General features: G+C 33.8%; 1 protein-coding gene and 3 long non-coding RNA genes across 21 annotated transcripts; 1 reads left to right on the forward strand and 3 right to left on the reverse strand.

Annotated features, from left to right (window-relative positions):
- Positions 1-7,200: 7,200 nt before the first annotated feature.
- On the forward strand, positions 7,201-53,555 carry LOC124844694 (A-kinase anchor-like protein). 17 transcript variants are annotated; one of them, XM_088116393.1, is made up of 48 exons: positions 7,202-7,425; positions 13,985-14,294; positions 14,398-14,576; positions 14,717-14,957; positions 15,142-15,270; positions 15,676-15,897; positions 16,262-16,434; positions 16,583-16,856; positions 17,192-17,367; positions 17,530-17,797; positions 18,474-18,859; positions 18,983-19,127; positions 19,475-19,953; positions 20,066-20,210; positions 27,380-27,786; positions 28,046-28,187; positions 28,945-29,189; positions 29,309-29,821; positions 29,948-30,062; positions 30,339-30,820; positions 30,924-31,068; positions 31,362-31,828; positions 31,941-32,085; positions 32,554-33,017; positions 36,757-36,901; positions 37,270-37,748; positions 37,877-38,021; positions 38,376-38,845; positions 38,973-39,108; positions 39,458-39,924; positions 40,032-40,176; positions 40,515-40,996; positions 41,117-41,261; positions 41,700-42,142; positions 42,271-42,415; positions 44,705-45,186; positions 45,303-45,447; positions 46,128-46,627; positions 46,755-46,896; positions 47,200-47,921; positions 48,046-48,343; positions 50,265-50,437; positions 50,589-50,871; positions 51,047-51,216; positions 51,306-51,588; positions 51,954-52,232; positions 52,481-52,656; positions 52,827-53,555. In XM_088116393.1, exons 1-48 carry the CDS (start codon positions 7,384-7,386, stop codon positions 53,310-53,312), a joined length of 13,635 nt encoding a protein of 4,544 aa, XP_087972519.1. In that variant the 5' UTR covers positions 7,202-7,383; the 3' UTR covers positions 53,313-53,555. The 17 variants fall into 17 exon arrangements, with proteins under 17 accessions (XP_087972527.1, XP_087972531.1, XP_087972519.1 ...); XM_088116394.1 differs by having other exon boundaries at positions 47,203-47,921; XM_088116397.1 differs by having other exon boundaries at positions 41,703-42,142.
- Positions 14,942-15,842, reverse strand: LOC148197689 (uncharacterized). The gene is made up of 2 exons (XR_015786895.1): positions 15,700-15,842; positions 14,942-15,195 (listed from the first exon to the last, which is right to left on the reverse strand). It is a non-coding gene; the product is annotated as an uncharacterized LOC148197689 (long non-coding RNA).
- LOC124844695 (uncharacterized) lies at positions 43,212-45,154 on the reverse strand. The gene is made up of 2 exons (XR_007029384.2): positions 45,017-45,154; positions 43,212-43,646 (listed from the first exon to the last, which is right to left on the reverse strand). It is a non-coding gene; the product is annotated as an uncharacterized LOC124844695 (long non-coding RNA).
- LOC124844696 (uncharacterized) lies at positions 51,098-53,930 on the reverse strand. 2 transcript variants are annotated; one of them, XR_007029385.2, is made up of 3 exons: positions 53,803-53,930; positions 51,612-51,645; positions 51,098-51,236 (listed from the first exon to the last, which is right to left on the reverse strand). It is a non-coding gene; the product is annotated as an uncharacterized LOC124844696 (long non-coding RNA). The 2 variants fall into 2 exon arrangements; XR_015786894.1 differs by lacking the exon at positions 53,803-53,930 and adding an exon at positions 53,665-53,775.
- Between the last annotated feature and the right edge of the window lie 18,159 nt (positions 53,931-72,089).

Here is a 72,089-nt window from a genome sequence, read left to right on the forward strand (position 1 = left end):
AATTATTTTATTAGTATATAAAAATATCTAGTTTTTAAATTTGCTCCAAAACCCTTGAGGCATCCATAGTTAGGACAACTTAAATTAAGATACTTTAAACACAACTTAACACAAAATTTAATTCAAAATAAAGTATTTAATTTAGGATAATATTTCTCTTTATTTCTAATAATTATGAAACTAAATTTAATTAAATTCCTAAAATTACAATTCACCAATCACATTTGTATAAAATTTAAGAAAGTGTAAACCTAAGTGATAATAATAAATTATTTAAAATCAAAAGGACAATCCATTAATAAACGAATCTTTGCTAACTAGTGCTCTTAGGACATTAGTTAAGAATAATTAATAAATATTGAATTTTACAAAAAATTATAAGTTAGTTGTAATATTAAATAAATTCTGACCTTAATAATCATTTTACTTTATTTAGAGGACAAAGTTATCATAAGTGTTGTAGAACTGAAATTGATAATTTATTTGATATACACAAAAAAAATAATAAAATAATTTTAACTATCTTTCTCTTTCTTTTTAATAGTTTCTCTTTCATTTTTTAATGTTGCTAAGAATAAAATATAACTAAACGTAAAAAATCTTAAATTAACGTAGAAAGCAAAACAAACGAAAATAAAAAATATAAGCAAGCCATTATATCAACTATCACGTAATAAACTGTTAAATATCTAAATAACAATTAAAATATGAATTTGAGACTTTGTTAAGATTTCTTTAACCGGTATATAAAGTGTTAAGAAAAGATCATATAAAGAAAAACTAGACTATGTAACAATTCATGATTTGAAATTTAAATATTACTTAACAAAATATTTTTTATTGAGTAAAACATTTAAGGGATGTATTTACTAAAAATAATGTTAAATGGAATAAGCATTTATTTATACAAACCAACGTTGAATTAAAATAACATTTTATAAAAATAGTGTTTTCTAACATACATCGTTTATCGACAATGTTTAAACAAATTGCGTCTAACAAAAGTGTACACCTTGTAAAAATACTAAGACTTACGATTTTATATCTAAACAATGTTGAACAAGATAAGTGACTTAAGAAAATAATCGTCTAGGAAAAGCTTGTTAAATGATATAATGAAACTCACAAACAGTCTTGTAGAATAAGCGTTTAACAATTATATCGTCTAAAGATCATATATTAAACGTTTTGCTTTCTAAACGATGTTTCCATTAAACGAGCTGACATGTGCAAATATGTTTTAAACACACAATATGCCTTGATGTTTACCAACGCTTAAAACATTTATTGCATGTACGAAAAAGTACTTCTTTGCTTGTATGCTTTGATCTCTTTTATCTGTGTTAATCATGATAGTATAGACCCTTACTCAAATTCCTGCACAAGATGGATAAAGATGTTAAGAGATAGGAAGACATTCCAATAATGTTTTCTTAAAGCTTTTAGCTCTAAAGAATCGTACTAGCTATTTTTTGTAAAAGCTCTGATAAAACATAATAGTTTTGTAATGTATACTTGAGTTTGACTGCCCACCTAAAAATGCTATGAAGTCTACATGGAAGTCAACTTTTAGTCTAACGAATCTCTCTCAAGAAGGTTGTATATATAGATGATTGCATAAAGAGAACAAGAAGAAGTGCATAAACTTGCTACCATGTTGATTCTCTCTATTGCCTAACGCTTTCATTTATAGAGAAAGGTCTTTTACAAGTGTTCAGAAGTTCATTGTATTATTCATATATCTTCTCTACGAGAGTAATCTTTTGTCTTGTAAGAACTCAAAAACACTTATTGTGCTTAGATTCACAAGTGAATTCAAGCACTTGTATTGTTTAACTCAATGGAGTTAAACGTTCTAGACAATTTGTCTAATGCTATATCAGAAGTGGTTAATGCAACACCCCAATTTCAAGTGTCGCGAAAACTTAATAATTCAAATAAATTTGAAAACTAGTAATATGCCAACCTAATTCTTCTAATACACACTATTAACAACAAAACCAACAAAGATTCCTTTTTTTCTAATCTTTCTCATCCTCTCGTCGCTTCTACATAAGATCTGTAACATTTGCATTATCATCAGCTCCTGTATAACACAAGCATTATACGATTATCGCAACAAACACAAACAATAGGGATAAGTTAACAACAATAACATAGAGAAATAAGATCATGCAAAACAATTACAAAGCAATAACTCTGCCTTTAACCATCAGAGACAAAGACAAGATCATTCTTGACCCATACCTTCAATAGCTTTACATAAGTTTGTCAAATAAAGGCAACTCATGCCAATAGCCACTATCTTTACAAACGTATATTATCTTCCATACTTCACCACATCATTCTTGTTCACCAAAACAAGCCAATTCAAATCGTCCTCCACTGCAGCTTCAAACCTATCTCCCCTGCTCCTAAAGGCTCATGAGCACAACTCCAATGCTGCTCCCATCGATATTATGCTTACATTAGCCAGAACCTTACGCATGAGACATTTATCCCTTTCTACCCTCTCGAAAGAGGAAAGGAAAACACTCGAATCTTAGTCCCTTGTATCGCCTACCATGGACGAAGAGACTCATCTTTTCTACCGTCTCTTAAAGACAAAGAGATCCACCTTTCTATCCCGTCACAAGAGGAAATGTGACTATCTTTCTACCCCTCGAAAGGGGAAATGTACAACCCTAGATTAACAAAGTATAGCGAGAATACATACTTAAACCTTTCTACTCTCTCGCAAATGACTACCTTTCTACCCCCTCGAAAGGGGAAATGTACAACCCCATGACACCCACGCTAATAATAGATAATTGTCATAGAAAACAATTACCACAATGTCTCATCCCTTGAGTTTCAATCTCAGAAATCACATATCCCATTCCAAGAACCATTTCCTAACCCTTTAGCAATCTCACGAATAATAACCACTCATGGATAGTTGGTTTGCATTTAGCATCACTATAGCCATTAATTTAAGAACTAAGTAACCAAGTAATACACCATTATATCACCATATAATATCGTATTACCTAAGTCATACATCACGATGGTAGTCCATCATAAATACCACTATCACAAACATATACATGAGCCTTTCACGGTAGTCACGGGCAATACCTAACAATACCTCAAACAGTCATGCACCATACCAACTAGTTTATAGAATCACGAGACATGTATAATAACCTCTACCGCTTAGTTTATACATGGCATTCAATCATCATACTACAAAGAGACTTATACGGTTGTACCTAACAACACACGAAAAATTGACGAATGTCACTTAACAACATGGCATGCACTTTTAGGCTCTCATCTTGCACCCCATATCAACACATACTCACTTACCTTTACCGTATGCATAGTTTGATAGCATTTAAACCCTTTAGCTTATGCATCACATATCAAAATGGCAAGGAAATCCTAACCTATATCTCAACATGTTATGATGAACCACTAATTTACCTAATAACCACCCTGTTGGCCTTAAGCCTTGCGACAACTATGGTCTTGATTCAACTTTCAATATTATCACTGATTGTAAATCTTAAAATCAATATATACACTACACTAAACCAACTTTAAATATTATCGTTGATTGTACCATCTTAAAACTAATATATACACTACACTAAACTAGCAAAGCATGTTCCTTACGAAACCCATTACTCTACACTTAAACAACCTATAAACCATCAATATTTTTACCACACCAATAACATTACCCGCACTCTCCTCCATGGCCACCAAATAACTCTCCCAATGTTTTCCCGAAACCCTAGGAACCCCGAAGGAATCTCTCTTGCTTCCAAGGTTGATGTTGCTTTTCTCTTGTTGCAAAATGCCCCCCTTTTGCCCTAGGGTTCGGTTCCCAAAAGAAGAAAAGGAATCAAGAGAAGAGATGAAAAGGTGATGGAGAACAAAGGAGGTTACTCTCGTAGGTTTCTTGGCCCCAAAACGAAACTTACCACTTTTGGTCTCTCTAGGATTTGAAACATGTCCCCTCACATTATACATAACCTAAACTCAAAGTTACCACAACACCAACTTAAACCTTTTAATTATATTTCTCAATTTTTAGTTATTTAACTATTATCTTATGGCTTATATCATAACCACATCCCACTTGAATAAAAAAAGAATACCTATTTATTACCAAACACATATTCCGAATAATTAACTTAAATCTAAACTTGTATTTATTTCCTGGATCTTACAGTTAAACTCGTCTAGTCATGCTGTTTAGAGTTGTAACCAAGAGTGGTTGATAATACTCGTTGTAAACCAAGAGTGGTTGATAATACTCGTGGTAAACCAGAAGTGATTGATACTCGTTGTAATCTTTGTAAAAGATTAATAAAATTCTTTAAGAGGTTTTAAAAGAGAATTGACATATTTCATATTAGAATGAAGTAGTATAAAACATTTTTCTAAATGCTTTATTAAATATACATGTGTATTCATCAAGAACCTTTTGCAACATTCCTATTAACTTAACAAAATCCCCTGTGTTAAAGAAACAAATAGTATTTTAATATATGGCATTATTAACTAAAAAGACAAAAAGACTAGCAATATAAGAAATTTAATTTAATAGATAAGTGAAGAATGAACCATTACCTAAACTTTTAAGTAAGACATTGAATTTAAACTTGCATCTCCACCAGCTTGCTTTTTTTTTTTTTTTCTTGTATGATCAAATTTCTGAACAATATTTTTCAAGGGATATGCAACAACGTACTGTATATTACCTTCACACATCCCACAACTATCTTTTATTTTTGTAATAGTTATTTTTTACAATTAAAATGCTTATGTTGTGTTTAGAAAACGATTATTGAAATAAAAAACAAAAAAAATATTTTTATCTTTAAAAAATTAATTATATAAATTTATAATATTTTAATTAATAAAGTTAATTATTTCAAATCTTAATATAAATATAATGAAATTAATACCCAAAATACCAACACGCCTGAGTTGAAATGCTTGATCACAATTCATATTTAAGTCGCCACTAGTGTGATAGATTTGGAGCCAATTATTCATATTCACGTGCTATAGCACTCAAACCATGCTATCATGATTAATGAATATGGATATTTTTGGAGGAATATACGCATAAAGATTTCTAATACGAAAAAAATCAAATTAACTTTTTCGTAAATTAAAATTAGTTTACAAAAGAACTTATATCCCCAAATTAATTCATATGTATTTAAATTTTTATTTTTAACATTGCTATAAATTAATTTTGGGTTTAATTGCTTCCTTTGTCCCCAGTTTGGTTGAATTGTATCAAATTCATCCTCATTTTTAAAAAAGTTTCATTGTCATCCTCACGTGGTGTAAAAGTTTCATTGTCGTCCTCACGTGGTGTAAAAGTGTCAATTGAATCCAAACATAGAAAAAATTTGTGTCAAAGTAGTCATTTTTCCTATATATCTGTGTCTTCCTTTCATACAATCAAGTACAGATATTCATTTTACCTTATCCAATTTAAGGCTTTTCATAGCTCCAGAGAAGTGACATATGAAAGGAAGACACAGAGATATAGGAAAAATGACTACTTTGACACAAATTTTTTCTATGTTTGGATTCAATTGACACTTTTATACCACGTGAGGACGACAATGAAACTTTTTTAAAAATGAGGATGAATTTGACACAATTCAACCAAACTGGGGACAAAGGAAGCAATTAAACCTTAATTTTGACATACAGAAGTCCATTGTATTTTCTTTCCCTTTTCTTTCTAGATTTTTTTTTTTTATAAAAAGGAACTACGTAATCTTTGGGCATATTCCAAAGCAATCAATTAGAAAATTATTACTTAATTAGCATTATGTCTCTAGTAATTACTTACGACAATTAATACAAGACATGAATTTCTTTAAACAGTTTTTTCGGAATGGATTTAAAGAAAAAGTATGAAAGATAAAATTAACTTTTTTTCAAAGTTAAAATTTCTTTATATACAAATTAAAATTAAAAATTTGAAAAATCAATAATTATATGAAAAAAACTTCCCCGAATTAAAATAGTTATATAAATTTAATTTAGTTTATTCATAAATTAATATAATAAAATTAAATTTTCATTTTTCTAATAGAGATCAATACTCTGAAACTCACTATCCACCTTACCTTCAACAAAGACTAATAGCATAAAAAATATCTTAGACTGTTCTTAATGGAAAATAAACTAATATCATATTTAGTATATCTTCAATATTACGTTTATATTAATTTATTTAAATAAATTACTAAGTAACCTAATATTAATATAAAAATTTGTACTTATATCTCGGTAAATAAAACTTTAATCAGTCAACAAACTTTGAATTAAAACTATTTGAAAATATTGAAAATAAAAACTATTTGAAAATATTGAAAATTATTATACAACATTAGAAACTGGTTTAATCTGATTTTACAACACTAACGTATTTGGAGATCACAATCCCGTTCACTTGCCAACTTTTGTTCAAAATTGATTCAAACTGAGGAACTATTGATTCTAAAAGTTACTTGGCTATTGCTTCCGGCACCATATCATAACACTGTCATTCCGGAATTCATTTTCCGGAACAAATTAAATCAAATCTGAAATTTTTTTTCAGTAGATAATTATCCTACTTTTATTATAAAAATAATTTTTAGGAGGCTTTTTGATGGGATGCAGTCAGAAAATGCCAAGTTACTTTTTGCAGTTGGGAAGATATGCCCATATTGACTAAAGTATAGCAGCTCCAAAAAAATTACATTGGTAGAAATTCAGGTGTTCACGTTGAGTAAGATCCTGAAGCTTCACTGACATATATAAATCCATCATTTTTTATTTAGAAGTTTTAGAAAATAATAATAATATAGTCATACCTCACTGTAAATAATAACGAAACTGTCAAAATTAATTATTACAGGATGATTGCTGCAAGAAGAGCTTAATGGATTTGGTTACATCATGGAATTTAATATATCTATTCGATCGACAAGAATCTCAACTGCACATAAGCCAGCTTCATAAAGATAAATAATTAGAAATTGATTAATTTTTCATGTGACTAATCTATCAGCAGGACCATTGCATTTGTGGACTGCTCTTGATATGTTTTAGCGAATTACAAGTGGCACTGTCACTGTTATGGCAATTAGTAATGCTCATATCCAACTGTATTAATACGCACATGCACACGCTTATGTACTCCAAGTCTGAGTTCAGATTGGAATCTGACGAACTTCTGACAGAGCATACAGAACTGTGCTAGAAATATAATGTTTTAGGATACGAAAGTGAAAGAACACTGTAGAAGATAGTTCGTGTTCAATTCATCAATACTCTTTATGCAACTGCAGCTTCAGCTGAGTTGGTCAGGTCTGCAACATGGAAGCTGAAACCAATTCTCCAGAAGATGCATCTTCTGTGGTATGTCCTTCTGTACAGCTTTCTAATCAGTGAATTTTTGCAGACTTATCTTGCTTTATCTGAAGCAAATACTTAGATTACTTATCTTTGTAAAAAGTTGTGTTCTTCTGCTTGATGCTCCTCTGGTAAACTTGATTATGCAGTAATATTTCCTTTTGCCTTTGATTATGAGGTATTTTGACGAAACAGAGTTGAAACTAGTAAAAAGGAAACAAAATTACTATAAGACACCTTGATGGCAAGAACCGAGTACTTAAATACTTCAATCATCTCACAACACTCGATGTGAGCCTCAAATTTCCCATATTAGATCATCTTCTCATGTAACATGACTAGGATCAATACCTATGTATTATATACTTAGACACCAAAAGATGCATACTTGAAGATTATTTATGATAACAATTATCTCAATATATTAAAGATGTATACCTTCTGAATAGTGAAGGAATACAAGTAACATTTTCTTAACCACTATAATTTTTGCACTTATCTACAAAATATTCCACTTAGTAAAATAGATTTCAAATAAAAAATTATTAGTTTTTATATTTTGGATTGTGTTTAATTAATTCAATCTCACAGCCGACTTGTGTGATAAGAGCTGTTCTCCACTTAATACATTATTGAAGCTTATTCCTAGATCTAGTCAATGTGGAACATGCGTTTTCTTTCACCACGTAGGCTTGACATATGACTGATACGATAAGTAACAATTTTATTGAATTTAGGACAAATTCTAAGACTATTTATAGTTTCTAGTTAGACTTAATTGAGTTCCACAATTCTTCTAATGTCAATAAATTTGATTTGGACATTGGAAGAAGTGAAGTTTCTACTAAGGGGAGATGGAACTATTGTTCTAGTCTTACTACTGAGTCAATAGTAAATGTCTAATTGTGTCAACTTTAAGCTCTAATAATATCCAGTTTTAGAGGTCTATATAAGGTTAGTGTGTTAATAACTAGACGTGTATACGTATTTAAAATGTATTATTACATCTCAAAACATAATAAATATGTAATAGTAATTGTACAAATCCAAATTAAAACAGCATTATTTCTCAAACATTTCTAAACTAAAAATTTATAAATCATTGTTATCATTAATTAATTTCAATTATTTAGATATAGTACAAAAGAACACTAGAGTGCTCTATCAACCGTATTGCATAGACTATAGTACAAGATTGTTTTTCACTTAAAAATTCTTATGTGAGACATCAACTTTTCTTCGTGAAGATATCTTCATAGGCTTTTAAAAAAGTAGTTTTTACAAATTATTTCTATTCATTGTGTAGTCTTGATGTATTCTTTGTTCTTCAATGTGCTTTTGTCATAGTTGATGAGAGCTGCAATAAATGTTTTGCATGTAACATTAAATGCAAACCTCTTCGTGAAGTTATATGTGATAGTCAACATGACTTATCAAAACCTAGGTAATATATCTTTTATAATTTTGAGTAAAGCTCAAGACTACACACAGAAGATGGTCAATGCACAAGTGTTAAATAGTTTTTTAGAGGAGTTGTTGACATTCGACAACTTCAACACATTCTTCAAAAGATTTATTTTACATTTCTAACAGTATCATCTTGATAATTAGATGGAAGAACATTCTTTACAAAACCATGATATAAACATTTTATATTATAAATTGTGCTATATACTACTAAAGATTACATATTATAACTTGTCTAAGCACAGATTTCTGAAAACGAAGACATTGCAATTTATTTTGCATCTATCAAGATCTTATACTTTAAAATAAAGCTCTTTTTTTCATATTTGTTGTAAAGTACTTAATCAAAATCACTTAGAATAATGTTGGATTTGCTGAAAATTGATCCAATGCCTTTGATTCCCAAGCTTATGAGGTAATAGACCTTCCCTGTTACTTATTTTAGTTTATCTTCAAATTCATAAGGTTTGAGGCCCCAAGTTTGAAATTCCAGAATGCAAGGCAACTTCTTTAATGAACAACTCATTCATCATGATCATTTTATTTAGTCTCTTCACTTCCACCAATAGATTCATTTTTAAGATGTGCAATCAACAAGAACTTGAAAATCTGATATCGTTCAACAAACTGAGTCGGGTTTTTAAGATAAAAAAATCTTATACTTATATATGGGGAAACAAATTCAAATTCAAATTCATAATGTAAATTATTCCAGACATATATTATATATCACTCTACTAGCCCTAGAGATAAATAAAATAATTTATAGTAAGTCATCGTATCCCTACAATATGTCAATAGTCAATGATTAATAGTATCTCCTCGAAAGTCAATAACATATAACCCGGAATAAAACATAACATAATATTCAAATGATAAAATTCATGATAAGAATGACACGAACAAAGAAGACTATTACCATGACAACGTTAGCAAAATCTTTTAAGTATGGTGTTTATTAAACCATTCCTCTCACTTTACCTAATAGTTTAAGCTTTTAAGATAGTTGGTTTATGACACGACATTACATCCTGAGTAAATGGTCAATTATTAGATCCTTGTGAACTTCATTCTCCTAATGAAAAGTTGAATTTTTGGACACGATCAAGTGTGCCAATACGTTATCCATGCTTCAAATCCAAAGGGTTGTTGTGAGTGCGTGTTAAAGATATAATATAAAACCATTCGTGTGTCTTCATCCAATAGCTTGAGTTTTGGGGATTGCAGAAGAACCCAAGCCACATATAAAAGATACGGAGACCACAGACAAGTGTAACTGTAAGTGTCACATGAAGAGGATGAGATTAAAGAAAATTCGAGGTCTCAATCCAGAAAGGAAAAATTATGAAGGTTAACCGAAGCAGCGTAAAAAAAATACCAGTTCCAGAAGATGACGGGAAGGACAAAACAAACATTCTGGTGGGGGTAAATATATGTGGAAGAGGAGGAAAATGAAGAGGAAAGAACTCAATAGGGTTCAGATTATCGGAAAAAAGAAACTAATTCAGAAAAAACATGAATAAACATGAAAATCATAGTGGACATGTGTAACAAGCGCAAATGATTAGAGAGTCACATTACAAAAATAAAGGACAAAATGCAGGGAGAATAGGGTTTAGGGTTTAGGAAGTGGAAAATTATTCTTCTCTCTCTCTCTCTAATTTCGTTTTCATTGTTGTGATACTGTACTAGTGATTTTCCTTCCATTTCTGTTTTGCTTAAGCTTATTGTGATTGGTGTGATACTGTACTGGTGATTTTCCTTCCATTTTCATTTGAACTCATAGGAAGTGCAATCTGAGCCAGACCTTGTTTTCGTAATAATCCAGTCTTATTACGTTTTGTTAGTCTTCTATCACTGTTATTTCCTCACTGTTACATTGGTGCTTTCATCACCTCCACCTTGACTGCAAATACACCTTCACCGAAGCTTTCGCATATTCTCAAAATCCTAGAGAAACGCGATCGTGACCACGCACGTGAGATGACAGAGTTAAGAAATGAATTAGCATATTTTAAAGCTAATCTTCAAGGTCAGGGGCGGAACTCACAGGGTTTCACACATCCTTTGCAAGTGAGGAACGTGAAGCTGGATTTCCCTAAATTCGATGGATCTAAGGTCCTTCAATGGATTTTTCGTGCGGAGCAGTTCTTCGAGTATTATAATACTCCTGATGAGCAACGCATTGTGATTGCAGCAGTCCACTTTGAGAAGAATGTAGTGTCGTGGTATCAAATGATGGAACGAACCAGTCTAATTATTTCCTGGAATACGTTGGTCAGGTCACTCGAACTTGAGTTTGGTCCTTCTCCGTTTGATTCACCTAGAGCAACACTTTTTAAACTCACACAAAAAGGCTCCGTAAACGATTATTTTGTTGAATTTACTAGCCTTGCTAATCGTATTTATGGCGTCAGCGCAGAAGCTCTATTGGATTGTTTTGTAAGTGGTCTTAAACCTGACATTAAACGTGAGGTCATTGCCCAAGCCCCTAGTTCTATTTTAAAGGCCATTGCTTTAGCCCTCTTATTTGAAGAAAAATATAGTGTCAAAACCAAACCTCAGTATGTGAGTTACCATAGACAGAATCATACCACCAATTCCCAGCAATCATTCACTAACCCTGTGCAACAACCCATTTTGGCTACACCAAACACCAAACCTATTGCTGCATCTTTTAGAAACAGTACCATCAAGAAGATGTCCCCTACTGAAATGCAATTCCGAAGAGAGAGAGGCTTATGTTTCACTTGTGATGAAAAGTTCTCTGCCACGCATAGGTGCCCAAATCGACCGTACTTAATTATGCAGCTAGAAGAGGATGAGAAGGAAGAACAAGAAATTGCGGAGGATGTGTGGTTAACTTGGAAGAAGAATTGACACATCATTTATCCTTTAATGCATTAAAAGGATCAACAGGCACATGTACAATGCGGTTTACTGGAACAATTGCAGGGAAGGATGTTCAGATACTACTCGACAGTGGTAACAGTGATAATTTCTTGCAACATCTGGCCAAATTTCTTAAGTTACCAGTGGAACCTGCTTCAGGTCTTCAAGTGTTAGTTGGTAATGGAAACACCTTATCGACTGAGGGCAAGGGTTTCAGCTCAGTTCTTTTGGAAGAATATGCATAAGGATATCACTGCCTTTGTCCAACAGTGCATGGTTTGTCAACAAGCAAAAACATCAACAACTTTACCTGCGGGACTGTTGCAGCCATTACCAATTCCTCATCAAATTTGGGAAGACATCACCATGGACTTCATAGTTGGGTTACCACCATTTGAGGGATTTACAGTAATTTTTGTCATTGTTGATAGATTATCCAAATATGCTCATTTTGCACCACTCAAGTCTGATTTCAACAGCAAAAAGGTGGTAGACGTGTTTCTCTCCACAGTGGTAAAATTGCATGGATTTCCAAATTCAATTGTTTCCAATAGGGACAAGGTCTTCACTAGTTCTTTTTGGCACTGCTTATCACCCTCAATCGGATGGGCAATCTGAGGTGGTTAACAAATGCGTAGAAATGTACTTGAGATGCTTTACTTATGAAACTCCCAAAGCTTCGCTCAAATTTCTACCTTGGGCTGAATATTGATACAATACCTCATATCATCACAGTACTCAAATGACACCTTTCAAGATAGTTTATGGCAGAGATCCACCTACACTTCTCAAGTACCAATACTCATCAATAGATCCCCCTTCAATCCAAGATATGTTGCAAAAAAGAGACGTTGTTTTGGCTCAATTAAAGTTGAATTTGCTCAAGGCTCAAGAAAGGATGAAGAAATATGCAGATTAGAAGAGAGTTCATAAAGTATTTGAGGTTGGTGATTCGGTGTTGGTTAAGTTGCAACCCTATAGGCAACACTCAGTTGCTTTACGCAAGAATAAAAAATTAGGTCTGCGATATTTTGGCCCTTTTCTGATTATGCAGAAAATTGGCACGATTGCTTACAAACTTCTTTTGCCTCCTCATGCTAAGATACATCCAATTTTTCATGTTTCTCAGCTGAAACTATATAAGGGAACTAATAATGATGTTGTTTATGTTCCATTGCCGCTTACGACTACTATAGAAGGTCCCATTCTAACACCCTTCAGAGTACTCAGGCAGCGGGAAATTATGAGAGGTACAACCACAATTCCTCAAATCCTGGTCTAGTGGGAAGGATTAGGGGAACATGAAGCAACTTGGGAAGACAATGAAGACACAGTTGAGGTTATCCATCGTTTAATCTTGAGGACAAGGTTAGTTTTAAAGGAGGGAGCATTGTAACAAGCGCAAATGATGAGAGGGTCACATTACAAAAATAAAGGGCAAAATGCAGGGAGAACAGAGTCAAGAAGAAAATGTCGAAGACGCAAGAAAGTTGTTAACATCCAAGGACATATGTCACCACCTCAAAGAGCTGACGTGGGAGGAAAGGAGAAACGTGTGAGGCACCCAAATGCACGTTTGAGAGGGTATCTGTGGAAAGGGAATTAGTTATATAGCAGAGGGTGGGTAAGAGAGAGGTAGCCAATGAATTGGAAAATTATTTTTCTCTCTCTCTCTCTGTAATTTCATTTTCATTGTTGTGATACTGTACTGGTGATTTTCCTTCCATTTCTGTTTTGCTGAAGCTTATTGTGATTGGATTGATTCCCTATGATCTCATTTGAACTCATAGGAAGTGCAAACTGAGCCGGACCTTGTTTTCGTAATAATCCAGTCTTATTACGTTTTGTCAGTCTTCTATCACTGTTATTTCCTCACTGTTACATGTAATTCCGACTCCATAAAGAGTGAAGTGGAAACTTCGAGAAAAAGAGTTGAAACAGTATTGAAGACTAGAAAGGGATCCTGTGAAAAGAATGTAGAAAAATAAGAGAAAGTTGAATCAACTTGGAGGTCTAAGCAGTGACAAATTATAGTTTTAGGAGATGTAATGATGCACTGTATTGTTTAAAAAATATGGAAAACCTCAACTTTGCATGAGATCTTATATAATTTAGATAAGCTTTTAGTATTTATGTTATACTTTAAATAATAAGAATGTTTTGTTTAAATTGAAAATCATGAGCTGAATAACCTTTCTTTTTGCAGAGTGCCCCATTAATTAAGTCAATTAAAAATATTGGAAGTGAAGTGATAATATTTCCGCAAAAACATGGAAATGACGTAAATTCTAAATATCCATTGGTAGAAGAAAAAGGGAAAGAAGATAGTAGCAAGACTGATGAAGTCTCCGAAACAAGACCTCAAGAAATACATCAAGAATCATGTAAGGTCTGTGTGGGAAACGAAAAACAAGCTGAAGTGCCTTCAGGCTGGTCAAAGCAAAGAGATTCAGAAGGACAGGTTATGATGGAATCAATACCAAAATCAAGTCTTAAAGAACAAGGAAAAGTTCCAGGTTTTGAGACAGGATACTATCATATGTATTAGAAATTAAAAAATGACTTTAGCCAACTTTGAGGGGATGATATCTACAAACATCTAACATTGTATAATGACAGGTGAGCACGAGGATGAGCACATGTCAACAATACCTGAATTGGCAATTAACCCCACTGAGATGGCTGTAAAAATCAGTGAGGAAGAAACATACAAGGAGGAAGAAGCATTAACAGCAATAGATAATGACCAGAGCTGCATGCCAGAAAATGAACTTGAGCAAACGAGTAAAGCTCTCGAGGTTAGGCAGTAATGAAATAGAACAAACATGCAGATAACTTCATTCTAACATAATATACCCATGTTGCATCCATGCAAACAACCAATCATTTATTTTCTTTTTTGTAATACAAATTTGATTCTGATGCAACATGCAAACAGGTAATTGATCAAACCCAATTCACGGGCAAAGATACAGCAGATAATGAACATGCTGACCACCAATTGGAAGAACCCAGCACGGAGAATGTGATTACAAATTCCAACTCAGAACAGTTGCCAAAGGAAAGCAGCATAAAATCAAAATGTGATGAGGAACCACTAGAAAAGATTCTTGAATTATACTCTATTGATAATTCAGAGATAAAAAAAGATGGAAAAGTCATGTCAGAGAAGGAAATAGGTATTAACAAAGCCACTGAAGTGGAATTACAAATATCTAAAACAAAAAAGTAATTATGTTCTGAAAATTTACAACCTGCTCTTTTGTTTTACATCCTAGAAACAAACTGATTGTAGAACAAAATATTAAAATAGACAACACTGTGTCAATTCATTGCATTGAATATCTATTTTGAATATGACAGGTGTGCCTGTAGATGGGACCCTAAAAACTTTATCAACTACAGCATGTGTTGGCGCTGCAGAGTTAGAGAACAAGGATGAAGGAAAATTCACACTTGAGAAAGCAAAAGAGATGGAAGCAGCAACAGATAGTATGTGGTCAAAGTTTACCAACATTTTTTTACTTTAGTCAAATAAATATTGACCCTAGAAAATAAAATAAAAGAAATATTATGGTTCCCATCAAAAGCTGATTACTTTTCATATCACCCCAAAAATCAATTTTTCACTCAGAAATGGCCTCCAGAATTTTTGCCATTATTAAATTGAATAACTTGCATTAAAAGATCCGGATAAAAAGACTCGCATTAAAAGTAAATAATGTATGATATTATGTTTAAATTATTAACTTATCTTTGATCTTATTAGTAGCTTGAAATGGCAGTAAAAACTTTAGTTTTTCCAGACATTATGTTTATTCGAATGACTACAAAACAGCTACTTTAGCTAACTTTGCATGGGTAATATCAAAGAAATATCTCAATTGTTAATGATAGGTCCACCTGAGAATAAAGACCAACCTGCAGTGCCCACTTCTGAATTTGTCAAAGGTCACACTGACGAAATCTCACAGCAACAAACACATAAAAATGGTGAAACATCAGTTATTGACACTGAGAACAGCAGCACAGAACCTGAGGATGATGAGAAATTATATAAAGAAGCGAAAGAAATTGAAGCAGCAATGGAAACACAGTTAGTAAACACTGAATCAGAAAGTATGTGCTCAAACTTCACTAATTTCTATTACTTTGTATTCAGTTTAATTTTAACCAAAGAAACTGTAGGCTTCTATCTCAAAATTTCCTTATTTCTCTCAATACCTTAAGAGCACAATCGTTTCTGAGAAACGGAATTTGGCACCTATAGTTTTAAAAGGAAAACAATGACTACAGTAAGAAGGAATACTTTATGGTGGAGGCTGCATAATAAGTTAGTAACTTACTAGAATAACTTTGTCCTTTATTGTTGAATGGTGTAGCAGGACAGTGGAAATTTTAAATTTTCTAGAAAAAAGTATGTTAGAATCACAATAAATTTTAATGCTTTAGCTATTGAAACATCTCAAATGCATAACGACAGGTCTCCCAAAGGAAGAAGTCCAGCCAAGATTGCTCACAACTGATATTGTCCAACAAAACACTGATCAAATCATAAAGCAACAACCACTTAATCAAGATCAACCAGACGTGATTGATAATGCCCAGAGCTGCATAGCTGAAAAGGAACCTGACAGATTATCCACAGTTATTGAGGTTAGGCCATAGTGAAGTAGGCAAGTATATATATATATATATATATATATATATATATATATATATATATATATGCTTACAGTGAACAAAAACAAACTATTTTATTAACTTGTTATACTAGTTTCATACTTTAAATATATTCAAGCAGGAACCTGTAGAACTTGAAACCAAGCACAACATCAGCATATTAAAAGAACAAGCAAACCAACAATCAGAAGAAACTAGCATGCAGAATGTCACTACAAATTATATAATAGAAGGACATGTCACATCAGAAAGCAGCATAAAAGTAGCTGATGATGTCCACAAATCGGACTCAATAAAGAATTTAGAGAAGAAAGATGAAAATGAAATCAGAGAAGAGGAAGCAACGGATGTCAAACAATCGACTAATGTGGAGATACCAAAAAGAGAAGCTAAAGGTAATTATGTTTTGAAGTTTGACAATGTACTCGAAAGCCAAAACCAAAACTCAAACACAATGATATTAAACCAGGAAAAGAAAAATAAACACATGAATTTAGAATGAAAACAATTTTTTTTCACATAAAATAAAATAAATTGCTTCTTTAGATTACAGTTTTATTCACTTCCATATGTGGATGATAACCATACATGGCAATTTTATGGCCCCAAAAGCAACTTCTTGGGACACTTTGACCTTTTGAATTGTTAAGAGGAGATATGGAAGTGTTAAAATAGTAACAGCAGCCTCAGGTAAATGATTGTTTTCCATATAATCTTTCTTTAACAATAGGGAGGTCTGAAGATAAAGCCCTGCAGACATTACCCAGTGCAGAATTGGTCGGAAATAAAGCAAATGATGAGTGTTTTCAAGGAGATATAAAACCAGAAGCAGGACTTGCAGTGACATATGCAAATGAGAAGCAAGCACTGCAACATGAGTTCGACACAAAAGAAGAAATTCCGGAGGTTCGGACCAAACAAACCAAACTAAATAACTGTGAACAATAACAAATAAATAATACCTTTTATTTTAACACTTGAACATGTAAATCCACAAAATATTATTTATATCTTAGAATAAAAGTTTTTAACACTGACAGTATTTTTTATACCGACATATGGGTGTAGGAAGAGGCATGCAAGCTCATTGCAGAAAGTGAAGCGAAATCAGAACCCCAGATTGTAGCACAGAACAATGAGACCACATGCATAAAGCATCCATATTTGGATGGAGAGACTTCAGAAATAAACCCCAGTAATGATACTATAGAGCAAGAGATTACAATGTCTCCTGCGAAGGAGAAACTAGCAATTGAGGATGACAAGAACTTCAATCTAGAGGAAGAAAAAGGGACAGAAAAAGAAACAAACATGCAGCTAGAAGACACTACAGAAAGTATGTCATTTTAAAAATCATGAATTTCTACTACTATTTAGTTTCATTTTGACTAGAAAAATGATAGGCTTCTATTTCAAAAGCTTATTGTTTCCCAATAAAGCAACTTGTAGTGGAACTATTACAACTTTAATTTTCAAAAATAATATAAATGAATTAAAATAGTAAAACAAACAGCCTTTGTGCAAACGATTCCTTACAATATCTGATCTTTTATAACATCAGGAATGCCACCAGTTTAAGCTTTGCAACTCTCTAATATTAGGGTATAATAAAATAATTTATTGCTAAGAGTATGTCAGATACATATACAAGATTGGAAAACTAATTTGAGAAATATAACAACAGCACTTAATGTAATCAAATCCCTATGATTTAGGAATATAACCAACTCCCGATTATTAAAGGATGTAATCAGATCCCTATTATTCATGAATATAATAAGATACTATGACTTAGGAATATTTTCGTATACACTTCTAATTATAATCACGAAATATAGACTAATAAAATGTGATTGTTGACATAAAATACATAGTAACTCTTTAGGTTAATATGAGAGCATTTTGTGGCACTGTTACTATTTTAGTTTTCAAGACAGCACAACTTGTATTGAAAAAGTAAGACATGCAATCTGTGTAAGTAATTGCTTTTCGAAATTCTTTTGCAATAACAGGTGAGCCAAAAGAGGAACCTATACAACCAATAGCTAGAGCAGAATTAGTCAGAACTAAAGCACATGATGAGAGTAGTCCAGAAGCAAATGTTACAGTGAAATCAAACAAAGAGGTGCAAACATCTAATGTTATAGAGAAAGAAGAGATTCAGGATACTGGAAAGTGCAGTCAAGTGGAAGAAAAAAGGATTAAAGAACCTACAAAATCACAGTTAAAGGAGGAAGAAGTCCAGACAAGATCACCCACTCCTTCCTCTGTACAAGGTGATACTAATCAAATTAGGCAGCAAAAAACACTGTACATCGACGAGTCAGAAATAAATGATAATGACAAGCAGGGCTGCATATCAAAAATTGCACAAGACATACAATTGACTATTGCTCAGGTTAGGCGAAACGTCAACAAATAAAAATTTACAAATATATCACCATGTTATGAACAAATAAAATTCTTCTATTTTCCTAACCACTTATACAAATTTTATACTCATACTGTATTTTTCAACCAGGAAACTGAAAAACCAGAAACCAAAGTCAATGTTGGAATAGTGACAGAGAAATTAGACAACAAGCATGCAAGTGAAATCAGATCAGAGGAAGGAACAGATGCCAAACAATTGACTGATGTGGAGATACCAAAGTCAGAAATAGAAGGTAATTAGTTCTGAAATTTTAGAATTGAATGTGACTCAAAAACCTAAACCAAGAAACAAACAAAAGTGTATATTCATGTTGAGAAAAAATAAACACCACTTTAAATGAAAAAAGAAAATCATTTAATCCACACAAAATTAAAAAATTAGCATCTCAAGATGATACAATTTTACTCACCACTTTCTGTGAATGATAAGATATAAACAGTAATTCTTTGGGCCTACATGGGAATATTTTGTGGCCTGTGACTTCTAATTTTCAAGAGAGCATATAAATGTATTTAAATAGTAAGATCTGCGACGTTAGTGTAAATGATTAATTTCAATAACTCATTTTTATAACAATAGGTGTGCCAAAAGATGAAGCTCAACAACCAATAGCCAATACAGTATTGGTGGGAACCAGGATATATGATGAGGGTTGTCGAGAAGACATAGAGTCAGAAGAAGATGCTAAAGTACTATCTAACGATGAGGAGCAAAAACCAGAATATGTTACTGAGGGAACTGTAGGAATAAACGCCACTAATTATACAAATGAAAAAGAAGAGATTCCAACATCTCCTGTCAGTGTGAAAGAAGGGATTGAGAATAATCGAAAATTCAGTAAAGAAGAAGAATCAAAAAGGGTAAAAGAAGAAACAAAAATGCAGTTACAGGACGAACAAGGCCAGACAAGATCACCCACTCCTGCCTTTGTCCAAGGTGACACTAATCAAATTCCTCAGCAAGAAACACTGTGCATTGATGAATCAGAAGCTTTTGATAATGCCAAGCAATGGTGCATACCAGAAATTGAACTTGAGAAAAACACCACTGTTGCACAGGTTAGGCATTGGTGAAGTAATATTTTACATGTATATCAGCTTCCTCCGAGCAAACAAATCACTTATTTTCCCAACTTGTTTCAAAAATCTTATATTACATGTATTCAACCAGGAAACAAGAAATCCAGAAACCAAGGATAAAGTCAGCACAGTAGCAGAGAATTTAGGCCACAAGGATGCAACAGAAATCAAGGCAGAGGAAGGAACATATGCTCAACAATCAACTGAAGTGGAGATGCCAAAGTCAGAGAGAGATGGTAATTAGGTTTTGAAATTTTAGAATCAAATATGACTCAAACTTAATCCCAAAACATTAGAATCTGTTTTATTAGCTGTATTATTTCTGTCATGATTTGTGTTTTATTGTTTCCTTATTTAGCAAATTATAATTACAGTATATGATGGGGATATTTCTGAATCATAGGGATCTGGTTGTCTAGGAGCTATTATTATACTTCTTAAAATAGCTTTCTAGCTTTGTATATATAGATTGTATTTTCAGCATAATACGATGAATCATTCTACCCTAAATTATCACATGGTATCAGAGTCAGATTGAAGAGCCTATTCTAGCGAGATTTGTGTTTGTTAGACATTATTTCATTAATGTTTAGTCCCACGTTCGAGATGTATATACCTCGACATGGGGGGGGGGGGTGGGTGAGATGTACATCAACTACAGCTAAGACTAACTTATATTATATAAGTGGGTGCAAACCTCACCTTACAAGCCAGTTTTGTGGGGTTGACTTAGACTTAAAGTCCACTTCTTGTTGCCATCATCCCTTTCAGCCTTATTACTATCGCACACCAAACCTTGGCCTCCAGCCTTCATTGCTGTCAATTGGTTTTTTTGGTCGCCTTCATTCACTGCCTAAAGGTCATTGTACTGCGTGGACATGGCAGACCAAATTCCTGAAGTGGTGAATACTTCATTCACTGCCTGATAGGTCTAGGCTTTAAACAAAGTCAAGGAGATCACACTCTGTTCATTAAACACTTTAAGTCAAGGGGAGTGATAGTATTACTGGTTTATGTGGATGATATTATAGTGACAAGTGATGAGGAGGAGGGGCAAAAACTTTTAGGCCAACATCTGGCCAAGAATTTTGAAATTAAGACCTTGGGAAAATTGAAGTATTTTGTGGGAATTGAAGTGGCCCATTCTAAAAAGGGAATATTCATATCTCAACAGAAATACATCACTGATTTGTTGAAAGAAACTAGTAAGACAGCATGCAAGCCTGCAAATACATCAATCGATCTAAACCTGAAATTGGAAAATGCAGAAGAAGGTATTGTTGTTGACAAGGAAATGTATCTCACACTAGACCTAATGTTGCATTACCTGTGAGTCTATTTAGCCAATTCAGGCACCAACCAAAGGAGGTTCACTTATGATAGATACTAGAAATAAGGAAGCACACAATAGCTGAATAGTCACTTTATTATCAAAGAAAAACAGAGTGCATATCCCAGAAAGAGAATACAGATCTGTAACAGCACAAAAAAGGTATTTCTAGACAGTTAGAGAGTGTCTAGTCTCTCCCGATTCCCAGCCAATTCCAGCCCCCCCTTCTCCCCACTCTCTTTCCACTCCTTATACCCCAAACAACATAATCACTCATTTCCTACTGTGCCAGCTCAACAGTTTGTTATATAGAAAGATTCTTCTCATTCTCTCTCTGACCATTTTGATCCCCTACTTTGCCCTTCCTTCTTTGTCTAACATACACCTTAGATATTTTGGGTTTGGGCCTAACTATTTCCGGGTTCCTATCAACACTCCCCTCCACAAGATGCACCTTGTCCTCAAGGTGGAAATCAGGAAAATGCTCCTTGATTATAGATAAAGCTTCCCACGAATTTTCAAAATCTGGTAAATCTTTCCACCTAATAAGAATTTCGAGATCCCCTTGTTGATTCCTTCTAACAGCAAGTGCTTCTGCTGGTTGAACCTTCAATTCCCAATCATCTGCTAAAAATAAGGGTAATGGTTGGCTAGTAATTGTTGCAGCAATGGATTTCTTAAGTGCAGAAACATGGAAAACTGGATGCACTTTGCTTCCTGAAGGTAGTTGCAGTTTATAGGCAGCAGGACTAAACTTCTCCACAATTTCATAAGGCCCATAATATCTCGGACTTAACTTTTGATTGACCTTTTTAGCCAAGCTTTTTAACTTATAAGGCTGTATCTTCAAATATACTACATCTCCAACTTCAAATTCCACCTCCCGTCGATGCTTGTTGGCTTGCTTGCACATTCTGTTTTGGGCCTGGACAAGATGCTCTTTTAACTCATCCAACATATGATTCCTATCTGCCATCAGCCTATTGACTTCCTCCACGGAAGACTGTGTCATATCTCCTCTAATTAATACTGGAGGTTCTCTCCCATATAAAGCCTTAAAGGGAGTCATTTTGGTAGATGAGTTATAATTAGTGTTGTACCAAAACTCTGCCCAGCTAATCCATTTAGGCCACTGTTTAGGCTTAGTCCCAGTGAGACACCGAAGGTAAGTCTCCAAACAGCGATTCACCACTTCAGTTTGCCCGTCCGTTTGAGGGTGATAGGCAGAACTGAATTTCAGCTTAGTGCCAGCCATTTTAAATAGTTCTGTCCAAAAATGACTGATAAAAACTCTATCTCGGTCAGACACAATTGAGGAGGGAAACCCATGCAACCTAACAATATCTTTGATGAAAATTTCAGCAATGTCCTTACCAGTGTAAGGATGGGCAATAGCTATGAAATGAGCATATTTTGTTAACCTGTCCACGACCACAAAAATGGTGTCAACCCCTTGGGTTTTAGGCAATCCTCCTATAAAATCCATCGAAATGTCAGACCAAGTGTGAGTAGGTATTGGCAAAGGTTGTAACAGCCCACCTGGGTTCAAGGCTTGATACTTATTTTGTTGACAAACTGCACAACTCAACACATACTGTTGTATTTCTTTCTTCATACCTTCCCAAAATATTAATCCCGAAATTCTCTTATATGTTCTGAAAAATCCAGAATGCCCACCCAACGCCGAATCATGAAATTCCTTGAGTATTAGAGGAATTTTAGAAGAATTCTTTGGTAGTACCATTCGTCCTTTGTAATATAATCTTCCTTTTATTAATTGAAACCCCGGATGTGCATCCTGTTGTTTCAATAAATCCTGGATGATCCCCCTTAATCGAGCATTAGCTTGAATTTCATCTTCCAACCCCTCCCATTCATTGAATTGTACCGTGGAAAGTGCAGAATATTGTAGCTTCCTAGAAAGGGCATCTGCTGCCCTATTTTCACAACCAGGTTTGTACCTTATTTCAAAGTCAAAACCCATTAATTTTGAAATCCACTTTTGCTGCTCCTCCCCCATAATCCTCTGGTCAGCCAAAAATCTCAGACTTTTCTGATCCGTGTGCACCACAAAATGGCTACCCATCAAGTAATGCCTCCATTTCTGAACAGCCAACACTATAGCCATTAATTCTCTCTCATAAACAGACTTACGTTGAGCTCTATCAGACAATGATTGACTCATGTAAGCTATGGGTCTGCCTTCCTGCATAAGCACTGCTCCTACTCGCTTTCCAGAAGCATCTGTCTCTATTACAAAAGGTTTCTCAAAATCTGGAACACCTAAGACAGGTAAAGTGGTCATTGAATCCTTGAGCTGTTCGAAAGCTTGTTGAGCATCATTTCCCCACTTGAAATTGTCCTTCTTGAGCGACTGTGTGAGTGGCCAAGCAATCTTGCCATAATTTTTAACAAAACGCCTATAATATCCCGTGAGCCCTAAAAATCCTCTCAACCCTTTTAAATCCTTCGGAACTGGCCAATTTATCATTTCATTCACCTTGTCTGGGTCTGCGGAAACTCCTTTTCCCGAAATCAAATGTCCCAAATATCTCAACTGTTGCTGCCCAAAATTACATTTCTTAGAATTTGCAAATAAATTATTTTCCCGCAACAATTGGAGCACCAATTTGAGGTGTTTTTTATGGCATCCCTCATCCGGACTATAGATTAGAATGTCATCGAAGAATACCAACACAAACTTCCTTAGATATGGTTTTAAGACCCTGTTCATAAGAGCTTGAAAGGTAGAAGGAGCATTTGTTAACCCAAATGGCATGACCAAGAATTCATAGTGCCCTTCATGTGTCCTAAAAGCTGTCTTAGGAATGTCTTCTTCCCTCATTCGAATCTGGTGGTAACCAGATTTTAAGTCCAGTTTGGAAAATAGTACAGCCGATCCTACTTCATCCAATAATTCATCAATTACAGGGATAGGAAATTTATCAGGTATTGTCAACTTATTAAGTGCTCTATAATCCACGCAAAATCTCCAACCACCATCTTTTTTTCTTACAAGAATAACAGGACTAGAGTAAGGGCTAGTACTAGTCCTAATAATCCCTGCATGCATCATCTCACCTACTATCTTTTCAATCTCATTCTTCTGATAATAGGGATATCTATAAGGTCTGATATTTGGTATTTGAGCACCTTCTTTGAGATTGATTGCATGATCATGCTCTCTCCTTGGCGGTAGCCCTTGTGGGTCTTGAAAAATGTCCTTATACTCCTCTAGGACAGCCTTCATCTCATCAGATAATATTTGTTGATTTTCCTTTGTATCCTCCAACTGCTGATATGCAATATAGTAGCCCACTCCTTCATCTTGTAAGGCTTTAATCATGCTCTTCCAGGATGCTTGCGCCTTGCTTAGGGAAGGGTCTCCCTTTAACACCTTCTTGCCTCCTTCATCTCCCCATTTAATGATCATGTTTCGAAAATTAGCTTCAATGTCACCAAGATCCGCCAACCAGTCCATACCTAATACCACCTCAGTTCCACCCAAATTAAACAGAAAAAAATCTTGTTTAATTTTGACTCCCTGCACCTCAAGATCAACTCCTCTACACAGTCCTCTACCCTTCACCTTTTCACCTGTTCCTACCTCCACAGTATAAGTAGGGGTATTCTCCACTGGAATATCCAACTCATCTACTAATTTTCTAGAAAGGAAGCTGCTGGTTGCTCCACAATCCACCAATATCAGCACTCGTCTTTGGCCAATAGTTCCCCAAATCTTAAAAGATTTGTGAGAGGTCAGCCCCATTTTACTTTTCAAAGACAATTGAAGTGACTTGTGCTCCAACTCTGCTTTTTCTTCCCCTTCCTCCTCCTCATCCTCCGATTCTTCCTCTCCACGTTCTTCCATCAAAACCAACTGATAATGCTTCAGCTTGCATTCATGTTCAGGTCCCCATTTCTCCCCACATTTAAAACACAGCCCCTTTTTACTCCGTTCTTGCAACTCAGCTTGCGAAAGCCTTCTGCCCATAGTGATTTGTTTTTCTCCACTGGGCCCATTTTGTGGTTTGGGCTCCGTTGTACCCGCACTTCCAAAATTGGGCTTCTTAGCATTCAATTTATTCTTCATAAAATCTACTGTTGCATTATACGATCTACCCATCTTAGTCACCATTGGAGAAATCTCCTTCTCACCCATGCTTACTTTCTCACCCGAGCCTAACACCCTTTTCTTCAAAGCCCAATTCTTCTCTTCCAACAATAAGGCCCGATCCATGAGTTCTGATAACGATTCTATGTTGTACAGCTTCAGTTCGGCTTGCAATTCGACATGGAGTCCGTTTAGAAAAATTCCTTTTAACATCACCCGGTCCGCTTTCTTCAATGGAGCTGAAATCATCTCAAATTTTTCCCTATACTCCATTACTGTCCCAGTTTGCTTAATGCTCAACAATGGCCCAAAAGGATTCTGCACTAAGTCCGGTTGAAATCTCCGAATCACTGCCTCCTTGAACTGGACCCAGCTTGGTGAAGGTGTTTGTTCCTCCCACCAATGGTACCAATTCAATGCCCGGTCCTCTAATGCTACTAACACCGCACCCATCTTTTCAGAGTCATCCATATCGTTCACCTTGAAGTAGCGTTCAACTCTGGTAATCCATCCATAAGCATCATCACCAGCAAATATAGGAACCTCCAATTTTCGCCCTCTGTAATCCCCTTTCGGTGGTCGACTCCCTCTCCGCGAATCGCGAGTTCTAGAATAGGGTTCAGAAACTCGTGATGAAATAGCTCAACTACCTTGACTCTCCCCCTCCGCGTGACGTCTCGGAGAACGTCGTTGTCGTGATCGACCCCTTGTGTCTCCGCGATTTTTCTCCTTCAATAGCTGTTTGATTTCGTCCATTTGAATTTGACTCTCATGCTTCCATTCAAGCATACTTTTCTCTAGATTTTCAATCCTCGACTCCATTGTTGTTCTTGTAATAACCATCCAGACCCCAAGAAGCGCGGGCTCTGATACCAATTGATAGATACTAGAAATAAGGAAGCACACAATAGCTGAATAGTCACTTTATTATCAAAGAAAAACAGAGTGCATATCCCAGAAAGAGAATACAGATCTGTAACAGCACAAAAAAGGTATTTCTAGACAGTTAGAGAGTGTCTAGTCTCTCCCGATTCCCAGCCAATTCCAGCCCCCCCTTCTCCCCACTCTCTTTCCACTCCTTATACCCCAAACAACATAATCACTCATTTCCTACTGTGCCAGCTCAGCAGTTTGTTATATAGAAAGATTCTTCTCATTCTCTCTCTGACCATTTTGATCCCCTACTTTGCCCTTCCTTCTTTGTCTAACATACACCTTAGATATTTTGGGTTTGGGCCTAACTATTTCCGGGTTCCTATCAACTTACAAGCTGCACTAAGAATTGTGCAATATTTGAAAGGGACCCCTGGCAGGATAATTTTATTTGAACGAAATGGGAATGTAAGTCTGGAAGTTGCACTATTTTTGTCAAGATTTGTGTTTTATTGTTTCCTTTTTTAGCATATTATAATTACAGTATATGATGGGGATATCCCTAAATCATAGGGATCCGGATGTCTAGGAGCTATTATTATACTTCCTAAAATAGCTTTCTAGCTTTGTATATATAGATTGTATTCTCGGCATAATAAGATGAATCATTCTACCCTAAATTATAACACAAAAAGAAAAACAATGGATATATTAATGCCAGGAAAAAAATGCGGCTCAAAGTCAGAAAAATTATTTAATCCATGTAAAAAATTAAAATATTATGTTATTTAGATTTCTTTTGTGATATTTTGAGGTGCTGCATATGATTGATGTTATTTGTGGTGTCAACATAGGTGATGCCTAAATACTCTTATTTCTATTAAGAAAATGTTATTTAGTTGACACAAACTATATTACTCACTACTATGTGTATGATGACACACATGGGTTCTTTTGGCTTGTAAGGGAGCATTGTGGCACTGCAACTACTTTAATTTTCAAGAGAGCGCATACATCTATTAAAATAGTATGATATGCAGCCTTTTTTGTAAATGAATGCTTTAATTAACTCAATTTAATAAAATCAGGTATGCCAATAGATGAAGCTCAACAACCAATAGCGAATGCAGTATCAGTCAGGTCCAAAGCACTTGAAGAAAGTAGCCAAGAGATACCGCCAAAAGCATATGTTAAATCTAACAAAGAGGTGAAAACACCAGAATCTGTTAGTAATGAAGTAGTAGAAATAAGCACCACTAACTATACTGAGAAACAAGAGGTCCCAAAGGCTCATGTCGGAGAGGGAGAAAGGATTGGGGATAAATTCAATCAAGAAAAAGAAGAAGGAATTGAATCTACAAACATACAGGAGGAAGAAGTTCGGATAACATCATCCACTCTTGTATCAGTTAAAGGTGATACTAATCAAATACCACAGCAAGAAACACTACACGTTAATGAATCAGAAGTGATTGAAAATGCCATTGTTGTTCAGGTTAGGAATTAGTGAAGTAAACAAGTATATAAATATATATATAAACATATATATATATATATATATATATATATATATATGTTTATATATATATATATATATATATATATATATATATATATATATATATGTTTATATATATATATATGTTTATATATATATATATATGTTTATATATATCAGTCTGTTGTGAACAAACAAAAATCATTTCTTTTCCTTGCCTGTTATACAAAATTTATACTTTTACGTATTCAAATAGGAATGGGAAGTATTTGAAACAAAGGACAATGCCGGCACAATAATAGAGAATTTAGACGAGGATGCAAGTGAAATCAGAGGAAAGGATGGAACAGATGCCAAACAGTTCACTGATTTGGAGATGTCAAAGTCAGAAACCGAAGGTAACTAAGATTTGAAATTTTATAATCGAAATTGACTCAAAAATCAAAACCAAGAAGGAACACAACAGCATATATTAATGGCAGGAAGAAATTAGCATCATTAGATGACATCAACAGTTCTATTCACTCCGATACGTGGATGTCAACATAAACCTTGTATTCTTTTGTGCCGCTATGGGAATGTTTGTGGCCCTAGGTCTACTTAAATTTTACAAGGCTTTATAATGCTCATATAAAATAGAAAGATATGCAGCTTTTTGTGTAAATTATAGCAACCAATAGCCAATGCTGTATCAGTCAAAACTGAAGTTGATAAGACTAGTCAACAAGTGATACAGCCAAAAGCAAATGATACAGAGAAATTTAACAAAGAGGTGCAAATGTCACAATATTTTACTAAGGAAACTGCAGAAATAAAACCACTAATTAGACTAGGGAACAAGAAGAGGTTCCAACATCTCTTTCCAGGGACAAAGGTGTTGAAAGAGAGAAAAGTAGATCGAAGAGATGAGAAACTGTGTGTGGAATTCATGAGAGTCCATTCAATATAAGTTAATTGTAATACATGATATGATATGCCTGTAAATATATTCTAATAAATCTGTTTCTAAAAATATATTCCTATAACTATAAAGATTCTTAATAAATGAAGACATAAATCAAACTATAAAAGAAGAATAAATCCAAAGAGATTATCTAAGATACAGGTAATATTCTACAAGATAATATCTTCAGATGTTTCTTATATTTCTAACAGAAGAGATTCAAGACAACAGAAAATTCAATCAAAGGGAAGAAGAAAAAAAGATTGACGAAGTAACAGGAATGCAAACACCACAGGAAGAAGTCCACACAACATCACCCACTCCTGCCTTTGTCAAAAGTCATACTGATATAACTCAGCAGGAAAAAGCATTCCATCTCAATGAATCAAATGTGATTCTTACCGCCAAACAAAGCTGCATACCAGAATTTGAACATGACAGAAATCCCACTGTTCAGGTTAGGCATTGGTGAAGTAAACAGTAAAAATTTACAAACGTACTGCTGTGAACAAAAGAAAATTCATTTTTGCAATCTATTACACAAATCTTTTACTTATATTGACTGAATTCAATCAGGAAATTGAAGTATTTGAAACCAAGCACAATGTCAATAGAGTAATGGAGAATTTGGACAAGGAAGAAACTGAAATCAGAGAAAATGAAAAAACAGACACCACGCAACTGAATGAGGAGAGTGGTCAACAAGACAAACAGCTAGAAGCAGATATTACAGACCAATCTAACAAAAAGGTGCAAACTCCAGAATATGTTACTGAGGAAAATGTAGAAATAAACATCACTGATTATGCTGAGGAAAAGAACCAAAATCCAACAGATCATGCCAAAGAGAATGAAGGGATTGAGGATATATTCAAACAAGAGGAAAAAGAAAAATTAATTGAAGAAACAACAAATACACAATCAGAGGAGGAAGAAGTCCAGACACATGCTCCTGCCTTTGTCATAGGTGATACTAATCAAATTCCACATCAAGAAACAATGCATGCTGATGAATCAAAAGTGATGGATAATGCAAAGCAGAGCTACATACCAGAAATTGAACTGGATGGAAAGGCCATTGTTTTTCAGGTTAGGCATTATTGAAGTAGACAAGTAAAAATTTACTATACATTTGCTTGCTGTGAACAAACAAAAATTGTTTATTTTAATAACCTGTTAGAAATTTTTTTACTTATATTGTATAAATTCAACCAGGAAACTGAAGTATCAGAGAGCTTGTACAAAAAGGATGCAACTGAAATCAGAGTAAAGAAAGAAATAGATGCCAAAAAATTGACTGATTCAGAGATGCCAAAGCCAGAAATTGAAGGTAATAACTTTTTGAATTTTAGAAATGACTTTGATTGAAAATTCTAACCCAAGCAGCAAACAGAAAGTGTATATTCATGCCAGGAAAATAAAAATAAACACGGGATATTTGACTGAAACATTATTCAAACCACCTAAAATGATGAAAGAAAAATTTGGAATTCTGACTATATTAGTTTTCAAGAGAACTTTTATACGTACTTAAATAGTAAGATATGCAGTATTTGTGTAAATGATTGCTTTCAATATCTCAATTTTATAAAATAATGTGTGCCAGAAGATGAAGCTCTGAAACCAATAGCCAATGCAGAACTGGTCAGAACTGAAGCAGTTGAGGAGAGTGGTAAACAAGAGACACAGCCAAAAGAAGATATTACTGAGGAGACTGCAGATGAATCTAACAAGGAGGTGCTAGTTAAGAAATTTGTTATTACTGAGGAGACTGCCGAAATAAACACCAATAATTGTACTAAGGAACATGACACAGTTAAAACATCTCCTGCCAAGGAACTAGAAGGAACTGGGGATGGTGCAAAATTACATGAAGAAGAAGCAAACGGGATTGAAGAAAACATCAAAACTCAGAACCCAGAGGAAGAATTCCAGACAAGTTCTCCCACTCCTGCCTTTGTCCAAGGTGATAGTGGTCAAACTTTGCAGCAAGAAACAGTGAACATTGATGAATCAGAAGTTCTTGATAATGACAAGCACAGATCCATACCTGAAATTGAACTTGATGGAAAGTCCACTGTTGTTCAGGTAAGCCAATACTGAAGTAAAAGAGCAGAAATTTACATGTATGTCAAGCTTCATCTGAACAAACAAATATTATACTTATATTACGGTGCATATATTCCTCCAGGAAACTAACAATCCAGAAATCGAGGACAACATCAGCACAGGAGCAGAGGATTTAGACAACAAAGATGCAATTGAAGTTCAGGCCGAGGAAGGAGCATATGTCAAACAATTGACTAATGTGGAGATACCAAATTCAGAGGTCAAAGGTAATTAAGTGTTCAAGTTTTAGAAGCAAACATGACTCAAAACCATAAATGAAAAAATAACAAAGGTTATATTCATGCTAGGAAAATAAACTTAAAATCATGACTTTAAATGAGACAAAAAAAAATTATTGAATTCACATGCACAAACAATTTTAGTCGCTACACTAATATATGAGGATCATAACAGAACAACTGTTCATGCAAATACAAGAGAACATATACTTGTCTTAAAAGGGTAAGAAAAACAGGCTTTATGTAAATGATTGATTTCCATAACACGTTTATAATAACAGGTGTGCCAAAAGATGAAGCTCTGCAACTAAAAGCAAACATAGTATTAAACGTAACCGAAGCAATTGATGAGGGTAGTCAACAAGTGATACAACCACAAGCAGATGTTACACAGAAATCTAACAAAGATGTGAAAACACCAGAATATGTTACCGCAGAAACTATAGAAATAAACACCACAAATTATACTAAGGAGCAAGAAAAGGTTCCATCTATTCATGCTGAAGTCGAAGGGATTAAGAATAAATTCAATCACAAGGAAGAAGCAAAAGGAATTGAAGAAACCACAAAACTACAATCACTGGATGAAATCCAAACAAAATCACCCACTTCTATCTTTGTCCAAGGAGATAAAAATCAAGTTCCTATTCAAGAAACATTGCCCATTGATGCATCAAAAGTAATTGATAGTGCCAAACAAAGCTGCATACCTGAAATCAAACTTGATGAAAATTCCACAGTTGCTCAGGTTAGACATTCGAGAAGGAAACAAGTAAAAATTTACATATATATTAGCTTGTTGTAATCACAAATAATTTATTTTCCTAAGTTTTATAATAATATTCTACATGATCATCCAGGAAACTGAAAAACCTGAAACCAAGAACATTGTCAACATAATAACAAAGAATTTTGATGAGAAGGATGCAAGTGAAATCAGAGCAGAGGAAGGATCATATGACAAACAAGTAACAGAAGTGGAACGATCAAATTCACTAGCAGAAGGTAAGTAAGTTTTCGAAATTTTGGAAAAAATTTGGCATGACATCCTCAACCGAGAAATAAATGTGATTCATACATTCGGAAAAAGAATATTGTTGGAAATCCCACATCAACTAGAGATAAGACCAATTTAGAACATATAAATTGATACAAACCTTATCTTAAAAACCGGTTTTGTGGAATTGAGTTAAACTTATAGTCTACTTTTGAACAAATACAAAAGTAAACCATGACTTAAGAAAGATGCCAATTATTCATAAAATAACAAAATAACCACCTTTAGATGGCACAAACAGCTTTACTCACTACCGTAGATAACATAGGAACTTTGTGGGCCAATATGAATTATTTTCTCTCATTGGACTACTTTAATTTTCAAAAACTTTTACAATGCAATTAAATAGTAAGATAGCAGCATTCAAGTTAATGATTGCTTATAATATCTCCATTTTAAAACAACAAATGTGCCAGAATACGAACCAATAGCAATTACAGTAGCAGTTGGAACTGAAACAGTTGATGACAGTAATCAAGAAAAGATACAGTTCGAAGAAGACGTTGCAGAGAAAAAATCTAGCAAAGAGGAACAAACACCACACTATTGTGATGAGGACACTACAGAAATAAACACCAATAATTATGCTGATGAACATGACAAGGATCAAACATCTCATGCCAAGGTAAAAGAAGGGATTGCGAATGAGAAAAATTTGGATCAAACGGAAAACGCCAAAGGTATTGACAAAACAAGCAAAATGAAGATACCAGAGGAAGAAATCCAGACAAGATCAACCACACCTACCATTGTTCAAGATGACACTGATCAAATCTCACAAAAAGAATTACTTCATGTTGTTGAATCAGGAGTTATTGACAATATCAAGCAAAGCTGCACACCAGAAATGCAATTTGACAGAAAGTCCACAATTGTTCAGGTTAGGAAATACTGATCTAACCTTATACAAATTTAAAGATATAACATCTCTTTTGGACAAACTAATAACATTCATTTTCTAAACTTATACAAATTTGACCTTATATTTTGTGAAAATTGATTTATGCTTCAGTTAATATTTTCTTGTGCAGTTTTAATTACATAATTTGAAGATTTAATTACATTCCACAATTAGGAGGATTAATAGATGACAATATATTTTATATTAATTGTGTAGGATCATTGACCCTGAATTGTATGAATAGATTATATCTATCATAAATTAGGATTTTCAGTTATAAGTCTTTATTTTATATTTAAGAGCAATTGCTCCTTGCTCCTCTATGAATAATATTAGCAACAGTGTTTCTGACATGGTATCAGTGCTCTAAAATCCTTGAAAGCATGTATAATCTCATGTGCAACCAGCACTGGAGCAAAACCAAACCCCTTTCTTTCTTCTACTGTATTCTTCCACACAGCTTGCATAGCAGCAACTCCACAACCTTTCCTTTCTTCCACTGTATTCCTTCTAGGCTTGCATTGTCATACTTCAAACCTAAAAAATGTCCGATACTCAAAATTTTACCCACCACTAAGCTTGTGAACAAAAGTCAAATTGGAAGATAATTTGGGAACATGCAAAACATCCTTCAGAATTATATTCTCATTTATCACAATATCTCCTTTTCAAATAACTGTAATGAAAGTTCCATTTGCAAGTGTAATTTTTTTGTTGCTTGGGCAATGTCCATAAGATATAAACCGATTAAATGATTGAGTCTTGTGGTCTGTGGCTCCACAATAAACTACCAAGACACGTTATTGAAATGAATTTAAGGCATTGAGTGCACAAAAGTAAGGAATATTACCTAAGAATAGTAAGGAGCAATTACCTGAGTATACATATTTTGTTAATGTGTCCAGCAAACCCCTTAATCTTAGAATTTCCTGTGTTGGATTTACACTATCTGGTGTTTTTTAATCCTACAACTTGCCAGTTTCAGGATTAGAGAACGGGGAAGATGATTGGACTTGATAAGGAAGACACTGGGCTATACCTTCTAGAGGACGCTAACAGGATGGCTAGTACTAATAGCAAATTCCTTTTTCTTTGATGTCAGAAACAACTCTCTCCAATAAAGAAAAATCTAGTTATACCACCTTTTTTAAGTCATCCATCCTTCAGTACCCTAGAAATTATGTTTCCTAATTTATTTCAGAAAGTTGACAAACAAATGCCTCATTGTGATATCTGTCAATTTTTGAAGCACAAGCATTTTAACTTTCCCTCTAGTAATAAAAGAATGATTGTTCGCTTTGAATTAATACATAGTGATGTGTGGGGACCCTCTAGTATTCCTAACCTATTTGGGGATTGTTGGTTTGCATTATTCACTCATGATTGAAATCAAGTGTCATGGGTATTTCTCTTGAAACAAAAAAGTGAAGTGAGCCAAGTTTTCAAAACTTCATCCAAATGATTAAAAATCAGTTTGAGACAACCATTAATCCATTAAGATAATGCCAAACATTTTTTCAACCAAAGATTGTCCTCCTTCAATGAACAAGGGGATAATTCATTTATCTTCTTGTATGAACACCCCACCGCAAAATGGGGTGGCATAACAAAAAATTGGACATCTCATAAATGTAACTCAAGCCTCCTTTCTCCATAAAAATGTACCAAAATAGTATTGGGAAGGAGTTGTCCTTCCTACTACGTATTTGGTCAATTGTTTACAAAACACTAAGCAATAATAGTCTCATTCAACTACTCTCCAAATTTTTCCCGGACTTTAGGAGATTAAATCATGTTCTACCTCGAGTCATCGGCTATGTATCCTTTGTTCGTGTTCATTTTAATCATAGCGGGAAACCTGATCCTCTACCTATTAAGTGCAGTTTATTGTTTTGACCGCTTAGCCAAAAGGGATACAAATTCCACACTCCAACAAAATGATTCCTTCTGTCCTATGATGTCACCTTTGATAAAAATACACAACATTTTCAACCTTATCTTTAGGGGGAAAGCTCATGCGTTGAAGATAAGGATAATTCATTCTTAACAAAAAAGTTCAGTTCCATTAACATTCCACCATCTATTGAGTCTAATATTTCACCGATCCTGATGCTTATTGTATTCATTCTCCTTTCTTGTCAAGTCCGAAGATAACTTGGAAACAAAAATCAAAGTGTTATCCATCCAATGCAAGAATACTCATGAAGGAGAAAGTCTCTTATTCAATCATCACAAGTCCATGAACATGAACGTATACCTAAAATATCTAACATTAAATAGGAATAGATTATGCCAACCATTGATGTTCAGGATCTACCAATCATAGTAAGGAAAGGTGTTAGAGCGTGTACTCAAAAGCATAGGAATCAATTGTCACATTGTTTTTTATGATAGTTGAATGTAGTGAAAACTATATATGAGATTAATCTCCCTTGTATTGAATATACACATAGGATCCTTTATTTATAATAGAAGAAATATGCGTTAAACCCAAAATACAAATAAGAAATAATAACAAACTAACTAAAGATAAAAGATAAATATAAAATAAAGATAATATATCTAACAATGATAAACTACATGGTAATCACAAAAGCTTTTTTTGTTATCTAAATATTGTCCTTGTTCCAGAAACTGCGGATGATGTATTGATTAGTAAGGACTAGAAAAATGCTATGAAGGTTGAAATGGTTTCTCCAAAAAAGAACAAAACTTGGGAGTTGGTAGATCTACCAGAAGGAAAGAAACTTGTTGGATGTAGGTGGGGTATTCACTATTAAATACAAGGCAAAATAGGACATTAGAAAAGTATAAGGCAAGGTTAGTAGCTAAAGGATATACTCAAACATATGGGATTGTCTATCTCGAAACTTTTTTACCTATTGCAAAAATGAATGTTGTTAGAATTTTATTATCTCTAGCAGCTAACTATGGACAGAATTTAAGCAATTTGATGTCACAAATTTCTTCATGGGAATCTTGAAAAAGATGTTTACATGGAGCTCCCACCTGGGTTTAAAGTCGAGGTGGGTAAGGTGTCTAAACTAAGAACGACACTATATGGATTAAAATAGTCTCTTAGAGCATGGTTTGGCAAGTTTACTACTGTAATGAAGACCATGGGGTACAAGCAAAGTTAAGGTGATCGACAGTATTTATTAAGCATGCAGCAGGAAGATTTATTGCACTAATTGTCTATGCAGATGATATTGTTGCAACATGATTAGGCAAGAATGGAAGCCTAAAAAAAGCATTTGATAACAAAATTTGATTTAAAGGAGTTTGGCAAATTGAAATATTGTTGTTTGGGCATTGAAATGGCTTCTTCCATCATGGAATTTTCATCTCCCAACAAAAATGTGCTGGACTTATTGGATGCATTGTTATCATCTGTATCCTGGAGAAACTATCATGCAAATGTATTGACAAAAGAGTTCAATGGTGCATTTCAGTCAATTGTTGGCAATTTGGAAATGGATGACATCCATTCACCAACTTGATTTATGTTCCAATTAATATTTCCTTGTAGTGTTTTAATTAAATAATTAGGAGGATTAATAAGCTGACAATATATTTCATATTTATTGTAGGGATAGATTATATCCATCATAAATTAATATTTACAGTCATTAAGTCTTTGTATTTTGTTAAAGAGCAATTGCTCCTCTATGAATAATATCAGAAAAAATATTTGTCACATATTTCATAAATTAAACAGGAAACTGAAAACCCTGAGACCGAGGACAATGTCGGCATTATAACAGAAAATATAGGCACCAACAATGCAAGGAAAATCATAGCTGAGGAAGCAACAGATTCAAAAAAATTGGCTGATTTCAAGATGCATGACCCAGAAATGAAAGGTAAACAAGTTTTGGAATTTTAGAATTGCTTTTAACCCACCATAACAAACATCAATCATATGTTCCTACAAGGAAAATAGAAACAGACACGTGACTTTATGTGCCAGAAATGTTATTAGTGTACATAAAAATTTAGAAACAAGACTCTTTAGATAATATTAGCAGTTCTATTGCAGTCACTACTATATGTGGATGTGTATATAGTAATTTTTTGGGCAAATACAGGATCTTTGTGTGGCACTGTGACTACAGAACTTTTTGTGGCATTCGGACTATTTCATTTCAAGACAGCTTAAACATGTTTTTGAATAGTAAGATAGGCCTTCGTGTTAAAGATTGCTTACAATATCTCATTTTTATAAACACAGGTGTGCAAGATAATGAAGCTCCACAACCAGTAGCAATTGCAACAGCTGTCAAAACCGAGACAGTTGATGACAGTAATAAAGAACAGATACAGCTAGAAGACATAATAGAGAAAAAATCTAACAAAGAGGAACAAACACTACAAGATGTTGCTAAGGACACTGTTAAAATAAACACTAATAATTATACCAATGAACATGACAAGGTTCAAAAATCTCATGCTGAAGTAAAAGAAGGGATTGGGGATGATGAAAATTTTGATCAAGATGAAGAAACCAAAGATATTGAAGAAACAAGAAAAATGCAGTTAGCTGAGCAAAAAGTTCAGAAAAGATCACTCACTCCTGCCTTTGTTCAAGGAGACACTGATCAAATCTCACAGAAAGAATTACTGCATAATGTTGAGTCAGACATTATTCATTATGACAAGCACATTTGCATACCAGAAATTGAACCTGACAGAAAGTCCACTATTGTTCAGGTTAGGCCTAACTGGTGTAAATGAGTAAAAATTTAGATATATAACATCTCATTTGGAAGAACAAAAAATCAATCATTTTCCTAATTCATTATGAAAAATTTATTCTTATATTTCATATATTCAACCAGGAAACTGAAAAAACTGACACCGAGGAAAATATCAGCAAAGAAACAAAGAATTTAGGTACAAATTATGCAGGCGAAATCAGTGCAAAGGAAGAAATAGACGTCAAAAAATTGGTTGATTTGAAGATCCCAAAGTCAGAAATCCAAGGTAACTTAGCTTTTGAAATTTTAAAATCGCTTTTGACTCAAAAACTCTAACCAAAGAAAAACTCCAATGGTAAAAATAAAATAAAGCTTATCACAACTTTACATCAAAAGAAATATTAACTAATGTACTTAGAAATTTTAAAACAATTGTTTTTAGATTAAACTAGCAGGTTTACTCACTACTATAAGTGAATGATAGCATGTGTACAGTAGTTTTTTGGAAAATACGTTCGAATTAAGTCTAGGACTATTTTTATTTTACGGAGAACTTATACATGAATTTAAATAGTAACATAGCAGCAGTCATGTAAGTAATTGGATCCAATATCTAACTTTTAAAAGAAAAATGCCCCAGAAGATGAAGTTCCACAACCAACAGAAATTGCAGTTGTGGACATAATCAAAACAGTTGATGGCAGTAAACAAGAACAGATGAAGCTGGAAGAAGACATTACAGAGAAAAAATCTAAAGAGGAACATACAGCACTATATGATGCAGAGGAAACTGCAGAGATAAACACCAATAGCTATACTGAAGAACATGATAAGGTTCAAACATCTGCTACAGAAGTAAAAGAATGGATTGAGGATGATAAAAAATTTGGTCAATGGGAAGAAGTAAAAGCTATTGCAGAAACAAACAAAATACAGTTACCAAAGGAAGATGTTCAGAGAAGATCACATACTCGTGACTTTGTTCAATGCAACACTGACCATATCTCTCAGCAAGAATTACTGCATGCTGACGAATCAGAAGTTATTGATTATGTCAAGCACAGTTGCATACAAGAAATTGAACTTGACAGAAAGTCCACTATCGCTCAGGTAAGGCTTAAGTAGTGTAACTGAGTAAAAATTTACATATATAACATCTCCTTTGAAAAAGAAAAAATGAATCATTTTCCAAATGTGTTATAGAAATTTTATACTCATATTTCATAAATTCAACCAGGAAACTGAAGAACCTAAGCACATGGACAATATCAGCACAGTAACAGGAACAAACGATGGAAGCGAAATCAGAGGACAAGAACAAATAGGTGTCAAAACATTAACGGATATAAATATGACAAAGTCAAAAATCGAAGGTAACTAAGTATTGAATTTTAGAATCGATTTAGGCTAGAAGAGAACACTAACCAAAAGACAAACTCCAATAGTATAATGAAAATAAAACTAAGCACAACTTTACATGAAAGAAATATTATTTAATGTACAAAGAAATTGAAAATCAAGTGTGTTTAGAAGAAAATGGCAGTTTTACTCACTAGTACTATATGTGGATGATAACATGTACACAGCAATTCTTCGGCAAATATGGGAGCTTTATGATCCACTGGGACTATTTTTACTTGCAATAGAACTTATACATGTATTTAAATAATAAGATAGCAGCCTTCATGTTAATGATTACTTTCATAAAAAAAAATGTGCCAGAAGAAGTTCGGCAACCAATGGCAATTGCAGAAGCGGTTGTAACTGGAACAGTTGATGACAGTAAAGAACAGATACAGCTGGAAGAAAACATTGCAATGAAAAGATCTAACAAAGAGGAACAAACACCACAATATGTAGCTGAGGACACTGCAGAAAGAAGCACCACTAGCTATACTGATCAACATGATAAGGGTCAAACATCTGATGCAGAAAGAGAGCAAGGGATTGAGGATGATGAAAACTTTGGTCCACAGAAAGATGCCAAATCTATTGCAGAAACAAACAAAATGCACTTACTGGAGGAAGAAATCCAGACAATATCACCCACTCATGCCTTTGTTCAGAGTGACATGGAACAAATCTCACAGGAAGAATTACTGCATGTTGATGAATCAAAAGTTATTGATTATGTCAAGCAAAGTTTCATACGAGAAACCAACCTTGAAAGAAAGTCCACTATTGCTCAGGTTAGGCGTAAGTGGTGTGAATAAGTAAAAATTTACATATACAACATCTCCTTTGCAAAAACCAAACATCAATCATTTTCCTAACTTGTTATAGAAATTCCAACTAGGAAACTGAAAAACCAGAGAACAAGGACAATATCAGCAAAGTAACAGAGAATTTAGGCACCGACGATGCAAGAGAAATTGAAGAAGAGGGAGAAACAAATTCCAAAAACTTGGCTGATTTCAAGGTGCATGACTCAGAAATCGAAGGTAACTAGGTTTTGAAATTTTAGAATCTATTTTGACCAGAAAACACTAACTAAAAGAAAAAATCCAAGCGTATTAGGAAAATAAAACTAACTTTCCATGAAAGAAATATATTTAAATGTAAATAGAAAATTAAAAACAAGTGTGTCTAGATGAAACTGGCAGTTTTACTCACTGATACACGTGGATGATAACAAGTACACAGTAATTCTTTGTCAAATACGGGAGCTTTATGGTGTACTGGGACTATTTTATTTTCAAGAGAACTTATTCATGCATTAAATAGTAAGTTAGCAACTTTCACGTTAATGATTGGTTTCAATATCTACTTTTATAAAAAGTTGTGCCAGAAGATGAAGTTCGGCAATCAATAGCAACGGCAGTAGCGGTCCTAACCAAAACAGTTGATGACAGTAAACTAGAACAGATACAACTGGACGAAGACATTACAGAGAAAAAATCTAACAAAGAGAAACAAACACCGCAATTTGTTGCTAAGGACGCTGCAGAAATAAACACCACTAGCTATACTGAGGAACATGACAAGGTTAAAAAATCTAATGTAGAAGTAAAACAAGGGATTGAGGAAGATGAAAATTTTGGTCAAGGGGAAGAACCCAAAGCTACTGGAGAAACAAAAAAAATGCAGTTGCCCAAGGAAAATGTGCAGACAATATCACCTACTCCTGCCTATGTTCAATGCGACACTGATCAAACCTTGAAGCAACAATTACTGCATATTGATGAATTAGAAGTTATTGATTATGCCAAGCAAAGTTGCATGCCAGAAATTGAAGTTGACAGAAAGTCCACTATTGCTCAGGTTAGGACTAAGTGGTATAAATGAGTAAAAGTTTACATATATAACATCTTTGAAAAAACCAAACATTAACCGTTTTCCTAACTTTTTATAGAAATTTTATACTTATATAAATTCAACCAGGAAACCGAAAAACCCGACACCAAGGACAATATCAGCGACGTAACAGATAATTTAGGCACCACCAATGGAAGTGAAATCAGAGCAGAGGAAGAAACAGATGTCAAAAAATTGGCTGATTTGAAAATACCAGAGTCAGAAATCGAAGGTAACCAGGTTTTGAAATTTTAGAATCCATTTTGATTAGAAAACATTAACAAAAGACAAATCGAAATGTATATTCATAGGGAGAAAATAAAAACAAAGCTTATGTGCAAGAAATATCTCTTAAAGTATATAAAAATTTTAAAACAAGTGCATTTTGATGACACTAGCAGTTGGACCCGCTACTAAATGTGAATCAAAATATACGTATAGTAATTCTCTGGGAAATTACGGCAGCCTTTTGTGGCATTTGAATATGGAACCTTATTGTGGCACTGTGACTACGGAACCTTATTGTGGCACTACGACTATTTTTATTTTAAAGACAACTTACAGATTCATTTGAATAGTAAGATAGCAGCCTTCATGTTAATCATTGGTTTTAATATCTAATTTTTATAAAAGCAAATGTGCTGACTTCTGCAACCAATAACAATTGCAGTAGTGGTCAGAGCTCAATCAGTTGATGACAGTAATCAAGAACAGATACAGCTGGAAGACATTACAGAGAAAAATTCTAACAAAGGGGAACAAACAACACAAAATGTTGCTGGGGACACTGCAGAAATAAACATCAATAGTTATACTGATGAACATGACAAGGTTCAAACATCTGATGCAGAAGTAAGAGAAAGAAGTGAGGATGATGAAAATTTTGGTCAACAGGAAGAATGCAAAGGTATCAAAGAAACATGCAAAATGCAGTTACCCGAGAAAGAAGTCCGGACAAGATCACCCACTCCTTCCTTTGTTCAAGGCAACATTGACCAAATCTCACAGCAAGAACCACTACATGTTGATAAGTCAGAAGTTATTGATTATATGAAGCAAAGCTCCCATACAGAACCAGAAATTCAACTTGACAAAAAGTCCACTATGGTTCAGGTTAGTCCTAGATTGTGTTAACGAGTAAGAAATTATATAAATAACATCTCCATTGAACCAACTAAAAATCATGCGGTTTCCTTACTTGTTTTACAAATTTTATACATATATTCCATAAATTCAACCAGGGAACTGAAAAACCTGAGACCAAGGACAATGTTGGCATAGCAACAGACAAGTTAGGCACCAGTGATCCAAGCAAAATCAGAGCAGAGAAAAGAACAGATGCCAAAAAATCGACTGATTTTATGATGCCAAAGCCAGAAATCAAAGGTAATTAAATTTAAAACATTATAATTGATTTTGACTTCAAAACAATAACCAACAGACAACCTTCAATAGTATTGTTGAAATAAATGAGAAAGACATATAGTGAATCCTTAATGTGTAAAGAGCACATAGGGTTATGGACTTATAAATAGGGAAAATACAAAAAAGATGGGTCTAAGCCCATTAAATGTAACAGCTTTAATAACAAGAATATAAAAAATAGAATGGGAGAATATTTAATACTCTTCCTCAAGCTGGTGCATATAAATCATAGGTACTCAGTTTATTACAAATATAATCAACTCTAGGTCTCCATAATGATTTAGTAAACACACATGCTAGTTGATCACTAGAATTTATGAACTCAGTCTTGATTTCTCAACACACAATCTTTTCTCGAATAAAATGACAATCAATCGCAATATATTTTGATTCTTTCTTGAAAGATGGGTTTTGAGCTAATAGGAACAAAACATGTGGACCCAAAGACTTGAAGTGGTAACGATGGAGAGGTTCAAGACGAAATAAAATAGAATGAGGAATTATGTTATCTAAAATCCAAGGTGGCATGCGATTAATGAAATAACACACTAAAAACAACATCACCCGAAAAACGTTGAGAACCTTACCATGGATTAATGTTATGCCAGTTGTTTCAACTGATAAGTGTATTATTGTGCTCAACCACCTTATCTTTTTGAGATGTATAAGCACATGAGGTTTGATGAAGAATGTCATGAGAAGCCATCAAATTTTAAAACGAATAACAAAGATACTCATGCATTATCACTGCCCAAAGTGCAAAAAGAAACTCCAAATTGATTTTTAATTTCATTGTATAATGATTGAAATATAGACAACAACTCAGACCGATCTTTCATTAAAAACAACCAAGTACATCTTGAATAATCATCAATAAAAGTGACAAAATACTAAAATCCTAAATTTGACTTAACATGACTTGGTCCCCCAGATGTCAGAACGAAATAATGCAAAAGGAAACAAAGCACGTTGTGAAACACTTCTTAGAAAAGAACTAAGACCGTGTTTTCCTAATTGACATGACTTACAAGACAAACTTGGAACAAGTTGTCGTATCTTGGCAAGGCTAGGATGACCCCACTAAGCATGATAGAGAGATAATCCATGACCGAACCAACATTCGTAGATGTCTGAAGATGATAAGACCATGAGTCTCACATGTGATGCAAATCATCCATCTCGAACTCTGAACCTATAAACAAACATAATCTTTGGTAAAGGGATAATAAACTAAATAGAGACCTAGAAACATAAAGAACATTATCAATGATAAAGAAGATAGAAGATAAATAATACCAACAACATGTGAGGAGGCCCTAGAGCCATTGGCCATGGTAACAAAAGGTAAATAACCCAAAGTAGTCAAAGAAGAGAAAAACAATTTAATACTAGTAATGCGATCTATGGCACCTGAGACAACAACCCTAGGACTAAGAGAGTTGGAATGAGTGAGGCTAGCAAATGATGTACCTATGTGTACAACAAAAGTCATGGAACCAAGAGTTACGAAGATCCTCATATCATTTGAGAAATTCATTGAAAATAGCATCCTATTCTGAAGGATCACATAATGGCAAGGGAGCAACTTGGGCAACCATAGAAGATTGAGAAGGATGACCATGTAATGCATAACATGGTCAATTTTGTAACCAAGCTTGTGAGAATGGGTGGAAAAAGAAAACTAAAAACAATGCTGGAAATAACAAAGTTTTCAGAAAAATAAAAAATAAAAATTTAGCACCGGCGAACAGTGGGTTTACCAAGGAGGCAAGGATTATCCTAGCACTACATACCATTTTGAAATAAAAGTGAAAGAGACATAGGTTGAATCCCTAATGTTTATGAAGCATGTAGGGTTGCATATCAATATAAATAGGAAAATACAAAGAAATGAATCTAAGCCCTTTATATCTTTAATAACAGAAATATAATAAACTGAATGGGAAATATCTAACAAATATATTCATAGAGAAAATAAAAACAAAAAAAATAACTTCATATGCATAAATATTATTTAATATACAAAAAATTGGAAAAGTGTCTTTAGATGATAGAAGATGTTTTAGTCAATGTGGATGACACAATGTATATAGTAATTCTTTGGCCAAACACGGGGTCTTATTTGTGGCACTGTGATTATGGAATCTTTTTGTGGCACCTAAGACTATTTTAGTTTCCGTAAGAGTTTATGCATGCATTTCAATGGTTAGATTCAAGTTAAATATTGCTTTCAATGTCTCATTTTTGCAGACAAAGAGGTGCCAGAGGATGAAGTTCCTCAACCAATAGAAGTGGCAGTAGCAGTTGAAACAGTTGATGACATTAATCAAAAAGAGATACCGATCGAAGAAGACATTACAGAGAAAAAATCTAACAAAGATGAACAATCATCACAATATGTTGCTAAGGACACTACAGAAATAAAGACCAATATCTATATTGATGAACATGACAAGGTTCAAACATCTCATGCTGAAGTAAACCAAGGGACTGAGGATGATGAAAATTTTGGTCAAGTGGAAGAAGCTAAAGGTATTGAAGAAACGAACAAAGTGCAATTACCAGAGGAAGAAGTGCAGATAAGATCACCCACTCCTGCCTTTGTTCAAGGCGACACTGATCAAATCTCTCAGCAAGAATTACTGCTAGTTGATGAGTCAGAAGTTATTGATTATGTTGAGCAAAGCTGCATACCAGAAATTGAACTTGACAGAAAGTCCACTATCGTTCAGGTTAGGCCTCTTTGGCGTGAGTAAAAATTTACAAACGCAACATCTCCTTTGGACAAACTAAAAATCATTCATTTTCCTAACTTGTTATACAATTTTTATATTATAAATTCAACCAGGAAACTGAAAAACCTGAGACCAAGAACAATGTCAGCATTGTAACAGAGAATTTAGGCACCAATGATGCAAGTGAAATCATAGCAAAGGAAGAAACAGATGCTGAAAAATTGGCTGATGTAAAGATAGTAAAGTCAGAAATCAAAGGTAACTTAGTGTTGAAATTTTATAATTGATTGACTCAAAAATAAGAACCAGAAGACAAACTCCAATAGTATATTTGTACAACGAAAATAAAAACCAACACAACTTTGCATGCACAAAATATTATTTAATGTGCATAAATATTTAAAAAGAAGTGTCCTTAGATGACACTAGCAGTTTTGCTCACTACTATATGCGGATGATAACATGTATATAGTAATTCTTTGGCCCAATATGGGAGCTTTTCGAGGCACTGGGACTGTATTAGTTGTCTAAAGAACATAAACATGACTCACACATTCTTAGAATGTGAATTAAGCTAAACTCAAGCCTACAAAATGGACTGGTAAAATGAACTTTGCACTTATTTATATAGTCAGTATAATGAGCATATGCCAAGGACTAGACATCTTGACTTAGAATTAGATATTTTTGGGTGGTCCGATAGCATGTGATACAATAGGTTCAACAACTCTTGCTAAGATAGGTTTTGATACTATCTTAGGAATTGAATTTTAAGCCTAACTCAACCTTACAATACAAGTTAATAAAGTCAGGTTTGCATCTTTTTTACAATATAATTTGATCATGTAACTAGTCAATGTAGGATCTCCAATGTTCAGTAACATATGCAATCTTTGTGTAAATGATTACTCTCAATAACTCAGTTTCATAACATTCAGGTGCGCCAAAAGATGAAACTCTGAAACCAATAGCCAATGCAGTTTTGCTTAGAACTGAAGCAGTTGAGAAGAGCAGTCAACAAGACAAACAGCAAGAAGCAGAGGTTTCAGACAAATCTATCAAAGAGGTGCAAAGCCAAGAATATATTACTGAGGGAAGTGTAGAAATAAACATCAATAATGAGGCTGAGGAAAAGGACAAAAATTCAACATCTAATGCAGAAAAAGAAGGGACATCTCATGCAGAAGAAAAAGAAGGGATTGAGGATATATTCAACCAAAAGGAAAAGGAAAAAGAAATTGAAGAAGCAACAAAAACACACTCAGTGGAGGAGGAAGAAATCCAGAGAAGATCACCCCCTCCTGGCTTTGTCCAAGGTGATACTAATCAAATTCTGCACCAAGAAACATTGCATATTAATGAATCAGAAGTGATTCATAATGCCAAGCTGAGCTACATCCCAGAAATTGAACTTCATGAAAAGGCCATTGTTGTTCAGGTTAGGCATTAGTAAGTAAACAAATAAAAATTTACATATATATTTGCTTGCTGTGAACAAACAAAAATCATTTACTATTGCAACCTCTTATGCAAATTTTATAATTATACTTGTATATATTCACCAGAAAAGTGAAAAAGTAGAAACCAAGGACAATTTTGACAAAGTAAGAGAGAATTTAAACAAGGATGAAAGTGAAAACAGAGCAGAGGAAGGAATAGATGTCAACCAATTGACTGATTTGGAGATGCCAAAGTCAGAAACCAAAGGTAATCGTGTTCAGAAATTTTGTAGATGCCGAAGTGTATATTTAAGCAAGGAAAATAAAAATAAACACATGACTTTACCTGAAACAAAAATTATTTAATCCGCATAAGAATAAAAAAAATAATTAGCATCATGAGATGACACAAACAGTTTTATTCAACTATATGAGGATGATAAATAAGCATATGAAACTTTTGGGCCAACATGGGAGTCTTTTTTGGCCCTGGGACAAAATTACTGTATTAAAATAGTAATATATGCAGCCAATGTGTAAATGAATCCTTTGAATATTTTTTGTTCTATAGCAGGTGTGCTTGAAGATGACTCTCTCCAACCAATGCCTGACACAGTATCTGTTGAAAAGGGAGCGGTTAGTGTGAGTCAAGAAAAGAGACAGCCACAAGAAGAATTTATTAAGAAAGTTAACAAAGAGGTGCAGACACCACAGTATTTTACTGAGGATAGGGAAAAAATAGAGATCACAAATGACACTGAGGAACAAGAAGAGGTTTCAACATCTCAGCCTAAAGAGAAATCAGGAAACAATGATGATGACAAATTTGAACAAGAAGAAAAAAAAGGGATCGAAGAATCAACAAAAACACAGTTACAAGACAAAGACATCAGCACAACAATAGGTGAGCCAGAAGATAAAGCCTTGATAACAAGGCTCAATTCATCATCAAATGGCAATGAAGGACTTGATGAGAGTAGTCCAGAAAAATTTACAGAGAACTTGAACAAAGATGTGCAGACACCACAGTGCAATACAAAGGTGAATGCAGAAACAAACATTACATCTTATCCTGACAAATTAGAAGAAGCAGAGGATATTGAAGAATCAATAGAAAAACAGTTAGCGGAGGAAGAAATACAACACACATTGCCCACTCCAACATCTGTCCAAGAAGATATTGATCAAATGTCACAGCAACAAACACTGCATGATGATGAAATAGAAGTGATTAATAATGCCAAGAGCTGTATGACAGAAATTGAACTTGATAGAAAGTCTATAGTTGTTGAGGTTAGACGGTTTTGAAGTAAAGAAGTAAAAAATTACATACATATTAGCTTGCTATGAACAAAAAGATATAATTTATTTTCTTAACATGTTATACAAGTATACTCATATTGTAAATATTGTATAGGAATCTAAACAACCGGAAACCAAGGCAAATGCTGACTTAGTGAAAGAAGAACAGGCAGACCATCAATCAGAAGAATCAAGTGTGCAAAGTTTCATTACAAACTATATAATAGTTGAAAGACATACGACATCAGAAAGCAATAAAGAATTAAGTGATGATGTTGACCTTGATGGACAGAAGAAAGTAGAATCACACTTGGAGGAGTTTTTAGAGATTAAGGATGCCAGTGAAATCAGAGCAAAAGGAATACACTCCAAACAACTGACTGATGTGGAGATACAAAAATCAGAAACTGAAGGTGATTGTATTCTGAAATTTTAGCATAGAATATGGCCTGATAACGAAAAACGCACTTGTTTTAGATGACAAACACTTTTTTTCACTTCTATATGAGTTTAAGTAGTAATTTTGCCATGCTATGAAGAAGATTCTTAAAGTTGTTTTAAAGGAACATACACAATCTTAATGGAAATTGAAGGATAAAGTGCTTATTACCCTTCCAAGTATCTTAGTTATTGTGTTTAGTTGAGTTCAATGTATTCCATTGATAGGTTCAGTGGGAAATCTATACTAGAAGAAATCAATAAAGGAGGTAGTTATAACCTCCTGTAGCCATAACAGGTTGTAACAAACTAGTACCTATAGTCTGTGTTTAGGTTGTTCTAGGAGTTTTTGGAGTTTTAGACGAAAGGGGGTTTTGGAGAGCTAAGTTCCTCTAGAAAGACCTTTGTAACTAGGAGGCATTGTTGTAATCCTGTCACATTCACAAAACTGTTCTGTTCTGAATAAAGTCTTTCAAGAACCTGTCTTGAAGGTTTTATGTAATGTGAACTTTAAGCCTAACTCAGCCCTACAAAACCAGCTTGTAATGTGAGGTTTGCACCCACTTATATATTCTAAATTGACCTTATCTATAGTTGACGTAGGACTTCCAACACACACACCCCTCACGCTGAGGTATATACATCTCATGCGTGAGACTAGACATTATTGGGTGGTCCGATAGTGATCCGATATCACGTAGAACAATATGCCCAACAAACAACAAATTTCATTATAATAGGCTTTGATGCTAAGAAATATACTTTAAACCTAGCGCTACCCTATAAAACCGGCTTGTAAGGTGTGGTTTGCACGCACTTATATATTCTAAATAGGTCTTATCTTTAGTCAATGTGGGACTTCCAACATTGTTAGAACAAGTCGCTTTTGTAAGGTTGAGCTAGGCTTAAAATCCACTTCTAAACATGGTATAAAAACCATTGTAAAAGTCTATCCTAGTGAGATTTGTTGTTTATTGCGCATATTGTTCCAACTTCCACCCCTATCGAACAGCTATCGCATCATCCTTTAATGTCAAATCTCACGCTCGAAATGTATATACCTCGGTATGAGGGGATGTGTTGGAAGTCTCATATTGTCTAGAGATAAGGCCAATTTAGAATATATAAGTAAGTGTAAACCTCACCTTACAAGCCGTTTCTACGGGGTTAAGTTAAGCTTAAAGTTCACTTCTTAACAAATAGGTTCAGTGGGAAAGTCTATACTAGAAGAAATAAATAAAGCAGTTAGTTATAACCTGTTGTAACGGTTATAGATTGTAACATACTAGTCTATATGGTCTGTGTTTAGGTTGTTGTTAGGAGTGTTTGGAGTTCTGGAGGAAAAGGGGTTTTTGGGAGAGCTAAGGTCCTCTCAAAAGACCTTTGTACCTAGGAGGCATTGTTGTAATTCAGTCACATTGACAACTGTTCTGTTTTCTAAATAAAGTCTTTCAAGACCTGCCTTGAAGGTTTTCTGTAATTCTGGTGATCCTGTCAACCATGAAATTGTAATGTTATAGTTGTTTTCTTCAAAATAGTTGTTTATTTATTACCTTTATGATCATTATTGTTAAAATAGATGAATATGTTGAGTGGTAAATGTTGTAAACAGGGGATTATTACCATAAAAATATCCTAATATCATTAGTAACTAAGAAAATATTCCCAGAATCTATACATTCATTCCAGATTACGTTATTTCCCTTTTTAAGAGAATGTGATTGCTATAAATAGAGGAGTTGAGTATGCAATTATCATTATTGTAATCAATATAATATTTATTTTCTCCCTTTAGTTATCCAAGTGTAAACTCGCCCAAACATAATCAGAAAACAATAATTGTTTCTCTATTCTCACAAAATGGTTTATTTCAATATCTCATATCTACAACAATAGGTGTGGCTGAAGATAAAGGAATGCAAACAATGTCCAGCACATCAGTCAAAAATTATGCATTTGATGAATGTTGTCAAGAAGAGATTCAACCACGAGAAGAATATGCTGAGACGCATATCAAAGAAGTGAAGATGCCACACTATGAATTTAATATGCAAAAACATATTCCTGAGGTGTGAGCAAACTACAACAAATAAAAGCTGAAAAATAAAACCTTTCATTTTCACACTTGTACAACTATTTGATCATTCACACACAAAGGACATTATTTCTTATCATGAAATAGAACATCTACAACCTCTGACACAGTATTTGCTGAAACAGGTAGATGGGGTAGAGGAAGATACATGTCAGATCAGGGTGGTAAATGAACAGAAGTTAGAATCCCAGCTGGCATCACTAAACAAGGAGACCACATTCATAGATAATCGGTATTCAGATGGAGAGATAGAAAACATAAACGCCATTAGTGATATAGAGAAAGAAGTGAATCCAAAATCACACACCAAGCAGAAATTAGTGATCCACGATAGTATATTCAATGAAGAGGAAGCAAAAGGAATTGAAGAAATGACAAAAATAAAATTACTAAATTCAGCAACAGACTGTATGTGCTCAAAACTCACAAATTTCATTACTTTTAGTCAGCTTCATTTTGCCTTGGAACCCTAAACCCTAAACAACAGAAAGTTGAAATTTTATGTTTTTGAGATTCAATGCTTATCAAAATCAATAAAAAGTAATATTTTAGCAGTTGAAAAATCTCAGATAAACAATGACAGGTTCACCAGAAGAAGTCCAGCCAAAATTGCCTGATCCTGCAACTATCCAAGGTGACACTGATCAAATCTTACAGCAACAAACACTTTCCAGTGATGCATTAGACACAATTGATAACAACTTGAGAAGCTTTCCAGAAAATGAACTTGACAGAATGTCCACTAGTGTTGAGGTTGGCAGCATCTGCATTTGCTGAGAAAAAAAAAACTCATTTATTTCCTTAACCTATTATCAAAACTTATATTGTATTTATTCAAATAGGAACCTGAAACCAAGGCAAACATCAACATAGTAGAAGAGCAATCAGACAAACAATCACACGAACCTAGCATGCAAAGTCTGATTACAGATTATATAACAGCGGAAGGCCATTTAGCATCTGAAAACAGTTCAAAATTAAGTTATGATAAGAAAGAACAGAAGACAGTAAACTTGCAGATGGTAGAGAATTTAGGGATCAAGTATGCAAGCAAAACAACCACAGAGGAAGTAACAGATACCAAACAACCAACTGGCGTGGAGTTAGAAAAAACAAAAAATGAAGGTAATTATGTTCTGAAATTTTACCATACAAGTTGCCTTGATAACCAAAAACAAGAACCTGAAAAGAAAAACAAGCACATGACTTCAGATGAAGGAAATATTCTTTTAATCCACTTACAAAAATAGTTTCCTTAGATGGCAAAAAAATTATTCACATTTGTGTGTAGATGGTAAAAGATAAGTAGTAGTTTTGTGTCCCCATGAAGAGTTGCTGTAGCTCTAGGACTTTTTAATTTTGAAGAGAACATGAACATTGTTGTACTAAAATAGAAACATATGTAGCCTTGCGTAAATCACTTCTTTTAATATCTCATTTGTGCTTGAATAGTGTGTTTGATTTTAAAGCGAAAACATTAAACAATGCAGAATTGATCGAAAATAAAACACTTGATGAGAGTAATCAAGAAGAGATGCAACCAGAAGAAGATTTTTCAGAGACATATACCAAAGGCAAGAAGACACCACAATCTAGCATGGAGAATGTAAATTCAGAAGGAATGGAAATAACTGAAAACAGTTCAAAGTCAAGTTATGCTGAGGAAGAACAAGAACAGGTTATAAACACATACACTATAGAAAATTCAGAAATCAAGGATAGCAGAAGAGTCAAGCTAGAAGAAGCATCTTATATAAAAGAAGCCACAGGTATTGAATTACATAAGCTTAAAACAGAAAGTAGTTATGTTTTGATAACTTTCTATTTTACTTTTACCCAATGCTATGTCATCCAAAAAACAAATACTAAAATTAAGTTTGTTGAAAAAAAATATTCTAAATGACATTTTGAATCATTTAAAAGTTTTGAAGAAAACGTATAAATGTACTAAACATGAACTATATTAGCCAATCTCAGGTAGTAGATTGTGTTTAACATCTTACTTGTACAATGACAGATGAATCTGTGGATAAAGCCATCTCATTTTTATCTACCATACCATCTGTAAGAATTGGGATAGTTGATGAAAGCATTCAAGAAAAAATACAAAAGGATGTTCAACCCGCAGTGATCAATTCCAAAGCAGAGCAGAGACCAGAAAATGATTTTGTGAGGAACATGGAAGTTCTCGAGGTTTGACTTCACTTCAATAAATTAAACTAGATACTGACATATACCACATTGCATGTCAGACTTGCACATCTTAATTTAATGTTTGTCTAGAAAACCAAATCTTCATTTTCCCAACGTACAAATATCTGAGTTCTGATGCAATTTTATGTTAAACATTTGATTTAAAAAAGGGGCCAGGCAACACCTCCGTGGAAAATGACGAGAAAGTCGAAGTCCAATCTGAAGCAAATAACCAGAAGACCATTAAAAAACATCCAAATTTAGAAGAACTGGAGACTGCAGAAATAAGTCCAAGTAGTGATACTAAAGAACTTGGAAAGGAACGTGAAGTTGCCAAACTTGGAGGTGTATCTGAATCTGTCTCCGTAGATATCACAGAACATATAGACACTGGAAAACTGGAAACTCAAGAGGCCGAAACTGGTATATCGGGCAACACAAAAGAAGTTAAAGCAGGAGAAGAATTCGAAAAAATAAGCCTATCATCTAGTGTTGGTGTCATATCCAGAGACTCTCAAGACAGTGGCACCAAAGTTTTGCACAAAAAATCTCACGGCATCCTGTCAGGTGTAGGATCAAAGGTGAAGCACTCAATTTCCAAAGTGAAGAAAGTCATTACGGGCAAGTCTTCACACCCCAAGACACCACCATCATAAAAATTAAAAAATAAGTGCTCATTAGACAACTACATGCTGCTGTTGAAAATATAATATGCACGTGTTTGGGAATTTTAGAGGGCTTATTTCTTATGTTTGAGGAATTGGATTGATCTGTTTCATTGATGTATTGTTTGGTTTGTCATTGGTTTTGAAATTTGATCTTACGGAGGATCTACTATCCTTCTAATCGGTGTAATGTATTCTTATTCTCTTTGTATGGATTTAGTATTTATTTCAAAACACAGGCACAAATAGCTGATAATTGAGAACATAAGGAAAGGGTAAAGTAGTGTGCGTAAACAACATTTTGAAGAGAAGAAAAATGAGAAAGCAAGTACCAAAGGGACACCTGATAAGAATTATTAGACACTGCAAATGCATCGAAAGAACAGAGCAAACTGACGAAATTCCACTTCTTAACTTTGTTTTCACGAGAACCAAACGGAAACGTAAGAAAATTTTGCCATAGAAGGAATAAAGAACATACCTGGCTCAAACACCACCACTGTAGCTTTCAACGAATCAATGGTGGGTCAGGAAATAATACAGAGCTGTGTTGGTGCGCGTGTTTTTCAGGGTTAACACCTATTTAAATCTAATCATTTCTTATAATTGTTTTCACCTTTGTTGGGTAGAGAGTAAATAAATAAACGAAAACCCTACTTTAACAACGTTTCTTTTGCCAATGTCATGTAGCGGTTGCCTATTGGCTGATATTTAAAAAAAAATAATAGGTTTTTCATCACGCGAGAGTATTATTGAAAGGGAAAAATACGAATTTTCATTTCGCGGTTTTCCTATTCATCGTTCATCCGCAGTTTGCTCTCTCATTTCTCTCGCGTTCTGTCATCTCTCGCGTTCTGTCATCTCTCTCGTGTTCTCTCATCTCTCAGTACTCTCATCTCTCTCATTCTCTGATATGTCTTGTGTTGAAACCCTAAAGTCTCACCTTATCGTTGTCTTGGACGTCCAGCTGTGCACCATTGAAGCCCTCTCCCATATTTGTCTTGTGCCTTCTAGCTGTCGTGGTGTTTTTTGGTAAGTAGAATTGCACGAACTTTAACCATCTTCTCCACCATTGACGTTTTCTTCTTTCGCGAACCCTAACCATGTTGTTGACATTGTTGTTTTGTTTATGTTATAACTGCAGGTCAAATGGCATCCCAAAAAGCAAATGTAAAATGAAATGTAATTTTTTATTTTTATAGATGATGTTTTATCTTCTGATGGTTAGTTAATAATAAATTTTTGTTAATGTTTTGTAGTGGTACCTTCGTATCTCAATGGATTCATCGACCACTGTTGAAATGAATAGGTTAGTAGGAGACGCTCATGTAGAGCGCATTAAGATGACTCCATTTAGGTGGTGTTTGCATATTCTGAGCCATTTGGAGGTGAATTTGAAATTATTGAAGGTGATGGTCCAACGCTGGACTGGGCATGATGTTACTTTTAGAGTTAGTCAACAATTGGTCCTATTTACTGTTTTTTATGTGTTCATGACCATAGGTTTAGAAATAGGTGGTCTAGGATTGTTTCCATTTGTACAAATTTTGTTTGTATTTAAAGGAAGATGGATTTGTTTTCCAATAAGATTGTTATATGTACAGATTGTAACAAACAGTAATATATATGTACAAATTGTTATTGCAATAAGATCATAGCTTTCATGATTATTTTATGTGTAATGTTATTTTATTTAAGTTGTGTGTGTTTTGATGACAAAGGAATGCGCAATATTAATAAGTCTTTTAAATTAATCCAATGGTTTACCAACTTAAGTGAAATCCTGAAACTTCTGCACCAAAAAACACACTTGTAACCTAGTTGGTGCCCAAACATTGTTCCTTTCCTCAATCATGGGGTGCCCAAACAAGACTTCCTAACCTCTACTCACACTTAAAAAACTAAATCAAGTGAAAATCACTACACTTATGCAAAAAAATTAAAAATTTTTACTATGGTCACCTAGGTTACCACAACTAGCTCCTGCAGTTCAAGTTTTTGTATAAAACCCAGATTTTGTTCGTGTAATTGTTTACCAAGCACTTGTAAACGATTACAAGTGTGTTTTTTGGTGCAGAAGTTTCAAGACTTCACCTAAGTTGCTCATCTCATAAACATTGTTCCTTTCCTAAATCATGGGGTGCCCAAACATGACTTTCCAACCTCTACTCAGACTTAAACAACAAAATCAAGTGGAAACCACTGAATTTATGCTAAAAAATTAAAAATTTTGACTATGGCCACCTAGGTTATCACAGTTGTCTCCTACAATACAAGTTTTTGTACAAAACCAAGATTTTGTTCATGTAATCGTTTACCAAGCACCTGTAAACGATTACAAGTGTGTTTTTTGGTGTAGAAGTTTTAGGACTTCACCTAACTTGCTCATCTCATCAACATTGTTCCTTTCCTTAATCATGGGGTGCCCAAACATGATTCCCCAGCCTTTACTCACACTTAAACAATAAAATCGAGTAAAAACCATTGAATTTATGCTAAAAAATTAAAAATTTTGAATATGGCCACCTAGGTTACCACAGTTGGCTCCTACAGTACAAGTTTCTGTACAAAACCTAGAGTTTGTTCGTGTAATCGTTTACCAAGCAATTATAAACGATTACAAGTGTGTTTTTTGGTGCAGAAGTTTCAAGACTTCACTTAAGTTGCTCATCTCATAAACATTGTTCCTTTCCTCAATCATGGGGTGCCCAAACATGAATTCTCAGCCTCTACTCACACTTAAACAACAAAATCGAGTGAAAACCATTGAATTTATGCTAAAAAATTAAAAATTTTGACTATGGTCACCTAGGTTACCACAACTAACTCCTACAGTACAAGTTTTTGTACAAAACCCAGATTTTGTTCGTGTAATCGTTTACCAAGCACCTGTAAACGATTACAAGTGTGTTTTATGGTGTAAAAGTTTCAGGACTTCACCTAAGTGGCTCATCTCATAAACATTGTTCTTTTCCTTAATCATGGGGTGCCCAAACATGACTTCCCAGCCTATACTCACACTTAACAACAAAATCGAGTGAAAACCATTGGATTTATGCCAAAAAATAAAAAGTTTTGACTGTGGTCACCTAGGTTACCACAGCTGGCTCCTACAAGTTTCTGTACAAAACCTAGATTTTGTTCGTAGTACCTGTAAACGATTACAAGTGTGGTTTTTGGTGCAGAAGTTTCAGAACTTCACCTAAGTTGCTCATCTCATAAACATTGTTCCTTTCCTCAATCATGGGCTGCCCAAACATGACTTTCAGCCTCTACTAACACTTAAACACCAAAATCAAGTGAAAACCAGTTGATTTATGCCAAAAAATTAAAAATTTTGACTATGGTTACCTAGGTTACCACAGCTGGCTCGTGTAGTACTAGTTTTTGTACAAAACCTAAATTTTGTTCGTGTAATCGTTTACCAAGCACCTGTATATGATTACAAGTATGTTTTTTGGTGCAGAAGTTTCAGAACTTCTGCTAAGTTCATCATGTCACAAGCATTGTTTCATTCATTCATCACAAACATGAATACTCAATCAAAGTGGCCACTTTATTCATTAACATTCCAAACAAAACCTCATTTCACAATTACAATAACGAAGGGAATAACATTTCAATTAACATTAAGCATATTTAACGGAAGCAAAGATGCATCTTTTATAACATTGAACAAAATAGGTTACATTACACTCCTTTGTTCATCTAAGTACAATGTTGCATACGTCTTCATACGTTCGTTCAAAGTACAAATATACTTTGTTGAAAAAGAGTGATGAACAGTCAATTGCATCAATGAAAACAAAATAAGCAAAAAACCAAAACCCAAAAACGAAAACAACACAAATTTAAACTCCACACGGAAAACCCAAACCCAAACCCAAGACGCAACGAAGAAAATGGAGAGAGAATGCATTTACCTTGCTCGAAAGACCATGGTCACCGGAACTTGCCATTTCGCACAATACCCTCAACAAACAAGACCACGTTGACCAAACGAACAGATGTAACGAAAACGAAGATCGACAACGACAACGGAGAACAAGAACAAAGAGGGAGAGCAAGAACAAAGATGGAGAACGACAAGGAAAAGGAGAACGAAAATGAAGAGAGAGAACGTTGATTTCTAATGAAATAGGACAAAGAGTATATTTGGAATTCCAAATTTCTGAAATCCTCCTCAATTTCGACGTCACATTTTAACAATAAAAATAAAGAAAAAAGCGGACCAATGGGCTGCTGACACATGACATTGTCAAAAGTGTGTTAAAAAATTAGTTGTCAAAATATCAGGACCCATAAATAAATAAATAAATAAAATATTAGTTAAAATAGAAAAAACAGAATAGAAGTTAAAATGTATTCGGTGGAAAACATATAAAAATGAGAGATGTTTAATCAACCAAACTAACTTGTCGGTCCATATTATACATTAACTAAATTAGATTCATTTAATAAAACATTGAAAATAAGTTCTAGAGTCAAATAATTGATTAGTTTTAATCTATAACAAATAACTTTTCCGGTATATTTATTTATTTTTAGTCATATGTTTGGTTGTTTGTTAAAACTTGTTGATATAATTAGAACTTGAAAATACTAACCACGGCCAGTGGTGTAGTGTCAAAATCTTTTTCACATGAAAAACTGTTACATCTAAATACTTACTTAAATAAGATTTTTTAAGTACTATTTTGACTCGTGCACACAAATTTATTAAAATAAAATTTTATTAAATATTTATAAGAATATAATTTATTATTTATAAAAGTAATAAAATTTATGCAATATTTACTTTAAATAATATTAATAACAATTAAAATAATGAATTTGTAAACATTAGGACAGTGAAAGAGGCAAAAGGTTTTGAAAAAATGAGAGATGACGGGGGAGAAAGAATCTTCCAGGAATGATGAATCCGGAAGATGTTTTTGAACTAAATTTCTTCTTCGGATCGAGTGTCGACCCCACCTCTGTAACTTCATTTTCTTCCTTTATTCCTCACCACGGGCAGCGTCTCCAAAGTAAACAACAGTGTACACAAAAACTCCCCCAACTTCTTCTACCGTATGCTTCTTCTCCCCAAAGACATTGCAATGTTACATATCTGTCTCCACGTACATCTCCGCCATCACCAACGCCTATGCCGCTATCCCTGAATAACTCTTCCATTACACCCACCTCATTATTTAAATCAATGAAATGTCACATTATCTATATCAATGAAGTGTGAGGCAAAACATTAAAATCATGGAGGTGCATAACACAACTGAAAAAAACAATGGAGAAAAAACCTTACATATATCATTTTTATTTTATTTTTATCTTTTATTTTTAGTTAGTTAATTAATTATTATTTTTTATTTGTATTTTAAATTTAGTTTATATATTTTTACTATAAATAAAGTACTTAATCTCTTTAAAAGCTTCATACTAAGAGATTATATATTCGGCTAAAGATAGTTTTTCAGATAACATAAATTGCTTTGAATAGGTAAATCAATCATTTGTCCTTGTGGATCCGACATTAATCCCCTCATACCTACTAATTGAGATGCATAAAAAGACAGTTTATGGACTGGATTAAAAGGATCGGTCATTCTAAAATTAGGATTCATTTCTTGTCGAAAATATTCACTTGTAGCATACCATATCTCAATGGATTGGCGTAATTTTTCTACTGCATGTACATTTCCAAAATGATGCTGTTTTTCCAAAATCAAATTTTGGACAGAATCTCAAACAAGTCATCATTTAACTCAAGAGACATTAATTCCATACATAATTTTTACTATAATTAATATAGTATCTAGAACTTAAGGTTTTTTAGAAAAAAAAATATCATTGTCATGTATGTCATAAAAAATTATTTTTAAAAGAAAAATCATTATTACATGTGACATCCAATCAATTTACAATCAATTTCTTGTATTATCATCCCATCCAATCAATATATAATCAATATATAATCAATATATCCTGAAATGAACAGATTCAATTGAACTAAAAAAAAGAATTCATTTCAAACATTAAATTGTCTAATAATATTTAATGCATTATTTGTACATCAAACTATATAATAAATCCAAATATTACACTAACCTACATGCACTATTAAATTGTAGCCAAATTTCTACTAACACTTAAAATAAAATAAAAAAGTCCATTTGGTTCTAATGTCTTTAATATATGAAACTTCCATTATAGATTAACTATTAAAAATCTACAAATAAAATAGTAGAGTTAAAATAATATTGCAATGCTCTGACTCATATACAAGAAATACCCAATGTATTGAGATCCAACATTAAAAGAAACTTAGAATTCTATATCATATCCTATCAATCTAACATACTTTAAGCAATAGAGCTTAGCCATACTTTCCTACCTAGAACTAACCTGATACTAACACTACCAACCAGACACAAATCACTTTGAAACACCTCCATCATTGCATCAATATAAAATATGTAACCTAAGACTTACGTTCACAAATTCCACATAAATGAAACAGAATGTGACATGTTTTTAGAACGTTTGAAAAGGAAATAATAAAAAAAAGGAAGTATCCGAGATTGCATCCCAATGATGGAAGTAAGAAATTTGAATGCGAAATTAGGTTGGAACATGAAAATTATTGAAAAGATCACCAGAAATGAATAAAATGACAAACTCAATTGTTATATGATATAGATACATTATAGCATAAAGAAATTAATACTTAACATGCCGACATTCACACCCATAAAACTCACCAATCACATTCCATCCATAACCTTTCTTCAAAATTCTGGAGCAATATATAATCTGGTGTACCAACTGTGGAATAAGTCTACAAGGGTTTATACATTTAAAAATTACAAGCACACAAAAAAGATGTACACCAATGCCATCTTTAACCATTAATGGAGCCATTTATTTTCGTTTTTTCATTGTGCTTATCTATTTTGACTTAGAATATTTTGGTAATTGTAGAGAAGAAATAGCAAATCAAAAGGATTAATTACCTGGTGGAGATTCCAACTGAGAAACTCCAGGGCTAGTTTTTGCTTGAAAGTTAGCACAGAAATTAATGATCTTCCCTTAAGGAATGAACAAAGTCCTAGGTTCAGTTTCCTCTCATAGAAATCACGAATGCTCTCAACAATAGTTTAATACAAATGAGAACTATGAACACATGTTACGTTTGATAGACTGTAATGACTCTGAAATACATATCACGTTCAAGAATTGACAAAGAAAGATACATATGTCAATAGAATTATATTTTAAATCATTTATCTATTACTTTGAAAATTCTAATTGATTCCAATGGCATTTTATTGCAATAAAAAAGGTATATATATATATATATATATATATATATATATATATATATATATATATATTACAAAGTTAATTATTTTTATAATGTTATTTAATTATAATTTTGTTAAATTTATTAGTGTTATAAAAATTACTTTTAAAGTGTTGTCAATCATGTTTTTTATTAATTGATAATGGAGATCTGTTTGCCTTATATTTGATATTTCTTTTTTTTCTTTTTATTGAGTCCTAACATATCTGTGTTACCAGAAGTCTCTTCTTTTCAAAGATTAGGAAATAATGATTTTTTAATTTGAATGTTTTTTATCCATGAAGTTGTTTTATCAGTTCTGTGATACTTTTTTTCTATATAGGAATTCAAGACCGTTTTAGTGCAATTCTAAACATTTTAAATCCAATAATTAAGATAAAAAATATTCTTAAAAAAATTAAAATCTCACAAGAATTAAAAATAAAACGGATTTAAATATAAATCTTATCACACTAATCACAGGTTAAATTAAAATAGATAATGTTGAAGTTGTTCTTGTTGCGAACGTTTAGGAGTTGTCCGCTCTTAGTTTTGTGGAGTTCCATTCACATTCCATCCCTGTAGCACAAAATATTGAAGAGACAGACTTATACTATATAAATGATTAAGTTTGCTTTAGTTTCAAACATAAACACAAACATATACTATATGAACAAGTATATTCATACCTGTGTATATAATTGTGTTTATGTATAGATTCAATAGCCAGAACAGTTTCTCCAACATAAATATGATTCCAATATGTATAGATTCAATGAGAAACCTTACCTGCATAGATATGATTCCAGTGAGTTATGTAGCTAATATTAGAAAGGAAAAACTGAGTGAGGACAGAGAAAGTCATAGTTGAAAGATGAAATCAATCAGCTCTGAGATAACTCCAGTTTCTTAAGTAAACTATAATAGTTGATAATTGAAGCAATATTGCAGGTGCTTCTTAGATCATGTTTTACCAATTAACTCAACAATGTAGAACAGAATTACAGTCAGGAATAAGTTCAGAGAAAATGCTAAATTAAATTTATTCGCAACCATTTGCAATACCTAGTTAGCTGTTCTGAAACAATCTCATCTTTCAGAAGATCTTCGTTAACCTCAAGACCTGTATGAGACACAAAGTCTAACAATTATAAGGACACTTAGAGAAGCAGTCTTATTAATTTCCCGATGTGAAAGTAGGATTAAGCAGATATGAGCATTAGTCACATTGAAACTTGTTTCTAACAGGTTTATACAGTGTGCATTTGTATCGGTAGTTGGCCTGACTTCCTATAAAAGAGAGTATAAATGATCTAACGAGTCAATTATATAGCCTATTAATAATTAACATAGGAATTCAATAAAACTACCTACTAAACAAACTATAAAACTTGGTATTTAAATTCTATCTCCCGATATCTCCGTTTCCTTCCTCTCTATTTATGCTGAAACAAACATAGGACAAGAAACTAAGCATCGACATGTGTGACTAATTACAACTTCAACTCTCCACTATTGATAAGTGATGAGTATGCAAGTGAATGTGCAATTTTTATAATCAAAGGAAAATTATGTGCCTAATCAAATTGTTGTTGTGATTGAAAGGGAGAGATAGAAAATATCGTGGAGTTCAGTAGACATTACCTTAGAATAACGTCTTTTGTTCACGGCGTGTGCGAGACGACGACGCAATGGTACTACGGATGTCGAGAGGCGATGGCATCGACGACGTGGAGGAGATGGAGTCGACGGCGTGGAGGCAATGGAGTCGACGACGTCAGGACGTTTGCTCATAGGAGTGTACGTGAAAATGAAGATGGCAAGGGTGCTTCGAAAATGAAGTGTAAGCTTCGAATGAAATGAAGGAAAAATGAAGTTAGGGTTTTACACCTATTATGACAAGTAAGTAACCAACAATTATAGTAGAGTCTATCTTCTAAACCTGTCATAATATGTTTTCTTTATAATATAAAGTTTGCCACCGCGCCCTATTTATTATGATAGGTAGTCTTTACCTATCATAACATATGTAACTTTAATTTATGAAAATGTCATCGCTACACTTATTATGACAGATTTCCTAAAGAACACCATAATATCTCTTAGTTTTATTACAAAATTATCACCAATCAATGTATTATGACAGATGAATTTCACCTCTTATAATAAGCCGTCATGGAAAACTCTTTTTCCACTAGTGTTTTTTATGAGAAGGCTTATGCTTTCACAAGGTGTTGTATAGCCCAATTGGTGAAAGCTCTCTATGCGGAGTTGGTGGTTTTGTGTTGAAACCCTGTTGGGTGCATATTTGTTTTTGTTGGGTGAAACCTGGATTTTCGGGGAAAAAATCCCTAAAATTGAACGAAGTGATTTTTTTTCCTAAAAGCAAGTATTAATGGGAAGTTAAAGGGTTCAGGTTAGCATATATAAGAGGCTAAACGAGAAAGTTTCTTTTTACACACAAAAGAACCTTGTAGTGAGAATTGAAAAGAAAAACAATGTACATTGGTTAGTGAAGTTTTTAGAATGCAAATATCATTCTTATAGGTGGGTTCTATGAAGTGAGAAAGCCTTTGACTGCAAAGGAGTTATTTTTCAATATGAAAAAGCATGGCCAGGTTCCGGTCTCCATATCTGTGCTGGCTTGATTATGAGGCAGTGTCGTTGTTTCCCTTAGACACCTTCAGCTATGGAGCAAGTAAAAGCAAATGCCAGAAAGAAAAAAAGGGTTCATCCATTCAAGAAACCATTGGACAAGGGTAAAGATATATACAATTTTTTATTAATAATAGAGATTATGTTACATACCAATAACTTTTAGTTTATAAATTAACATTTAATTTTGTTTTCTAAAATTAGTTATAAATGATAGGTGGATATTATGAAAAGGAAGATGAAGGGTTAGATGATGAAGTGGTGGTACGTATAAGAGGCACATAGAGATTGTATTGTAAGGTTGAAAAGCAAAAACGTGTTAAAAGAAAGATATAAGATGCCATTTTCACTTTATTAGGAAGAGGAGGGACCTCCACTCTTTATTGTTTACACCCTTTTCGAATCACCTTTCACAACTTAATTTCTTTCCAACCCAGGGATTCTCATTAAAATAAAAAAAAATGTTTCAAATATTGAGGAATAAACTCATACAAGGAAGAAATGAAAATATAGATATTAGTTTCAATGTATGACTAAAAATGAGAGGGAAAAAAAGAAGAAAAGATAAGTGTAAAGAAATGAAATATAGAAAAAGATTAGAGTGGTCCTAACTAAAGTGGTAGAATGGGCTATGGAAATGTGGCGACAAAGTACACTGAGCAAATCAAGAATAACATGAAGATTGAGTTGAGGAATGACAAGCAAAGGCTTCCTTCTAACATCAAATGAAAACATGGAACATCACCTGAGTTATCTTTATCAACAAAAACAGAGAAAAAAACTTTGTCACATGCATATATTTAATCATATATATTTTCTTAAAATTTATATCACTACAGATAATATGTAGTAATGACTTGAAATTTCAATAGTTTTAAAAAAAAATATACATTTAATTAGGTACACAACATAATATCATTAAGAATCATAAGTAATAATATTCTTCTAAAATTATTTAACAGTAATATCAAAGCTAGCAGAGGTGTGCAGACTGGGAACCTAGACATGCTCAATAAATTTTCGATTGTTCATATAGAACCCTGACCATTTATGGAGGTTTCTATAAAACCCTGGTCATTTCTGGAGATTTTTATAAAACCCTGGTCATTTCCAGCAGTTTCTATAAAATCGTGGTTAGTTTCTGTAAGATCCTTGAAAATATTTGTAATTCAGATACTAGATTAAATAAAAAAAAGTAAAAAGTGAATAGTAAATTGTGAATAGTAAAAAGTGAATAGTAAAAAAAAAATATTTTTGGAAGGGATAAGTATTCAACGTTGCCTTGAGTCATAAGATATCAGAATTCATCAAATTGTAAATAAAAAATTATTTTTGTAATAGTAAAATGAATAAAAAAGTGAATAGTTAAAATGAATAGTAAAGATGAATAGTAAATTTTTTTGCTATAAATAGCCAAGGGAGGAAGGCTGAAAATTTACACCAAAAAACTTAGAAAAGAGAGTTGGAAGAATTTCTAATTGCAAAGGGGATATTCTGGAAGTTTTCAAAGAACGAGGAGATTAAGCCTGTAATAGAGGTAAGGGAAGCTACTCTTGAATCTTGAGTATAAAATACTTGTTTTTGTCTAATCCTAAATCTTGAATATGGAGTATTTTGTTTCTGGATGGTCTTGAATTTTAATGAGAACATGTGTTTGTGATGATACCCAAGTTTGATGGTTGTAAAATGTGATGTTGATTCTGTTATGCTAATTGCGTTATTATTACTTAGAACATTTAGTTATTTCTTTTGCAACTTTGGAAGGATGAGAAGTTGTCTAACCGGCTCTGCCAGATTCAACTTCTTGTTTCCCCAGAACTTTTATTGTTCTTATCTCTTTATATTGTATTTTTGGAAGGACGAAAAGTTGTCTAACCGGCTTTGCCAGATTCAACTTTTTATTTCCCCAGACCTTTTATTTCTTATTTATTAATATTCTATTTTTGGAAGGATGAGAAGTTGTCTAACCGGCACTGCCAGATTCAACTTCTTGTTTCCCCAGAAATTTTATTGTTTTATCTATTTTTTTTATTGCATCTTTCTGGAAGGATGGGAAGTTGTCTAACCGGCTCTGCCAGATTCAACTTCTCGTTTCCCCTTAATTTTTATATTAAGATTATTTGATGGTAGGGGAGCTAATCCTTTCTTGTTATGATCATGAATATGAGTATGAATATGTTAAAATTTTGGTAATGGTAGTTATCTATTGACTTGTGTAAAATTTGGTTTTCATGATTATAATTTCTTATTTTTGAGTTACTGTGGTGAAATTTTTCTATTAATTGTTTTCACCGTTGGATTTAGCTAAACTTTTAATATGTGAATCCTAAGACCTATTACTACACTTTGACCGTTCGGATTTGAAAATAGAAGTCTGTACTTGGAGAAATAAATCCTGCATGTTTGAGTAAATTAGTTACCCCTGTAGTTCTGTTACTAAGTTGTCTCGGTAAAATATAGATTCTGACCTATTTGACCGTTAGATCAACCTTAAAATTTGATATATGATCCCTAAGACATATTAATACAATTGGACCGATCGGATTTGTAATTGAAGGTCTATGTTTAGAGAAACAAATTTCGAAAGTTTGAAATATTTGATGAACACTGTAATTCTGTTCTTAAGTTATAATGGTAAACAATTTTATATATATTCCATTTACCGTTAGATTGAGCCCAAACTTTAGTATGTAGTTCATAAGACATATTAGGTGATCTTGACTGTTCATATTTGGAATTAGATGTCTGTACTTAGAGGAATTTGTTCCGCATTTTTAGTATAACCGAAAACCACTTAAAATTTTGTCCCTGAGTTATCTCGGTAAAATATAGATTCTATTCTATTTGACCGTTGGATCAACCTGAAAATTTGATATATGATTCCTAAGATACATTAGTATACTTTGACCGTTTGGATTTGTAATTAGAAGTCTATGTGTTGAGAAATAAATTTCGAAAATTTGAAAAGTATGATGAACACTATATTTTGTTCTTAAGTTATCATGGTAAAAACTTCATATATATTTTATTTACCGTTGCATTGAGCCCAAACTTTAATATGTAGTTCCTAAAATATGTTGATGTATTTTGGCTGATCTATGACCTTTGATTGATAAAAATATGTTGAGTTATACTCGTTATGGAAAAAAAATGAGTTTATAATATGAAGTATGATATCTGGCAATATGTTTAATTTATTGACACCAAAACGAGTTATTGTCAAGTTATGGTTAAAGAATGAACATGATTGAGTTAAGTGGATGAGAGGGTATGAATTGTGGATTTTATGAAATGTTGGAGTGGATATAAGTAATCATTACTTATGAAATGATGTTTACTACGGGGAGTAGTATGTTCGGTTTATACCATGAGAGCTTGATATGAGCAAAGTAACACCGAGGTTTATGAAAGCAGGCAGAAAGTGGTCTGACCATAAGGCTTTGACATAAACACATGATTCGTAAGTTTTATAGAAGCAGGCAGAGAGAGGTCTGACCATAAGGCTTCAGAAAGTAAGAGATAGTATATAGGTAAGGCTTAAGGAAGCAGGCAGAGAGCGGTCTGACCATAAGGCTTCGTGAGTAAGCATGGTATACTTGTAAGGTTTATGAAATTGAGAAAGATGATTATGAAGAAAAGAAAATGAATTAATGACATCGGGATAATGGTATTTATAAATTGCAGAAATACATGATTGAAACATTTATACTGTAAGTAAGTTTAATGATTGTATGATATGGTTGGCTTACCCTTATTTGTTTGTGCTATGATCATATAACTCATGTTATATGTGAATAGATAATGTTGCAGATGCGGTTGAAAAAGCTTAGAGATGATGAGAGAGATGCGGGGAAAAACTTTCAGGGATTTTTGTAAAAAGAATAAATTTGCATTGGAAAAATATGTTGTATAAGACTTATAAGTTAAATTTCAAATTTATGTTAAGTATTGTATTGTACTTTGGAGGAATTGAAATAAAGTTTGATTGTTTATATCATATCAAATTAATTTAGTCTCTACTACCAGTAATACCCTTTAAATTATTTGGGTGTTACAGTTTCAGTGGTTTTAATGGAACCCCTACAAATATTGGCGGTTTCTTGAAACCCCGGGAAATTGCGTCAATTTTAGCAGAATCCCGAGAAATTGAGACAGTTTTAGCCAAAAATCGCTAGTAATATTTAACGCGCTACTTTTCCTATATCAGTTTTTTCAAACACGGGTAACACATTTTTTAGGGGTTAAAACGACCGATAACGCTAAAAATAATCCCTGGAAAAATTATATATTTTTGTAGTGAACAAATTGACGAAAGTATGGGTGATGGTCGTTTGGTTAGTGTGTCTTCTGGTCGTACCCTCTAAATTCAGGGGTTGTTTCTTCGTCCTTAATGGACGATGGAGTGATGATATCTCTTTGCCTTTGAGAGGCAGTAGAAGAGATAAGTCTCTTCGTCTATAAAGGGTGGTGGAAGGGACTGAGGTTCGAGTACTACTCATTTCCTCTTTCGAGGGGGTATAAAGGAAGGATGTTTTGCTCGTAGGTTTTCAGTTCAAGCTGAGTGTAGTGCCTGTTGTGACAGTAATGGAGTTTTTACTCATAAGTCTTGGAGAACCAAGAGAGATAGGTCCAAAAGCTGTGGTACGACTCGAACTATTATATTTTGGTGAACAGGTTCAGTACGGTAAGGTATGGGAGAACAACACACAAGTTGTAACTAGTTAGTACTGGTACTTTTTGGGTATGACATGTGTTTGAGCTAATTTGGTTGGTGTGATATGTTGATTACATTAGTTTGATGTATGTTGGATATTGTTTATACTCTCTATTTGGATTTTTTTTGTAGCTCACCCTTACTTTTTGTTATGTGTTGCGATGATCGTATAACTCGCGTTGTTATACAGGAGCAAATGTTAATATAGATGCTCCAATTGAAGAATAGAGTAGTGAGATGCTGAGGAGAGCTTGAGTTCTTAGTGTTTTACTTTTAAATATTTCCATTTTACTTGCAATAGTTATTTCAGAATTGTATTTGGAAGTTACAAGAATTGGAATAAGCTTTCTTTTATTGGCATTTTAATAAATTTAAGTGTTCTTAGAATTACTCGTGACATCTAAACACATGGTGTTACACTAACAGTATCACCATATTATGTAGTGGTTTAATTTTTCTAATAAATTCTACACTACCCATAACATACTGGAGAAATAAAAATAAAGAATCAACACAACTTATTTCCTCCTTCTCATAAAAGTGATAACTCAGTATGAGACACAATCATTGTAAAATGGTAGTCTAGTTTTCTCTTTAGTATTCATAACAAGCGAAAAAACATGGCAATTACATGAAAGCCATTACCACATTCAAAACAGAGCAATAAGCTTATGTAGTCAAAACATCTAACAAAAACATAGTCCCTCATCACACATGCACTCACACAATTCAACAAAAGCAGAAATACATTAACTCCCTAAGCCTAGCATAGTTCCCACTTGCCAAAGCCTTTCCTACAATGTCTTCAAGCATTTTGTCCAACCTCCACTTCCTCTCTGGTTCGCTCCATGTTTACTTTTCTTCTTCGCGCCCCCATTGCTTGCATTTCCCAACTACTGTATGCATTTCTATTTCTCTCCTCCATGCAATATGATGTTGAATGATGTGTTTAGGGGTTTTCTAAGAGAGGTTCTGCTGACTCTTGGAGGAAGGTGGCTAAAGGAGGCGACTTAGGTTGCTCTATCCTAGGGTGACCTAATAAGAGTAGTGTGGCACAAAAATGGTAGCATAACTTTACTCTAATTCAAAGGTGAATACAAGAATGGGAGACACTTCTGTTTATACGCTAAGGGTATCTCGTAATTTGTAGAAGCTAGACTAGAAAAACCTACCTTGGTTAAATTTGAGAGCACGGAGAAAATCCTCTCCATTAGGAGAAGGACAAGTGGCAAAAATCCTCTCCAATGAGAGGGGACATGTGGCCACTACCTATGGTGGAAAAACTCTTCAAAGGAAGGGTGACATGTGGCATGGACAACCCAACCCTCTTTGTCCACCAAGTTAGATGAAATTTTGACCCCTTGGTCATCAAGCCCAAAATCTCCTCCCGATTTGGTCAACTTTGGGCCTTGGTTCTTTGTTGACTTGAGTGGTTAAAACCCTATTCTACTTGGCCTAAAATAAATCTTACATTAGTAGGCCCATAATACAAAGCCCAAATAAATCCTAGACTACTTGGCCCAAAATCCAAAACCCAAAATTATTTTTACTCTAAAAACTTCATGATGGCCCAAGATGACCCAAGAGATAGAGTCTAGGCTCATCTTCCCTAGATGAATTCAACTCTTCTTGAAAGTGATTGGCCATGGCTAGGGAGTATGTGTTGAGATTGGCATCGTGCAGTGGAAAGTTTAAAGAGCGTGATAAACACTCAATAACCAAGAGGGGAGGAGTGAATTGGTTGTTTTCAAAATTATGATTCTCTTTCAAAACATTTATCAAACAATTTATAAATAAAAGTTGTAGGGATCGAGAAAATCACACAAGTAATTTTATCCTGGTTCGAATCAACAGATTTTACGTCCATTCATAAATCACAATAAAGAATGATTAACTTTTTTCACTAGAAATCAATATCAGATTACAAAGAGAATATTAAAACAATAAGAACAGATTAAACCTTCCTTTGACACACGATGCAATGAAGACCAACTCAATCAACTTGAAGAGAACCACTTACACCTTTAGACACACTAACCGCAAGCTTCTCCTTTCATAAGACTTGATTGAACCACACTAAAACTTAGAGAACTTCCTTAGAACCATTATGTGCTCTCAAATGGTTTAAGTACTTATTGTAAAAGGTTTAGAAAGGGTCTATATATAGGCCAGGGGTCAGAAGATGAAAAGATTGCTCCCAACTGTCAGTAATAATCGATTATCATTAGTGATAATCGATTATTTCAGGTCGTTATGAGTTTTTACAAAACGTGATAATCGATTATCCTTAATGATAATCGATTATTGTCGAAACCTGGACAATATCAAAACTTGCAGTGATAATTGATTATCCTCTGTGATAATTGATTATTGCTGCGACAAACCATTTTCTGTTTTGGCTTGTGATAATCGATTATCCCTTGTGATAATCGATTTTTGTTGTAATGAATCACTAAGTTAAGGAACTTCTAAGTGCTTTACAATTAAAACATGATTCCTATACAACAATTTATATAATGAATGCTTTTAACATTTACAATATAGGTTTTTCAAGTCTTCAAGTGTATCATCATGAAAATCACTTCAAAGCATCAATGCTTCACATTGGTAACAATCTCCCCCTTTCTTTATGATGATAAAGAATCTTCTTTTTTAAAAGCATTTTTGTCTATCTGCACTATCTTATACTTACAAACAACATAAAGAGGTTAATAGCTTTAAACAATAACAACACATGTTATAATGTTTATACCCCTTTTTGATCATAACAAAAAGGACACAAGAAGGAGAGACCCTCCCCCCTCAAATTATGCCCCCTCAACAAAATAATGATGCAACGCAAAAATAATAAAATTTTAGATTCATAAAATCAAAGTCAAGTGCATCATAAAATAGGAAATACAAGGAAAGAAGGATTCAAAACATAATATAAACTTAAAAGTTAAGACTCGGTGGTTGATCAAGAGGTTGGATGTTAAGACGATCCAGAATGTTAAGCCTAACATCAAAATATTCAAGACGCTAAGTGACATAGCTATAATGAGATTGATGCATCTCAAGAAGTTCTTCATGCCTTGTTTGGTGAAGCATGCTCATCTCATCCATTTTCCTTAAGAGATTTGCAAGATGCTTAGAATGAAGGAATGGCTGAAGGACCCAATTGCAAAGGGATCAACTTTATTTACTGGTTCCGCCATGTGGGCATTAATATCTTCATCTTGATTGGCTTCGGAAGAAAAATATTACCACGTGCGACAAATCCCATTTGTTGCAGTGTGGTTTCTTCAATTTCTGAGCCAGCAACTTGAATGGTAATAGTGTTTTCTCCTTCGATATTGATTCCTTTGTACTCAAGGATGCGAGATACAAGAATTGCAAAAGGAAGATGGTAGACAAGGTACTTTTGTGCCTTCATCATGGTGTCCACAATAAGAGAAAGTCAATCAATGTGAATATGATTTAGAAGCCCATGTATGATGAGAAGGTCTTGTTCGGAGCACTGAGCATGAATTGTGGCACGGAGGCATAAAACCAAAACTACCAAGTAGTGAATCAATCGTTCTTCCACTTTGAATCCTCCCACCAAAAGTTGTTGGCACCTGGTTTGTTGTTGAGGATTCCTAAGAAAAGATTGAAAAGGGAGAAGACGATTGAAGCATCTCGAATAAGCATCATGGCCATATTGGCCCAAATATCATCATCAAGGATGATATTGACACCTTTTACCTTGGAAGTTGCTACTCCATCACAAAGACGAAGGTTGTAGTAGAACACTCTGATAATATCTGGATATATATAGCATTTCTTCTCAACAAGGTGTTGCAAACCTTGACCTTCAAACAAGTTGGGAAATCGAAACCCAAAAAATCTATATCAACCCAATCGAACATATTTGCAGGACATGATTTTCCTCTCTTTCCAGAAATGGGAAAATTCTGCTTGCTTTTCCGGGTCAGATATTCATCCTTCAACTGTTGTGGATCGAGTGGCATAAGGACGAGAAGAGGAAGAACCTCTAGTTCTTCTTCGGGTAGGCATTTTCCTACAAGCATCAGCCATG

The sequence above is a fragment of the Vigna umbellata genome, chromosome 5, assembly GCF_029865625.1.
Source record: "Vigna umbellata cultivar VRB3 chromosome 5, Vumbellata_1.0, whole genome shotgun sequence".
Classification (NCBI taxonomy): Eukaryota; Viridiplantae; Streptophyta; class Magnoliopsida; order Fabales; family Fabaceae; genus Vigna; species Vigna umbellata.

What these genes read in the sequence shown, in the direction of transcription:
- LOC124844694 (XM_088116393.1), top strand. Translation starts at nt 7,384, where the DNA reads ATGGAAGCTGAAACCAATTCTCCAGAAGATGCATCTTCTGTG. An exon ending in AGTAAACACTGAATCAGAAA is followed by an intron (nt 15,898 to 16,261) that starts GTATGTGCTCAA and finishes GCATAACGACAG; the next exon opens with GTCTCCCAAAGGAAGAAGTC. An exon ending in GCCAAAGCCAGAAATCAAAG is followed by an intron (nt 42,416 to 44,704) that starts GTAATTAAATTT and finishes TCATTTTTGCAG; the next exon opens with ACAAAGAGGTGCCAGAGGAT.